The sequence below is a fragment of the Cariama cristata genome, unplaced genomic scaffold (assembly GCF_000690535.1).
Source record: "Cariama cristata isolate BGI_N322 unplaced genomic scaffold, ASM69053v1 scaffold11269, whole genome shotgun sequence".
In the NCBI taxonomy this organism is placed as follows: domain Eukaryota; kingdom Metazoa; phylum Chordata; class Aves; order Cariamiformes; family Cariamidae; genus Cariama; species Cariama cristata.
This window is the reverse complement of record NW_009635293.1, coordinates 23,408-82,292: the sequence shown is the minus strand read 5'-3', so window position 1 is coordinate 82,292 and position 58,885 is coordinate 23,408. Positions and strand designations below refer to the sequence as shown.

At 37.1% G+C, this 58,885-nt stretch overlaps 1 protein-coding gene across 1 annotated transcript; it reads right to left on the bottom strand.

The window, feature by feature from the left end:
* Window positions 1–4,984: 4,984 nt before the first annotated feature.
* LOC104167271 (mitochondrial 2-oxodicarboxylate carrier-like) lies at window positions 4,985–51,602 on the bottom strand (the record flags this gene model as incomplete). Its single annotated transcript, XM_009707480.1, has 4 exons — window positions 4,985–5,092; window positions 6,751–6,810; window positions 13,230–13,296; window positions 51,519–51,602. Coding segments are annotated over 4 exons (319 nt in total), but the record flags the coding sequence as incomplete, so codon positions are not given.
* Between the last annotated feature and the right edge of the window lie 7,283 nt (window positions 51,603–58,885).

Below are 58,885 nucleotides of genomic sequence, written 5' to 3'. Positions count from 1 at the left end.
AAACTGTTCTTATCTCAACCCATGGGTTTGACCTTTTTCCAATTCTCCCCTCCATCCCACTGGGGGCAGGGGGAGTGAGCAAGGAGTTGCGTGGTACTTAGTTGCTGACTGGGGTTAAACCACGACTTTGGCAAACACAGTGTTGCCAGTTCTTGTCATTTTATCTTAAATCTCACCATATTTGTTACTTTCCCTTTCCTTTGATCATGTAAGAATCACAACTTTCATTAAACAAAAATAATTCCTCTCTTTCCTGATTGCAGAACAGGATGAAAGCATGAGTTGAGTACTGTAAAAGACTAAGGATCCCTCAAGCAAAGAAAAAGGTCTTAAAATAGGAATTAAAAAGAAAAAAGATTTTATAGAGCAACATGTGGCTTTGAATGTGTGAATTTGGCAATATTTTTTTTAATCATTGATGCTGTGCTGTTAAGATTCTGACAGATGAAACCCTTACACAAGCAGAGTATATAACAATTATTCTGGACAGTAAGATTAAAACAGTTTCTCTAGTAAAACCGATGGCACAGGAATATGTATGGTGAGGGAGTGATAAAAGTGACAGAACTGGAACGGGAAATTTTTGAGCCATTATGGCTATGGTAGCAAGTCCTTGGGAGCCACAAATTACAGCAGCAAGGGAGGCTACAAATATTTAAGATCAGTTTGGCAGTTTCCAGATTCAATGTTAGGAATAGGATTGAAAGGGTGTCAAAAGGTGTATAAATCATCTGGGAACCCTTCTGGATCCTCTGAGGCTCTTCATACTATTAAGAATGCAAACTACTGCTTTAAGACACTGACTTTTGAAGGAGTTATTTGGTACACAGAACTTTATAAACCAGACCACATAACTTTCTTCTTCTAGTGCTGAAAATCTTGAAAAGAAGTTTGTGTTTGTTTTCTTTTTTTCCTTAAACATTCAACCAGAAATCCTGTTTTGCCCTCCTAATGAATTATTTGACTTAAAATTGTAGTTAGTTTTTGAAAATCAGAACACCCATTTAAATTCCAAGGTACAGATTTAGGAAATTGACTTTAGAAATCCTGTTTTGAAAATAACGCCCAAAAGGCATAGAAATCATTTCAGTCAGCCGAATTCCATTTAACGAAAGCCAGAAAGGAAGAAACTTCCCCAGAATCCACTTATATAATGATCAGTTCCTCAGACAGGATATGTCTGACTACATATGCATTTGATTTACTTTCCAATATACTGTGATACTCAGAATCAGGGTTCCCCTTCTGAACATTTTAGATTTATTTTTAGCAGAATTATACAAGTTCCTTTCAAAAGTTGTTGACTTGACTTTGGCTTTCTCCAAAGCATAAAGCCAGCTCTGGGTAACCAAATGTTTAATTAGAAAGGCAAAACATAACTTCCACTAGGAGGCTCAAACATGAAAATATAGAACAATTTTGACTACAACGCTGTGAACACTGCTAATTTCAATACACTTATTTGTTTAATAGCTTTCCATTTCAAAATATCACTGTGGTAGATCAACAGCATCAGCCAAATGATGCCTATTATATCTGACACAGCATATGACTGCTTATTTAGGTGACTGACAAGTTTAGTCTTTAATAGTAAGTTTCATTCTGGTTTTTCACATTTGGTAACTAATATTATCCTGTTAGTGTTCCTCATAAATTTTACTATAGTTTACTTTTCTAACTACCCTCAGGGATTCAAATCAGAATCTATTCTAAAATGTAGATACCCAACATGGAATGTGGTCCAGATACTGGCAATAACATCCTTTCTCATGCACAAAATACGAAGATTAGAGTTTTAAAAAATAACTAGTGCTCTTGAATAAAGTGATTTAAGCTGAATACAGCAACTTTCAATAGTAAGGTATCCCGTGGTCTCATCTTGAATACAAATTTACTAATGACTCAGAGGGGAAGCCTGTCACTTGCTGAACACCTGACATGAGATTCATCAGTCCAAATGTAGACAGCTGCAGATATCTACATCTGAGCTACTCAAAAAGACTCCCTTTTTCAGTCCTTTAGCAATAAAGAGGGCTCTCTTAGGCAACACTTCACTTCATCCAAAGTAGGCATCTAAAATGTCAGCTGATCAAGCCATAGAAGGTCTGTGTTTCATCACTGATGATGGAAGGACCTTAGGATGATTAATTCAGATGGAGGAATTTATTGCATAAACATCCGGAGTTAATTCACTTCACACAACTGTTGACTTATATTTAATAGAGACCTAGTTAGTGGAATCTGGAGTCTGATTCTTCTCATCATAAAGCAGAAACTTGTATTTGTTTAATTAATCACAACTCTTAAGTCAGGTGAGATTTTTATTACCACACCAGCTTCTATAGCCAGTGAGTTATCCATGGCTACAGGGAAAAGCTAAAAAAAAAACCCAAACCAAACAACAAGGTGTTGGGCCTTCTAGCAATTTACCTTAACAAAAAGTCACCCTTATTTTTACCTGTAGCAATCCACATTACAAAAGTGCTGATAGGTGATTTATAGTGGCCTTCCTCTTTAAACCTATCAACCCTCGAAAGATGATCTGGTACCACAGAATAATTCAGCTGTCACCACAGTGTGTGAATATTTGCTTTGGGGGTGCGCAGGAGTCTGGGTGTGGGTGTATGTGTTCATGCTCTTCCTTGTTCCTTTTAAACAAGATATATTTGTTATTTCAATACAATAGTCAAAGAAATATGTGAACTGCATTAGGTTTCATCATATAATATGAAAGCTACACAATAGGATAGGTACATACTTTACTTAAACCTTTTAGAAAAACAGTGCATGGTAATGAAATGAGCGTACCATTGCCTTACAGTGTATAATATAACATGCACATGCTTCTTCCAATAGGCTTGCATTTACATGCTTTAGTGTGGAATGTTCTTTAACATGTTCTTAATGAGAACTTGAGATCATGGTAACGAAGTCACTGGAGTTTTCCTGATTTACAGCAAAATGTGAAATTCTAACACTTTTTCTTAAAGATATATTAAAAATTGATATATCTGTGATTTAATTATCTTTGCGATTTAAGAACTTCAGTCCATTGGATTTTCATTAGGGCAAATAGACATTTTACTTATGTTTTAGGTGTAAACCAGGTTCCTAGTGGAGTCCAAAGAGCATTCTTTTACAATTTTATTTGTAAGATAATATATTATTATTTGGATTCTGTGAAAATTTGCATTTAAATTAAAGAATATCAACCTAAACCAAAACAACCCAGAATGCTTTTGAACAGCTATTATGTGATTATTGGACTATTCTGAAGGTCACCAAGGAAGGGATGCTGCGATTAAAGTAAGTAATTGCATAAAATTTACTAACTAAAACTTCCCAGACTTTGTCATAAAGTTTGCAATAGAGAAAAAAATTAAAATGTATGAAGCAAAAGGATATATTGGTCTCTTGCAACTTTACAGGAACTAGTTTGCTCAAAATATAATATTGGTGTTTTTACACTCAAAACCAGAGGTTTTATTAAGATAAGTTAATTGTATCTTCCCAACTGTGAGGCAGAAAGATCCAGAATATCTGTTTAGTTTACCACTGCTGGAGCAGTAGTAGTCCATACTTTCTTCGTATCACCTTCCTGAGAGAGAGATCCTTTCACACATTCATTTCTCGCAGTTTCAGTCTCTCTCCTTCCAGGATCCTACCCTTTTCACTCCTGTATTGTATTAGCTGTCTGTTTTGGTGGCTTTGCTGCCCATGGTTAAAAAATGCCTAGGCTGGAGACTTGCAGCAATCAAACATCTCTTTTGCATGCATTGAGAATAGAACAGAAATTTACCAAATGTTTTAAAATTTATTCTGGAAGAGAATGCTTCTCTGGATGAGTTACGGAGTAGGTTCCGGCTAGTCTATGGCAATTAGAAATCAGTGGCAGTATTTTGCCAGAGTGTACCTGAGGAGGTTGGTCTGAAAAGCTTATGTAAATGGCCAGGTGATAAATCTCTTTACTGTGCATCCCCTAAAAGAGTTCAATTTGTGCAGATGAGTGCTACAAGGCATGCAAGTATTAACTCAGTCAAAACTTAATAGTGGAATATGCAAGAATCACGCCTTACCAGAGGTTCAGCCAACATTTTCATGCCATGCTTATGTGATTTGGCACTTCTACCATGGTACAGCTGATTTCTCAAAAGATTTTGAAAGAGATGATTTGACAATTGTTAGTCTTATTCACTGAGAAAAGAAGGACGGAACTGTGTGACTGCCTTCCTTCTCTTTAGCCTGGAACATTTTCTATGTCAAAAATTATCTGAAGTTGGTGCATTCCTGGGAACACTTGATTTTGATGAATCACTGTTTTCCAGATTACTCTTTTTCCCCTTTCAGCAGTACCCAGAACAGTAGACAAAGTCAGTTTTGCACACTGACTTCTTTGAATGAAACAATATTTGAATAATAATGTTCTGAAGTGAAAGAGAGTTTAAATTATCAGTGTTATTATAGAACTATTTCCCAGTTTGTGCTTATGAATGTGAAGACACAATATAAATAATTTCATCCAAGACTCTGAAAGCTACCAGCTACATTTTTTAACATAAAATACACTAGTTGGACCCTGGCTCTGGCATGGGGCCGTGGTATATTACACTAACCTTTGGTGCTCACTTGAAGTCTGGAGCCTGCTGGGGTAGATGCACTGTGTGCAAGGGGCTCAGGTTCATACTTCTGGATTACAGTTCCTCACAGTGCTGGGCTGCTGGCTACTCTGGAGGGATGAGGGTGCACTTCAGGCACAGAATATTTACAATGGAGATGTTGACACCTCTGACAATACTGTATGCATCTCTCTATATCTGAAGGCATCGTCTATTGAGTCTCTTCCCTCTTTTTCCATTTCTGTTAAGCTTGTGGGAAAATCATTTGCATCAACCTAATATATTAGACATATACTGCTCTAAATATGAACTTTGAAGTGCATTATGCCTAATAAAGCAGAAAAAGAAGAACGGAGCAACTCTCATACCTCTGTGAAGGCATTCCGATTTGTCTGTAAGGTAACCTTTACTACTTCAAAAGGGTTAACCACAACTGCCTCTGTCAACCCAGATCCCAAGCCAGCAACTGCAAATGTCTAGGAAAGTTAAAATTAAAGTTAAAAATTAAGGAGTAAAATTTCACACACATCAGATTATGAAACAGAATGACGCAATGCAAACTGCAGGATTACTGTAATACAGCAGTATTCTATTACTAAACAACTTTAGCCCATGATTAGATGCTGGCAGTTCATGAAGACAATATGGCAATAGCCATAAACCTCATTCCAACAAATAGATACCAACAAATCTACTTTTCCAATATCAAATAGGAACATAACCTATCCCTTTCATCATCAACCATGAGACTGAAGCCAGCAGGAAGATGGTGCTAATGTATGCATCTCTCTTGTAACAATAAATATTGTCTTGATATGAGACCTGTTGAGGTACCTAGAAGCATTCTGCCTGGCTTAGACCAGAAAATCTCTCAGTCTTTTTTCCCTCGCTACTACGGCTATCTTAGGGGCAGAAATGCCTCTATGGCAACAATACTGCACCAAAAATGTCAGGGATGTCTCATAGTTGCTGCATCTGCTATATGAATCAGAGCAGCTTTTGGTCAGCTATTGCATGTTTACAAGTTTCCAGCATATCTTCCTCCCCAAAAAGTGGTGGTGTACCACGGAATATTTAACTCTGTTCTTTCCGCTTACTAGAGGACAAATATCAGCCTCTCTATTTACATCTAAGGATGAGAAGAGCCTGTTGAAAAATACAAGATAATATAGGAGATACTGTAAACAACTATAGAGTCAGTGGAACAATTAAGAGGAAGAGGACACTTGCTTTAAACTGGTGAGTATGATTCCATGACCACTCACTTACTGCAATGGAAGGCAGATGTAAATGGAAGCAATACTGTTTGAAAGAGACCTGAAATAACCAAAGCCTTTACAGTGTAACCATAAAAATATCAATTGTTTCCTACAGTTATGATGCCATTATTGTGAAAAATAGTTATTTACTGTTTCTTACACCACAGAAAGCAGTAATTCTTATAAAAAGATTTTATTCCAAATGGTACAACAGCAGAATTAATACATATATATGAGAATGCAGATAACACATGCAAGCTACATCTTAGCATTAAAACATTTTCATGTACATGCATGTCCTGTATTTTGTTTTTTAAAACAGTTATGTTCTTGAGATGAAATCCTACCTCCACTGATGTATAAGACAGTTTTGCCATTGACTTCCAAGGAGGTAGAAGTTTCTTATCAATACTTTATGTTTCTATTATAAAGTCTTTAGAGTAAGATAAGAGGTCTGTCTTTTTGTTACAGTTGCACTGTGCCTTGCAGAACAGCACTTTGAGGTTGAGTTATCAAACTAGTCTCTATCACATGAATAAATAAATATTGACAAAGTTTAATTTTTTTTTTGTTATTTTGCAAGAATGAAGAATGACAAGCTGCATACAGACTCTTCCATGGTGACTGCTGCTATCCATGTTAACAAATGTTATGACATTGCAGGGAATTATTTTGAAGACATTTGATATAAAAATTAACGTAACTATCATTTTAATAAATTCTGTTATCAATGTTTTCAAGAGACAAGTCTGTGCTGAAAAACTGTTGGTTGAACTGACCCTTTCAATTTTGGGTTCCTTCTATGGGAGGAAACGATGGGACAGTTCAATATACACATATGAAATTAGAACATGAAGTTCTGTATCCATACATACCAGTCCTGGTGGTAATGATGCATATCCTAGTAGCTTCTTGTATTGTTCAAAGGTGAAAAACTGTAAATAAAAGTTAAACTGAAATTGTGTTGAAAAAAATTACGTGTTACTTATGCAAATTAGTAAAACCAAACTACAATGGAACTTCACTACCTTGTATCCTGAGTAGCTATGTGCAGTTCTGCAAAATAAACATAAGCCACTTTTGTTTCACATTCTCTGTAGCAGTGTTAGATATGCAATAGTAGACAATTAGGCTTCAGAATTTATTTTATCAGTGTATCATGCATAATAGCAGCGTAAGTGCAATTAAAGTAATGTTTTAAGTAGAGTTTTCTTACAATACACAGTTTGTGGTTTTAATCTATAAACTTTTCCTCTAGCATTGAATTTTCATATACTGGTATAAACGTAGCAGCAGATACTATAATTTCGCCCAGGAAATCACCCTCACATCTTTAATATAATATACTGCAATCACTTTCACATTTCTCAGATACTAGTCTACTTCTCTTCAGGGAGATGTAATTGCAGATTTTGAAGATGGAAAGTCTCTAGATTTTTATAATCTTTTATTGTCAACAGACACATTTCTTTTAGTTTTTGGTCTTTGCAAATAAACAGTTCACCCAATTGTCTGCTTTCAGTCAGTGGTGTTCAGAAGTTCTGAGCATCTGCAATTCTTTAGAGGATAAGTTTTGAAAGCTGTTTGAACTTCAAGAAAGAAACTAGAAGCTCAGTTTCACCTGCCCCAAGATGGAGAAAGACAACCATTTATAAATGGTTCACTTTGCTACCTAACATTTCTTACCACCCAAATCCATTAATTTTCAGAATACCTTTTGTGAAATCTAAAAATCAAAGCAGAATAAATTAACGGATTTAGAGTTAGAGTGCTGAGAATAACCCTGACTGCACTGAAGTCAGTAAGAAGCAGACAGATTTTCACTGCCTATTTCCTTGTCTGTAGACACAAGGTCTAAGATGCATCCATCAAGGTATACTCTAAAGAAAGAGTATTTGTGATATTTTACAAATTATTGGTAAGATGCCCTCTGAAATACAGTACACAATCCTGGCGACCTTTGTTCAAAAAAGATTAACTCAGTCTACAGCATATTCAAACAGGGTTACCAGGATCATAAGAGAATTTAAAGATTATTTTAAGAATGAAAACTGAAGGAGAACAAATGCTTGCCTTATTTAGTCTAGCAAAAGAGAGGCTGCAAAAGAATGAGAAACAAGGAAAGGAGAGATATCTAACATAAAGTAATTGGGTATAAAAGTAAAAACTACTCATAAATAGGATGTGGCTCAAGATCTGATGAAGCTTTCTTACAAGACCTGAAACAGTCTTCCACTAAGAATAATGGAAGAAAATCTTAATGACTTGTAAGGGTTTGATAAGTTTATGAAGGAGATTATAGAACAGCAGGGGACTAGACTTGCTGATCTAAGTGAACCTTTCTAGTCCAGTTCTTCTGTGTACAGCAAATCTCCCTAAACCCCATATTGTTTCAAATTCATATTCTGCAAATATGTTGCTGTAGCCACTGAAAAAGCACTTAGGTTGATGTCACATAAGACAGTTCTGAGGGTAGCGAAAATGATCTTCTAGCATGAGGAATGAGGACAGCAGAAAATCTTGTGGGTTATAAAGAGCAGACATCTGAATTCCAGGTAAAACCAAAGATATTGGAGGTATTATTCCACATACTTTTCAGACATGGAACAACACAAGGCCCATAACTACAGCTCATTAGTTGTGAGTCCTGTAATCTGTCCAAGAAGTATTCACAACTTTGGATGCAAAAGGAAAGTGGCTTTTACACAGCACGTCCAGTATTATGGGACTGAACAACAAAAACCTGTCACAGCTTCTCCAAGACTGCATCAGTGCAGGTGGATATGTAATAGAGCAAGAGCTCTCACATCCATGTACAGCAAAAGTAAATAACTAGAAGCTCTGACTTTCCTGGCTACTTTCCAAAGCTGACCTGTAACACTTGATTAGTTTAGAGCAAGCTGATTCAAATGAAGGTGGGATCCTCTGATGTGTGTCTTTTTGCTGTGCGTTTCGCTCCCACACACGAGGCTGTGATCTCTCCACATAGCACCCACCCATGCATGTGACAATCAAACTGTCTCACCACAAGAGGAAGGCAATGGGAAATGAGGTCAATGGAGATATGGGAATTGTAAGAAACATAAGGGAATACAGTTTTTCAGATAAAACAGAAAGACTGGGTGACCTGTGCTGGGTCTCAGCCAAAGAAGACAAGTTCAGTCCCTCGGGGCTCAGTTACCACAGACCTATCAGAATAAAACAGCTTTTCCATAAACCACGTGTACAGGAACACGCGTAATAAACACCACATTGTCATTTTAACTTGTTTAGAACCCTGCCTATGGCAAAGTCAATAACATTTTTCAATCAAGACCTGCTTCAAATGAAAAGTCACTAGAATCACACCAAAACCATCAGACGACCAGGTGTTAATGTGTTAATAATGCCAGCACATTTAAAGCAGGAGGGAATATGAATGTGTAGTGCAAAATTAGCATGTTAATTCTGAAAACTGAAGGACTGATACTCTGGCCAGTGGATAGATACTTTTTTTTATCCTCAGTAGGGATTATTATCTCATTTTGCAGAAAAGGTCCTAGAATAGGGCGTCAGATTTTAACTGCCCTCTAAACACTAATCTTGCAAACATCCTGCAAATATGTTTAAAATTATTGTACTGGCCTTGCAAACAATCAGAAAAGATGGAAGTGTTACTTAGACTGTAGGTCTATCTTTTTGGATAACTGAAGACACTTTATAGGTAAAAGGAAGTCTCTGAGAAAGTGTCAGTTGTGGGTGGGTGAGTTCCTTCACTGAACTAAATTAATTTCTTATTGTGATAAAGTTTGCTTTATTCTCTTTCCAGCATCTTTCTACTCATTGTTATCCTCCTAACCTTTAATGGAATTTCTGGCATTCCTTAATGTTTTCCATAGTGTTACAGATCTGTAAAATGGTTGTAATAAAGGCAGAAATACATTACCTAGCAATTTTTTTGGTCTTAAAAAATGTTACCTTAAAAGTCAATAGCTTCCTAGAGTCATAAATAAAATAACTACTTAATAGTAACTATATATCATTTTTAAAAGAAAACAAATCAACAGCAATAAAACTCAATATAATTGTTGCTGGGTGTACTAGAGTGGCTAGTATACATATAATTTTGCCAAAAAAGTATCTAGCTACATCATATGGATTTATATAATATATGTCCACCCAAAATGTTTTTAAAAACACAGCATAATTTGTCTTTTTCTCTACAGTTGTATTAAGTTAACAGCTTTGCACAAAAAAAATCTCAGAATAAATGTATTTAAAACATGCTTTTGTGTATATAATAACCAATATCGTCCATCTGGCAAAGATACACTTTAATTCAAGTTACACAGAAAATAGCCAAAGTACTTACCAGATGTCTCAATAACTCTAAGGTAAAAATATATGCTTGAAACAAGATGTCTGAGAACACATGAACAATATAAATTTGCCCCAAAAGTTCATCTGTTAACCATTGTACTGGCATCATCACTTCTTTCCTCCAAGTTCAATCTAACATAAAGTTATAAACTTTGACTTTTTGTCTTCCAGAAATACCAGCTTTCTTTTTAGAAGGGAAATAAAGAGAGAGGAAAAACAAGAAATAGCAAGACAGACACAAGAATGTAGTTCACTAAAAGTGAAGCTGTATCTTCAACATTTAGCTGAATAACTGGGGCTAAAAAACTTCTTTTTAGTAGCTTTATTTTTATTTGCAAATACCCACACCAGATAAACACAATATTCCAGTAGCACAAGTACGTTTCCTCTTGGTACAAAATCTCCCTTGTCCATTCTCTATACGCTTTTATGAGATATAAACGAAACTATAACTAGTTTTTAAAAAAGTTCATTACGAACACAAACCAAGGCTGCTGGAACCTAGAAATTGCCTCTCTACCTTTTGTGTTTTCTTAAGTCTCAAAACCATAGGCAAGCACATAGTCTTCCTCTAAATCTCACTAGTCATTTTGGCAGTGGACAAGGGATATCTTGGGGCCTGTTAAAATGAGGAAAACTATTAGAAGAATAAAAAATGGAGTGAGCCAAAGGAAGCAGTGACTTTTCTGTTGGAGTCATATCCAAATAAAGTTAGTGGAAATTTGAGTGGATTCTCTTCAAGTCAAAGCATGAGTACAAACTCTACTTTGGAAGTTAGAAATTGTGCTGGCATATAACATCTCACATTGAATTGTTTCAGTATCCAGGTTCTTACAAGGACATTACTGTCCTTCCCTATTCTGTCACTGAATTCTTCTAATGTAGAATATAGCTGATGTCTCAAGGTAACTTAAAGTCCTCCTGGTGTACTAGGAGCAGCATAAAATTTAATGGAACAGTGTAAAGAATTAAAGAATGTAATGATTTAATTAAAAAATATGCTTCGCATTTAGATCTGGTTCTCATGGTTGCAGAAACACTACTGAGCTTTCACGGAAATGCCCAGGAATTAGGTAGAAAGCATCCCACTAAGGGAGCACCAGTAAGACATTTAAGGAGCTGTGAGCTTACGATGTACAAGAAAAGGTTGAGAGAACTAAGTCTGTTTAGCCTGAAAATCAGAAGGTTAAGGGGATCTAATTCTTGTCTTCCACCATCTAAAGGTTATACAGAAGACAAAGTCAGACTTTCTCAGAGGTCCACAACAGAAGCATGAGAGGCAATAGGCAAAAGTTGCAACAGGGGAATTTGGATTGGATATAAGGCAAAATTATTCACAGTGAAAGCAATTAAGCACTGGAGTAGGAGCACAGAGAGGCTGCAGTCTCCATCCTTGAATATTTTCAGAACTCATCTAGACAAGGCATCCGAGCAATCTGATCTAACCATGAGGGCAGCCCTGCTTTGAGCAAGAAGCTCACAGATGACCTGCAGAGATTCCACTTAAATCTTTCTATGGTTCTATAATTATATTGAATATTGTGGGGTTTAGGCCAACTTAATAAATTTGAATAAGAGAAAGTGACTCAAGATTTTTGAATGACTGAGGTTGGTAGAAGAGAACTCAAACTTGAGTTTGTATTTTAACTAAATATATGCTGGAATCTAAAAAGCATGATCAGATTGACTCTGACCTGTTTCAAATAAAATGAAATGGAGAGACAGAAGAAATCACAGTCTGAAGAAAACGAGTTATTAGGAATCTTCTAAATATCACCCATCTATGCTCTAGTGCCACTTTGCTATTAAAGAGAACTTTAGTTTTCTTAGTTTTATTAAGTAATTTTGAGATAGGTGACATATGTCGTTTGCATCTAAAATGCCAATGCAAACAAGAAGATGACATTAACAGAACTCCTTTAGGATTCTGTTACAAGGTCACATCCTGTCACTTTATACAAATATTATTCCTCTGTAAAGGAATTGGAATGTGAATGATTAATTGCAGACTAAGAAGCAGAATCATATGCAGCCTTTTAGAAAGAAACAGGAAAAGAAAGAAAGGAAAATCAAGACATTGCTTAATAACTGCTTTTAGACACATTTGGTGCAACTATAGGAAACTTCAAAGTTTTGAAGTAAAAGACAAAGAAACATTTGCTTGTAACACAACGGATGCTTTGACAGATTTAGAACTTTAAGATGAGGTGCTTAATTACTAGGTTTTAATTAAAAAGGTTGCATGACTTGACTGCAAAAAATCGATATATTGATGTATTTTGCTTAGGAATGCTAATAAAATAATGCTTTACAAATCAACATAAAGGATAATAAAAGAAAATCAGATCAACATTTGGCAGCAAATACACTTTGATAGACTAATGTCTATTTCAACTATAAGAGAGCTGGAGTAAAATGTTCTTTGCATGATGAAGGGTTGTACCCGTTACTGTGTTCAATCTGTAAAAAAGTGAGAGTATGGTGTAGAGTGCTCTTTGGAGTACAAGAAAACTCTGGGCAGCACTTCAAACCTACAGATATACTGCTTCAAGTTACTGAGTAAGTACTTATTAGGAGTGGTTTCTTTAGTGGCTTCTTGTGTTAATTTATTAAGCTATTAGTCGTTTTGCAAGTTGCTAGGCATTTTCAGTAAAACAACATGTCTAAACCAGAAGTAATTATGAGGCTAAAATATCCTTTAAAGTATTTTATTGTTTTTTATTATATAAACTAATTGTAATTTTCCCCCCCCTGTAACTTTATATATACAGGTGAAAAATAGCCTAGCATTTAAGACCCTTATCTTATGCTTCTTAATCAAGCACAGTTTTTATTGTGCTATCAACAGGAAAGTTTCCTCCTAGTAAAAATTAGAGGATTAATATGCCAAATAAGTTTAAGATTCTAATGTCAATCAGTGGGGGAGAAATAAAATGTTTTACATCTGCCACTGTCCCTACTCATATTTTTAAAGGAGGAAGTATGGGGTTTTTACCTTCACCGCCCTTTTGGGTGTCTCAGCCAAGATAGGAGGAAATATTCCTTTGTAGAAGCCAAGCAATCTATTGAAGAACAAAAGAAATTATTTTTGTACAGATAAACAATATATCATTACCATACTGCCAATTCTATTTTCACTTTTGAGTAAAGCAACTAACCTTTCAGCACTTCCAAGCATACAGACAAATAACAACACTCTCTGCTTACTTGCTAAGTAACTAATGTGCTACCAATTCTATTATATGATGGTGAGATGATATAAAAAAATCAACAATGTATAAGTAAAAATTCGGTCATTTTTTTCTGACTAGACAAGAAATTGTATTTAAAGGACAAAGAACTGTTTTGACAAGGAAGAGGAAGCATTATTTCATAGTTTTAATTTCCTTGACATAGCAATGATAATATTAAAAACTGAAGTAACAAAATACAGATTTGGAAAAAAAGGTGACTTCAGCAAGTTGCATGCAAAAAACCTGCATGCTCATCTTCAGACACTAGTTAAGACATCTTTTAAAGTTTAGTTTTAATTATGATGCCTCAAAATAGATGAAGTTTTTTTTTTGACAAGTTAGTTTTAATACAAGTTAGCTGTTCACAGAGCCATAACAGAATGTACCTACATAATCTTGGAAAAAACATTTGGGCAATGCCTGGCCACTGTACTTATTGAGGTCTTTGCCCCTCTCTTGCCTGGCTCCATAAATACCTAAGGACTTTACAATACCTGCTGACTTTTGGAGCTGGTCTGAAGCGAAAGATCCACTTGTTGTAGTGCTTTGCTTTGCATTACCTAAATTTCATATATATATATATATGTGTATATATATATATAGACACTTACATGCACACATGGCATTTACAGGCCACTTGAGCTCTGCTTACAAGGCCAATGTAGACACATAACACTGGCTTTAAATGACAGGTAGCTCTCAAAATCCTCAGGTGAGGTAAAAGTAGATGTAGTTCTTGCCTGCTAGGTCTCCACATTAACCTAGTTAGTGCATGAAGACGGTTCAGAAAGGCATCTAATGCAACCAGCAAGAAGCCACCTTGCCAGCCAACAAGGGTATATCTTACAACTTATCCATCTTCAGAGTTTATACACTTCTTTCAGGACTCTAAGATGACTCTGTCTACATAAGAAATAATTTCTTAAAGTAAAGCATTTGTGTCTTTTTAAAATGTTGAAAGGTGATGATGTTGAAAGGTGGTGATTCACTTTTCTAAAGCAGGCTATTACTTGGAATATTTTTGCAGGGTGGGGAAAAGTCATCACGTCAACAGATTCTCCTATAGTTATCCTGTGCACGTCAAAGGAAAGCAATTAAATTAATGTTCCCCACATGAATGTAAAACACCACAAATGCTACACCATTTTATCCACCCTTCTTCTAACACCTCTCTGGAGTTCTCTTCTTAAACTGCTCCAATATAAATAAAATAATCTAGGCTTTGTAAGATGCTGCAGAGTGGGAATATCGCATATCCTTCCTCTGAAGTAAGCAAGTTACGAATTCCAGTCCATGATAAAAGGAAACTTTGAGCATTTTATGCAATGATGGTTTCATGACAAAACACTGAAAGTCCTTGGGTAGGAGATTTCAGGAATTCAGCTGAGTCATCAGATGTTTGAATTTCACCAAAGTCTCACTTTCCAAACATAACTATACATACATACATATATCTGTATCTATCCACATAGATAGGGATGTAACTATAGATATCAATAAATATGGATATAACAATATAGACATACTGGATCCAGTCTTAGTCTTTAACGGTTCATACATATTCATACTATATTCTCGCTGATTCAGCAAGCTATTGAAATGTTGAATAACTTTAAGCATGGGATTCATACAGTTTAATGTGAATTCAAACTGAAACTGAGTTCCAAGTAGGATCAGCTACAAGAACACAGATCCCTATACACACTTTCTTCCTTTCAGCTCAATCTAAAGCACTGTAAGCCTATCTACAACAGGCATTCTGTTTGGACTTTCTAGTACTCCAGCATGATTGGAATTGGAAAATGAAAAGTGCTCCACTGCTCTACTTACAGGTGTAGCTCTGACTACAAAAAAGTGAGACCCAAACTTGGTCCGGATTTTCTTGTTATTAAGAAACGCGTAAGCAGAGAAATACTCAGTGTAAAGCAACAATTCAGTTCTAAAAACATACAGCAGCATTACCTAGCCTTACACAGCAGTACAGGTTGCTTTTCCAGGTTCCCTTCTTGTATACTCAAATGTATGCAGCTATTGAATATATAAACCTTGTAACATTCCCATGGTCTCTGAGGATCTCAGGGAAAGTTTTTCAGAGAGAGTGTTTAAGGAAAGGATATACCAGGCATTTGAGCAACAGATCTGCCATCTCAGCAATCTTGCAAGGCAGGTAATCACTTCTAAAGAGTAATCCACCAGTCTACCACAGCTTGGTGTTGAAATATCAGCAGTTCAGATGATCAGCAGACCAGGAGGTGGATTGTTTGAAAATTCTAGAGAAATGGGAACTGAAAATATGAAAAGCAATTATCCATTTCTCCTGAATCACAGAAGGGTTGAGGATGGAAGGAACCGCTGGAGATCATCTAGTCCAAACCCCTGCTCAGGGAGGGACACCTACAGCTGGTTGCCCAGGACCACGTCCACAGAGCTCTTGAATATCTCCAAGGAGGGAGACTTCACAACCTTTCTGGGCAACCTGTGTCAGTGCTTGGTCACCCTCACAGTGAGAAAGTGTTTCCTGATGTTCAGAGTGAACCTTCCGTCTTTCAGTTTGTGTCCATTCCCTCTGGTCCCATCACTGGGCACCACTGAAAAGAGCCTGGCTCCATCCTCTTTGCACCCTTCCTCCTTTCAGATATTTGTGCACATTGATGAGATCCCCCCTGAGCTTTCTCTCCTCCAGGCAGAACACTCCTAGCTCTCTCAGCCTTTCCTCATATGAAAGATGCTCCAGTCCCTTCATCATCTTAGTGGCCCATCACTGGACTCTTGGCAGTATGTCCATGTCTCTCCTGTACTGGGGGGGGGCAAAACTGGATCCAGAGCTCTAGGTCTGGCCTCACCAGTGCTGAGTAGAGGGGAAGGATTTTCAACATTCCTCCTCATGCAGCCCAGGATACCAGTAGCGCCCTCCTTGCTCAACCACACAGGCCTCTTGACAGTTTTGCCTGACTTCCTGTGTGTTGGGATGGACTTCTCTTGAGTGGAGGTGATCCTTGAATACTATCCAGGTTTCCTGGACACCTCTTCACTCCAGAGCGTTATACCATAGGACTTTTCCAAGTAGATCTCTGAAGAGGCCACAGTCTGTTCTCCTGAAGCCTAGGGTTGTGATCTTGCTTTTTGCCCTGCTCCCTCTTCTTAGGATCCTGAACTCCACCATCTCACTGTCACAACAACCAAGGCTCCCTTCGACCTTCACATCCCCAATGAGGCCTTCCTCATTTGCAAGTATAAGGTCCAGCAGAGCACCTCTCCTCATTGGCTCCTCTTTCACTTGTGTCACAAAGTTATCATTAAAGGTCTCCAGTAACCTCCTGGATTGCTTATGCCCTGCAATGTTTTCCCTCCAGGAGGTATCAACGTGGTTGAAGTCCCCAAGAGGATTAGGGTCTGCAAATGTGAGGCTGCTTCTAGCTGTCTGTAGAGGGCCTTGTTCTTCCTGGTCAGGCAGCCCATAGTAGATGCCTACCACAAAGTCACCAGTATTGGTCTGCTCTTTAATCCTTACCCATAAGCTCTCCTCATTCCCCCTCAGGCACAGCTCCAGTTGCTCTCTCCCATAAAGGACAACTCCCTCTCCTCGACTTCCCAGCCTGTCCTTCCTGAAGAGTCTGTATCCCTCCATAGCAGCATTCCAGTTGTGCAAGCCGTCCACCGCATCTCTGGGATCCCAGCAAGATCCTACCCCTGCAGCTGCACGCAGATCTCTCACTCCTTGTGTTTATGCCCCATGCTTCATGCCTTACTGCGCAGGCACTTTGGGAGAGACTTCCTTACTTACATGCAAATGCTTGAGGTGAATCCGCTTGAGCCCTTTTTTGTTCAATTTGTGTTCCTCGTTGTTCACATCACCCGAGGCGCTTTGCTTCTCAGCCCTGTCCATCGCTCCCTCAGAGGGCTGCGGTAACTTTCTCCTTCCCTTGCGGTTCCTGGTTTAAAGCCCTCTTTACCAGGTCAGCCACCCTGTGGCAAAGATACCTGTGCAAAGATATCACTGTGCATGTCATGTCAAGCTGATCTGCTTATTGCAGCTGTAAGGTCAACACTGAAGATTTTCTGCTGGAGGAATCTCTACTGTGAACTAGGAGAATCTGCAGAGCTCAGCAACTATATTCATGGCTTTATGAATCCTTAAAATTTTAAGAGATCTGTAAAAGTTTCACTGCTTTACTCCTTTCCTCTGTGGAGGCAAACCTCATCATGAAAAACAGACAGGAAGGAGTTAAGGTCTATTCCTATGGAACACATTAAGTTTAGAAATCTGAAAACACATGAAAACTTTGGGGATATACATCCATATATGCAATATGTAATTCAGTAAACATGGTAAGAACTAGCTCAGTATTTAATTATGAACTGTGGTTTAGTTTTTTTTTTCCTTCCTCATTTGAAATAGAAACAGGAAAAAGTTTAGTAAGCACAGTCAGTGAGATGAAAGGAATAAAGGAAAGGAGGAAGCAGAAGACAATCCCATCTCATCACTGCCTCTTGTCAACTGACTAATTTTTTGCATAAAGCATAGTCTCTTTTAGAACCCTCTGTGCCTGAGGTGGAAGACAAGCAGCTGCCCCCAACTTTTCCAAATAATGTTTTACAAATTGTGCCCATTAAAGAAAACAATTGTTTGAAATCTTTGCAGAAGGAGCTATTTACTTAATTGAAAAAAAACTATCATGATAGTAACAAAAACTGAATGGCTTTGCCAGTCAGAAAGTACATACACACACAAGGATCTTATACTTCTCTGTTCCTTGGTCAATAGCACTGAGTTAGCCTACTTGCACAGTGTGTATAAAATTTTTCAAAGTCAACTAAAGAATGGTGATGACATTTCACATTTGAAAGATATTATCACCTGGATTCAGGCCTTCATTCAGAAAACTGACGTTCAGAAAAATTATGGAACAGCAGCAGCAATCACTGCAGCGTGTGATAGAAGAGAGAGGACGTGACATCATATCCCTAGCTAGAGACACTGGAAAAAACAAGTAAATTTCTAACAGAAACACAGCTACATCTTATTTTGTTTCAGCATTAAGGGTCTAAATGAACATCACCATTCAATTGTATTCTGGGCAGCAGTCCAAACTCATCTTTGCAGCAGTTGACTGAAACATTACAGTCAATCATATCTTCTCAATTTGTTCTTTCAGGCTTTTGCTATCCTTCTGGTTTCCATTTCTTGTTTGGAAGCCTTGAGTCATTCACCCTGGCAAGACGACCAATGTAAATCAGTTATTTTCTCCAAATTATACTGAAATTGGGATCTTGCTTAGTTTGTTGTTTTCTTCCTCTGTCTTTCACATAATTTTCCCTTTAAGGATCTAATAAAGCTGATTGAAGGCATGAACACAATATTCCCTTTCTTCTATTGCTGTCAAATCCAAGTCTCTTACCCACATTGTTTTATAACTGAAACAAAAAACCTCTTAGGTCCAATTCTGCTTTCATTACCTCTGCATTATTGCAAGTATAAATAAAAGACCTGGGTTTCATGACCATGTCAGTTACATTAAATGAATGCTTGACTTTCCAATTTTACAAAAAGTTTTATTTCCCCAAAGCGAAGGAATTTTGAAGACATACTTGGTAAAAGGGTGGGTGTTCTCCAAAAAGAGGAAGAAAATATGTCTAAATGTATTAAAATTTGCTTAGAGTTTCATTTATACCAGGAAAAAGGTATCTTTTTATTTCATACTATGTGGCATGTTGTGAATTTATTACTAACAGAAAGTAAACCAATTGAAAACAGAGCAATATTACTTTAATATAGCTGTTAGTGTGAAGTAATTTTTATATTGATCTAGCTGGAGATGTAAAAGATTTTAAATTCCCACAAGTTTCAGAAAAACTAGCAAGTGCTTAGTGAAGGCAGGCACAAATTAGTACCCACTGCTGAGAAAAAGGGACTTACAGTTTAGCCATTTATTTTGACAGCAGCAAGCCACTAGCCAGTTCGTACATGTAGTTCACCCTCAATCACAGTGTCTACAACCATTTGCCCAGCTGAAGAGGTATGCTATAGCGAAGGCCGGGTGTCATTCAGAGTTGGGCATATTTGAAAAGATATTAAAGGTTGGACATGTTCACAGAAAACCAGGTTTGGACACTCTCTTGCTCTCCAAAAAGCTTTTTTTCTTGTGAAGTATGTTACATATATTATCCTACTGCAAATGTTAAACATATGTCTCTACAGGAACCTCATATAAAGTTATCAATGATACACTTAGCCAAGCTAGCTTCTGAATTTTTATTATGCAAATATATTTATTTACCTATTCTGTATCTACTATACAGATATCTGGCATTTTAGACACCAGTACTAAAAACCAGGTACATATTTTCATAGCATATTTCACTTTTTCACTGAGCTTTCATTGCAGCACATGGGAATTAAAGAAAAACATAATTTTTTTTTTCGCAGCAAGTAAATGTAATACAGAATTATGTGTTCTCACGTGTCTGCAGTAACACTGATGTTATACTATGTGCTAAAAGAAGACCAAGTGTCCAGCTACAAGAACACTACAAGCAGAACAGCTCATGAAAGAAATCCCTCAAGTAAGTTAAGGCAACACAGAGTATGAAAAGTCACTGGTTAAAAAGGAAGGGACTGTCAGTGAAAGGTATTAAGATACTTCAGAAAAATACTAAACAGTGGAGGAGCTGGCTCAGAAACAATCAGACTAGCCAAGAAATGGATTAATAATCAGCATCAATCTACCTCACTTATTCAAAATGACAGTCATCACCATATTTACTGCATGTGGGTCAGATTATGAAGTTATTATGATCCATCATCCATGTGACTTTGTTATTCTTACTGAGAAATAAGTCTTTCTTCCATGAGTTTTAATCACCTCTCAATCTTTTGGTCAAAATCCTTGCTAATTTTTGGCTTTCTAGGCTGTAATCTGAATTTATATGAGTTACAGGACACACCTAAATATAAATCCCTCAAGAAAGGGAAAGATGAAACCTTCTCCTTCCTTTCTTGTGTCTATGGCAACAAAAAGTGGGAGCAAAAAAAAGTAATCTTTGTTAAAATTTCTCTCTATTCTATGAATAGACTCTACAAATGAGGGTCTAGTCCTCTCTTACACTACGTATTTCTCACATGCTTTCTGTGTTGTGCTATACCCAAGTACCTTAAAAAAAATTCTAGGAAGCTGAAGTTGGAGTCTTGCATTGTAACACACAACATAGCCTCAACAGTTCTCCAGGTGTAAAAAAAGAACATCTTGTTCTGGCTTTTTTTTCCAAGGATGATCAGAAATTATTTAGTTAAGTGGTACACTGTTGCCATGTACTGCTTGAGTAACAGATTCATGTGCATTAAATTAAATCGGACTTTTAACGATGCAGATATGTTCACACCTCTGCCACTTACTCTGCAAGTGTCAGGGGCCTGTGAAGTTGGGCTGACGGCTGCTGCGGAGGGAGGCATCGGGCTGCCTGGGAGGATGGCAACTGTCGGGGGGCGATGGGGCAGGACCCTGCCCGCTGCAGTACACGCTGCTCGCTCCCACTGCAGCCAGCCCCGCTGCAGGAGCAGCAACATTCACCCTGCAGGGCTCCCTGCCACCTTTGCCTGTTCCTTCTTAAGACTGTTCTTGTAGTCTGGCCCTCATTGCCAAAGAATGAAATACCAGTTTTGCCCATGCTTCTGAGAAGCCTTAAGCTGGTCTGTTTGATGTAATTCCTGTTGAAATCAGTGCAAATGGCAGCTTTATTATCACTGGCAGCAGGTCTAGGTTCTTACAAAATTGCCTGCATGTAATCACTAGCTGGGCTGTAGAATGGGTCTACATGTCTCATTTCTTACAACTGACAGCGTTTTCTTTCCCCAAAGACTTTCCCTCTAGCTGCCCCTTTGTTTGCAATATGAACAAGCTACAGACATGCCAAAACAGCTTTGTGTAGAGCTTCTGAAATAGAAAAATTCTTCATTGCATTTTGGATTGTCAGAACTGGCAGAATCCTTCATTTGTTCAGTAGGAGTTTTAGTTGTTCAAACACTAGAAGAGAATTTAAGTTTTTTTTTTTCCCCCCTTTTGCTAACAGTACTGCCGTAACTGGTATGACAGGAAGCAGTCACTGCTTTAAAGTAGCTCCACACCTATGTCTATTCAAGCTAAAGAATGCAAGAAAATTATTCATTTTTAGTTTTGATACCAGAGAAAAAACAGACTTTCGTAGCTATGTCCTTAGAAATCTGTTTCTGACACTAAAAAAGCCAAAATACCCAAACAAAATAGAGAAGATAACTAGATATGTTTTCTGGAAAAAGACTGACAGCATTTCTCTGTGTTAAATTGATGCTGTGATTCATTAAATGAAAAATCATGAGATGAGCAAAATTTCTGTGCTTGCCCTGGGAGCGTGTCCTACTCAGATTGGTTGTGACTTCATAAATATACAACATTAAGTTGTTTTAATTCCATCAGAAAAAATGTGGCTCAGGAAGGAAATTTTTGATTGCAAGTTAATGTTAGCCTTCACTGGAATAAGTTATACTCTTCAATATCCACATACATAATCCCCAGGGAGTTATATGACTACACGTATTCTTTCCCATCTGCCAGCTAAATACGAGATTCAAGAGGCTTTCAGTGTCATTATACAGATTAGTGACTCTCCCAAGAGGACTCTAGGTTCACGATACAGTGAATAACTTACAATGAGATTTAGAAGACCAACTTTCAGAGATCATTTTGTTGTTTGTAGGAGTTTTGCACCTGCAATTATTTGTGCTTGTAATTTAGGTTACTTAGATGTTTTTAATTTACAGATGCAATCAGTGATGTAGATACTTAAACTGAACTGAACTGCAGGCAACCATAACTGCAGGTGCAAAATTTTGTCTGCAATGATTTGAATTCATAAACACATCCATCTTCTGAAGTCTAAAGTAAAACTAGGCCACTAGTGGTTTTATAGTGTTTTTAAGAAACCAAAAAACGTACATATTTTTCCCATTTCTCTAAAAAAAATCAAGGCAGCACTTTTTAGCATTAAAAAGAACAGGGTATCATTAAAAATATAAAAAAATGCACTTAATAATCAATTTGATTCCACCTTTTAGCATCTTGGCCTTTGGGGTATTTTTCTTATTCCCTTTACAGTACCTCTAGCAGGAAATCATAAAAGATTCATGATTTTGTAACAGCAATACTGTTGATAGTTGCACCAGTAGAGAGCAACGGTACCTATATGCACAGAGATCAAAGCATGCAGAATTTGTAGCACTACTTAGGTAGCGAACAGCACCAGGAATACGTACGCATACTGGCATTTGAATTTCCATCTGGCAGACACTTGTGGTACCTAGACATACCATGGGAGTGAAAGGTATTATTACACAGATGTGTAAGGAAACTGCACAAATAGCAACTACCTGCTTAAAGACAGACAAAATACCTCTGTGTGTCACTGAAACTGGATTCTAAGAAAGCTATTAGAAAGAGTTTTATGTACTTGGGAGCAAGAAAATAACTCCTCAAAATGCAGAAATTTCTTACAGTTACAGGTACTGTCCCTAGGAACCGAGACAGTGTCACTGGTCCCTTCTTCCACCTCCGGAATGCCATCATGCAGTGTAAGTGTGATACAGTGAGGGCATGGGTGTGAAACCGACTCCAGCCCTTCGTTCCAGCCAGCTCAACCCAGCTCAGGTTACACTGCTTAAGAAAACTCTGTCAGACGAAGATCTGCATTATACACTGACTGTCATGGATGCTGGAATGATGTCCAAAAGGATACTTCCTAATCTTCATGCACCACCCACAAACACCCTAAAAATACCACATGGGTTAATATGTTTTCCTTAATGTTACTCCATTCTAAAAACAAATAGAGTTGACAGTTAATACCAACAAACTTGTTTCCATCTTTTTTTTTATCACAATACATTTTAAACATGAAAGTTCCCTTTTCAGGTGATACGCAGCAATGCTTCGAAACAGATTCCGCCTTCAATACTATGAAACACCCACACTGCGATGACATTCCTCTCATCCTTCTCACGCAATTTATAAGATAAAGCACTATGATGTCATGTCATTACTTTGTCTGGTAAGGTGACTAATCTTCACTCTGAGTTTCTCCAAGAGAAAAAGGACAGGCAAGGTAGGTTTAAATGACTGAGAAATGAAGAAGACTTACCAAAGATTTACCAAAGGATTCCAAGCAAAGTTGACTATTAAACGATTGGAAACAGAGTTTTGGAAACACAGGCTTTACACCAGTGATTTACTTTATTATAGTTACTGATGAAAAACCTGCTACAAGATTGTGATGCAGAGATATGTAAATACCTTTTGAGAGCAGATCAACAGGCAAGACAAATCTGTGACGGGAAGAATCATGTAGAATTTGCTGCCCAAATTATTATTATTATTATTACATATTCTTCAGTGATCTACTCTTGCTCTGTGTAGCCATGTCCTACCTGCCAAAAGTCTCCTCATCTGCATAGACATCTGTAAAGAAAACTGAGATTTTTTTTTTTTAAAAAAGTAATGGAGTCTGTGTCTCAGTGGTGTGGCAGTTTTTACTGGATTATTTATTTAAAAAAAAATCTTGCAATGTGTTCTTTGAGCGGCAAACCTGCCTCAGCAGGTTTAACCTGAACATCTCTTTTGAAATGTTTTCTTTTTCTCAATATACTCTTCTGATACAGCACCCTTCTCAACTTGAATTCTTCTGCAGAAAAGAAATTTTGCCTCTTTGGCACTGAATAAACAAAACAAATGAGCCCTCTCTCCCAAGTTACTTTTAAAAGCATGCAGAGTATTTTACTTTACAAACGAACAAAGCGTTTCATGTAGCAATTCAAGTAAATGCAAGACAAGTTATTTTACAGCAGAAAGCATGATTTTGTTTTTGTCAAAGCTTTCTGTATTTTATGACTTAAAATAATAATACCTTTATAACTATTAATATGTCAAAAAGAAAGTCAATTTGGGGCAAATTTGCTTTTCTTCTAGGTCTCTAATTTTCCCTGAATTTGCAAAAGAGAAGTCTTTTCTCTTGTGTAGCTCACAAACATGCCATGACTCTTGTTCGGTAACCAGCACTGAGCTGGATTTAGAACTCAACCAGGTTAGCCAGAGATTATCATTGCACCTCTGCAGCAGTATGATTTGCCATGATCTCACACTCTGTAACTGTAACTGCAATTTGCAACCACACTACTTCCTTGTTCACTATCATCAGAGAACACGACAAAGTCAATATAAAAAACATTTCACTAGGCATGACTAAGTGATTACCTGGTATTCTACAGAGTTAATTTAGAGACATGTGAAAACCTCCTCTACAGACAGTACAACCAGTAAGGACGTAAGAACACATTGATATTGCTTTAACTGGGGTAACAAGCAGTCAGAACTGCAGTTTCCTTGCAAATCTGTCCCTAGCAAACTGATGTGGAAGACAAGAAAGTCTGTGCTACAAGCAGATTTGCAAGGCAAGGGTGGGCAGAGAGCTCCAAGTGCAATAATTGTTATATTAATAAAAGTTTCTGCTGTAATTGTAGTTGGTCTTGAAGGAACAGGTGGTGAACTCGTTTAGAGCGCTGGGCATCCGCAGGCAATGCTCCAACAAAAGGCATCCAATGCCATCGGCATTGATACACAACACAGCAGGTTCTTCTATGGGTTCTGTTTTGCTGTAAGTTAGAAATGCTGAAAAACCTACAAGTGTCTGTGAGCTTTTAATAAAATGTGTGTCTGCAGTTCAAGGAAGAACTACACAATTTTTGATTTTGTACTGACACTATGTAAAACTGGTGATACAGTGAAAAAAAAGAAGAGAAACTCAGCAGTGTTGTCAACAACGTCGTGTTCTCCTTTTGGGTTACAAAAATTCAGACAAAGATATCACCTGAGGCCAGCTGAAAATTATCTAAACAAACAGCTGCATAACTAAAAAAAGAGAGAAATGATAAATTCTTGATCAGCAGTATTTCTGAAAGCAGTATTTTAACTTAACTTCTTTCTGCCATGACGCACTGGTTGGCTTATGATGAGTTTTTCTTTCGCGGAAGAACATACTTTTTAGTAAACAAATTTTTACACTTTCTTCTGTAAAAGTGAGTAACAGTAACAGAGTTATGGACTCTTCTTCACTGATTCAACTACTACGGAAGTCAAAGTAAAGTTTATACTACATCTTTTGCAAAGAAGTTTAAGAGAGTTTGGAGAACATAACTACCCCTTTTCTTTCAAAGACTTAGTTTTCTCCCCAAGCATTCAAGACCCTTTTGTACCTGCGGTTCTTTCTTCCTACTTTTCTTTAGTTTTTATCTATGAAGTCTATAATCCCAGTTCCAAGTAAAAAAGCTTGGTACTGTTAGTTTTCCAGAGACAAAACAGCAGACTACAGCTACATTCAAGTTTTAAGCAAAAACAGTGAATCTAACTTATGAACACTGAGATATGTCTATTGCCCTATACAGATCTATACTACTGCCAAACACAACCAGGCTTCCATGAATAACATTGTACATTTTGATTTAGGGTTTGTAACAGAAATGATTTTTGGTTTAGAGACACTTAAAAAATGGCTAAATGTACATTCTGATAATGAACGTATAAAACTTACACTTGAGGATATAAAAAATCATAAATAATCAATAGAGAGTGGAAAAAGAAATGTAATGTTTTCCATCATCTCTGGGGTCTGCCCTACACATGGACCCCTTGGAAACCACAAAGTATAAAACAGTGCCTCATAATGTAATGAATACTTGTACTTTGTAGGAAAAGTACATTTACCACGCATACAGACACAGAATGTAGCAGTGCACGGAGCCCTGGTACCGCAGCTCAAGTCTGCTACCATTTGAGCTAAAGCAGAACTACATTAGCTGGCACTAAGAGCAGCTCACTTATCCTGTCTGCGGGCAAGCTATGCTAAGGTAGCAGCACAGCACACACACAGCCAGACCACTTTTCAAGCAAAATGAGTGGAGAAAGGAGTTAAGGAGAAAAATACAACCTTGTATTAAGTATGTATATACCTGTCTAATTTATTCATTTTTCAAAATTATTTAAGCCTCTGGGAACGCAGCCTTCCTATGAGACATTATACTTGAATGGCACTACTTCACAAGTCAAGCACATAGAATCATCTTAGAGATGACGAATAATGAAGTATTACTTGAGATTTTCAGCTTATTCACTCCATACTTGTTTGTGATGATGTGGTAAAAAAAATGCTTTGGATCTCAGTTTTAACCATTTTACTGGACATCTGGTGTTTGCTGCTTAAAGTTTCACTATTACCAGGGTCATTGTAATCCTATAGCACATCTGGGCCAAATTCCCTGGCAGTTTTTAGTGAATTCTGCGGCAGTGGAAACATCTGTAGCTGTGCACAATTCCACACATACAGAATTGTGAGGAGCTGCAGAATGTTCTTGGATCTTTTACATTTCAGTGTCCAGGAAATTACCCACTGGTAATGGATGATCTTTTGGTAATTTTTTTTTTTTTTTTAAATCTTCTGTGGGATATGCCCAAATCGAGTAAAACCACACAGATTCTAATCGCTAACATTTTATTTGAATCAGTTATTAAAGAAAACACTGCTGCCTCAGTCTTCATGTTTTCAGAAGTACACACAGCCTTTGGAAACATTTTCTTGGAAGTGGATGGACTGATGCAATGTGAAACTGGTCTACTCTCACTGAAAAATTTGAGAACGGCATACAAAGCCTAGGCTACAAGAGTTGAAGAGAATAATCTTGCAACAAAGGACCAGGGACAGTAATCATTAATTCTTATCTTCTAAGGTAAAAATAAAGATTAAAAAAGTGGAGCACTATCATGCATCTGCCATTTGTGCATAGTCAACTTTTGTGTCAAAATTATTTTAATGACATTATAGTGTAATCTAAGATTCAGTTATTTGTTTTAAAATAATAGACTAAAACTATTACTTGGTACAAAGAATGCCTGTGAGAATGAACGGTTTGGAAGAAACAGTCTCTTACTCCCCAGATCCTGAAGTATTTGTGCCAACTGGTTAGGATTAAATCAATATGTTATAATTGCCTGGACTTGATCCAAACCTTTGCTTTAAAAACAAAACAAAAAAATAATAAAAAAAATACTAGCACCAGGTTTCTTTCCAGTAGTGTAACACATCACTGACTAAGCCACCAGAGGAATAAACTAAATTTGTTCTGTTATTTGCTGAGTCACTAAGCAGTTCTTGTTGTATGTGCTTGTTGGATTGGCAAAGTGAATCACTGGACAGAGTAAGACCTCATCTATATCTCAACCTAAATCCTAATCTGAATTAAACGCTAAATTCTTAACTGAAGGAGGCTTATGCTGGGTTTACAACGAGCTAGCCTATAGTGATTTTTCAGCCTCAGAAGAGGCTTTGAAAGTAATTTTACAGAAGAAAATGCAGTATGCCAAGAGGATCATTTGGAGATATAGCAAGGATGAGCAATAATAAGCAAGAAGTGTGAAGAACTGGACAACCTGTATATGTTGGTAGTGCAGCTTGGAGAGGAGAGCATAAGGATGCCTACCATAGGAGGGAGGATCTATGATAAGAAGTAGGTCAGAGAGATTTAAAACACATTTAATAAGTGCACAAATGGCTGCATTTAGTAATTGCTTGTTACAGAGCAAACAGTCTTCAGTGAGGTACCTGGTTTAAGAAATGCATACACCTTCCTAACAAAGCTTTCCCCAGATGTTCATACCATCTCCATACCACAGTTTTCCATGCTTATTTGTGCTAATGCAATTATCAGTAAAACTGCATTGTACACCAGATCACTGAACAGTGGAGAAAGGAATTCAAAAAAGGAAATGCTGGGAACAGCAAAAGTTTTTCTGGAATGGAAATATGAAATAAATAAATAAATAAATGTATGTGGAGATGACAGGATGAGAGCAAAAGACGCTAAAATGTTAAACCCATGATGGATGCCTAACTAGAGCATTTATGGTTTGAAACTCTGTTCAGGCTGACTGAAGGGATGCTCATTAGGGATAAAAAGACCTTTCACTTTGCTGTATTTGTTCTCACACAGATTAATGACAACTCTGGTCTTGAAGGAAGGGAATCTGAGCAGTAGGCTAGGGGGAGCACAAAGAATGGCCAGAAAGAGCCAGAGACAATGCCTGGAACAGGAAATTTATGATATTCCTTACCAGACTGAAGCAGAAAATCCTTCCTTACCCCTGAACTGTAAATAGGTAAGACTCTGAGACTCCAAAAATAAACTATCCCCTCCCTGATGGATTTCCTTTTTACCTCGAAGGACTAATCCATGCTATCATATCTTCATCTGTATCCAATCATGCTTAAAAGGAAGGAAAAAACCCTTTCTATCATGCATCTAGTCAATTGTGCATTAAGAAAAAATAATCCCTCTTGATCCCTGACAGTGACTTGCTGAAGCTCTGAAGCATGATGTAAGTACAGTCATTACTATAATGCAAACCTCCAAGTGTTATAGTATGTTTAGGGCAGTGCAAGATTTCCTGTTCTCAAAGCTTAACATAAGACAGGGGATGAGTTATGAGACTAGACTACAAACTCATGAGGGACTCTTTAGGATACATCACTTTACTGATACAAGTTGTCATCTAGAAACTCCATTAAATAATATTTAGAAAGACTTAAGTAATGGCTCTCCAGCAAAAGCCCTCCAGATGATCTAGTCTTTTTCTACATCCAGATTCCAGATACTGGTTGTGGTGAGCCAGGCTGAAAACTCTTGAACTCACAGGTGCCAGAAAACATCTTCCATAGGTGAAAAATTTATCTATACATAGCAATCAAGTAACTTTTCAATATTCTCTTTCACAACCAGAAAAACATAGCCCCTTCAATTTTATGACACAAGGCTTATTTTCCTCCCAAGATAGTTTTGCGGCGCTCTCAATTTTCTTCAGTATCTCTGTATTTTCTTTGAAGTGTTGATTTAATTCAGTATTTTATCAGTTGTGTTACCAAAGTTATATACAGAGGTAAGATTCTGTACTTCCTTACTATTTCTTAGTTGCACATAGCACTTTTCTTTTTGTATGCTTTAGGATTGCATGGTCCTTTTTTGCTATGTTATGGTCCTATGAGTTCATGTTGATGTAATTATCTCTAACAACTAATTCTTTCAGTGTTACTGCTTCCTAAGACAATGTTCTCTGCATTGTTGATATAGCACGTTTAATCTCAATTTTGATTCCCCCTTGAATTACTTTGTATTTGGCCATATGAAAACGCCTTTAGTTGCATGAAATTGCATGTCATTCTAAAACAATAATCTGTTCTCATTTACTGCCCCACCAGTTTTTGTGTCTATTGAAACATTTACAAATTCATTAAAGGTTCACAGGGAAAAAAAATCAATACTGATTTTAAATGTTTATTTTAATTTCTACTTTCTGTATGCGGTTTCTTTTTTTATATTTAATTGAAACTCTTCCCACTTTTAATTATTATTCCCTACTTGATTGAAAAATATTAAGGGCTGGGTTGAATTATACATTTGATTCTAGAGATAACAATGGCTTTGAAGCATTCCCAAACCAAGCTTGAGGAAAAAAGAGACTTTAACTGATAATATTTCATCATATGTATTTAAAGTGCGTGAGAGTATTAATTTCACATCAGGGAAATTCTGAATTCTATCATCTGCCTGGCAGACAGAAAATTCACCCTGCCAAGATAACTGGTCCCAGTGATATCACAAATCCACTTTAGCCCATTTGAAGCTCCATTCTGTACATCAGTTTGCTGAGTGGGACAGACTTTTTCAAGAAATTATTTATATAATCAGTACTGAATGTTATAGCACTGTAAGTATGGACAGGAAGCCCTTTTATCTGATTTACGTTTTCTAGGTAAACTATTTTCTAGGTGTTGCAAACAAATAATGCCAACGATGGAAAAACATTTCTACTCTTAAAGAGCAGTTATCAGTTATTTATTACATATCTTGACAGATTATATCATAACTATTTTCTTTCCATCCAATAGTAACATGTACCCCTTTTCCTCCTTCGTGTGGGCAAAGGCCTTCCTAGTCTTGATTACAGCAAATGGCTTATGAAAATATTAACTATCTTGAATGGATAGGAGTTAAAGAGCTAATACCATGTGGCCAGCTAGTTTTCAATTGAGTAATCATGAAGGCAGTGAAAACGTCTTGTTGAATTAAAGCCGAAGTTGTAAACTACAGTCCTACTGATAATAGCCTTACCAATTTTCTGTCATCTTTGTCATAAACCTCTCCATCTACTTCATGTTGTTTTTTCTTAATTTTGCATTCCACTTTATGCTATAATCACAGTCACAGTGAGACATTTTGGTCTCCAGGGAGTATCTGCAAAGCCTGGGCACTGCCCCCACCAGACTTCCAGCTGCCTATGCCTTTTGTGTTCTCTGCTCCGTCTTCCCAGGTGGCAACTGCAGCAACTGGGATTTACCGTATTTGCCTCCGATAGCCCTGGCTGTTCCTGAATTCTGGTTTCACCCACATTTGGCATAAACTAGCCCTGCTGTCAAGGGGGAAATAATCTCACCTCCCTCATCTTCCTTCTTCCTTTCCCAGTCACTCTGTCTTGCCTCCATGTGATCCCTTCCTTTCCACTGGCAAAAGGACTGTGTGCCTATGTGATGAGCCAGCCCGGGGAACCCTTCTGGATTACCAACACATTTCTTTTTTAATGGCCACGTTAGTATTAACCTGATTATTTTTCCAACATCCATGACTCCTGATCAGGTGCAGAAGAGCATGTGCTGGCACAAAGGAGAGTGTGGCACAAAACCAGGAGCATAAAGCTCTGGGCACACAGCATACACCACCGCTTCTTCGGGTGGCACTGCTGGTTTAAAATATCTATGAAACTATGGCTTTGGTTAGACAGAAATCAGGATGTAGCCTATTATGTTTTCCTCTTTAACTTGATTTTTGATGTATGGTTCACATCTTGCTGTATATTATCCTCATCCAGCTGTGCTATAATAATGGCACTTTTACCCTCTCATCAGGCAGTAATTTTGAATTAAAAAGGTTCTTCTAGGGATGGTTTCTAAAGTACAACACATACCACCTCATGAATGTGGTAACTGATATCTTGACATTCCAGAGTGCTAAATAGGTGAGGATGTTGGCTTTCAGGAACAATCTCTTGCCAGATAATACTTCATTATCTGACAGACCATCTGGTTTCCAGTCCATCAATGCTATATTAATACCGTCAGCTCTCTACACTTGATTATTGCCCAACATTTCTATTACTCAGTAAATAACAAAACTGAAAAAAAAAAAAAAAAAAAAAGAGTCTTCCAGAGACTGAGCAAGACAAATCACCACTTGCTCACGTACTTGTCATTGTCGTTTTTGGATAACAGCCAAACAGTGGATTTTTCTCTGTGTGACTCGTGAATTCAGAGTACAGCATACCCCATTGTTATCAGGAGAAAGATCACCAACTTTTAATTGCACAATCTATATAAACACAGCTGGCCTAGTGACTCATCTAGTAATGCAATATGTTACTCCCTAAAACTCTGTTTCAGGTGTGACCTCAGGACTCTTTCTATTCCAGTCGTTGAAGTCTGTGAGATTTACAGTGATTTACTCCTAGACTACTGGGAATATTTAAAGGAATCTTTCTTTTCTGGGATTTCAGGAGGAATGTTTGGACTGTAAATGAGAAGCTGTATCTTTTGGATATCCTTTTGGTGTCTGTTCAGAGCACCCTGTTTTAAGAATTACTAATCAGAAGAACATGCAGTTCATAATTCTGTAAGCAATAATAGTTTATCTCTTTACAGTAAAATATATATTCCTCCAGTTGGAGGAATGTCCCTGTGGGAATGTAATGACATTACAGTTCAAGATCATGAAGAACAATATTAGCTGCATTTTAAAAAGAAAGATATATCTTAAAATATTAATAAAAATAGTGTTTTAGTGTAGTTAGTAATGGAACACTATTTTTATAAATATTGTATTGGGTTCTAGATTAAATACTTCTACTGTGAGTCAGGAAGCTGGTGAATACTCAGTCCTCATTTGTGACCAGCTCTGAGTATTTGCCTTTTGTGTATAACTCCCCTTTCCACAGGAATGGGCAATGAGCGTGCTTATTCCCGTCTCTCTTTTTTTTCAATTATCTTGACTTAAAATTTCAGTTGTCCCTCAGTAACTGATGTAGTCATCCCTGGCAATACATGGTCTAAGTTAAATATCTCATTCAAAATCTAGATGCCTAAGGAAATCCTGCAGCTAAACAAATAAAACTCAGAACAAAATATTTTTGAAAAAAGATTGTGGTTAGCTTCCAGTGAAAAATGCATAAATAATCAATTAAAGAAATGTTCAATGTTTCTCATACTCTTTTTTCCCATTAATTGAATGCTTTTCCAGTCAGTACTCAAGACACTAATGATCATGCTCTTATCAGGCATGTCTGAAGTCCTTTTTCCAATAATGAAACACAAATATAAATATAAGCAAGTTACAGTAAAAGATCAAACTGTTCCAAAAAGTAGTTACAACTAGATTGGATCCATCATAAATGTCTGTTTTAAATTTAATTGTTCTCCATAAGTCAGGTCAAACATGAAAAAACAGGAAACAGAAATTAACTAGAATAAATTTCTTTTATTCCAGTTTACTACTCAGTGCCTACAAGACTCCAAAACAGATGCCTCTGAGCCTAACTTCAGTGAAGTCTGAGGTAACTGGCACTTTCTCTATTTCAGAACAATAAAATAGTAGGTTAATGGTTTTGTAGACACATATTATGCACTTCAGCAAAAGTACAGCAGCAGACGCAGCCCTGATGGAATCAGGTCAAGTTGTGCAGCAGTGGAACAGGCCCATTATGCTGCACAAGAGCCAGCATGGCCCCGAGGGATGCTAATGGGAGAACTAAAGCCCCATAAGTAACCTTCTAAGACCATGCCAGGCTGCATTTGCGTGCTAGCAAAATAAGCAGAGATGCTGTTGCCCTGCCTCAACAACATCTATAAAAACTTGGCAAGAGGCACCACTCTTCACTTCTGCAGTAAGTGCTATCCCTGCGTGCAGATCCGCTTTTACGGCATGTTTTCTTTCCCAGCAAAACCAGAAATTCCTCTTCAGGGGCTGTAAACACTCCCCCCAATGTTGCAGTCCCCACCGTCAACTCCTGCAGTCCCACAATGTTGGTTTCCAGGACTCTCCCCTGTCAAGTCCCACTACTCTGGGACACCCCCTTCAGCACTTACAGACTTGACGCACTGTGCTCTGCTACAAACTTCATGTGCTTCATTATTCAGTTATGGGGAATCTGAGTCCAAAGTTGAAACTTTTAATAGGAGAATATATCATAACACACTGTAGCCTCTCAAAGCAGGCGGCCTGTGGCAAGACATTCTGCCTGCTTTCTGATCACAACACCTGCCCTATACAGCTTTAGGTAGACATGCTTAGTTACATGCTTGAGCTTTTATAGTGACCAACCTCCCAGGGCAGGTTGGTGACGTTAGAGAGAGAAGTGAGGACTGAATGTCTAGTTCAGGATGCTGCAACAGCTGAAGGTGTTGTGACCCCAGGCACCTGACGTGTTGCTACGCTGGATGAGAAGCAGGTTGATGAAACTCCACAGGTTCAAGCTAACAGACAACTATTTCACACAAGCAGAGAGAACTGGGTTTCATGAACAGAGATGGTGTTGCAAAGAATAAGCCTCCCAGTATGGGGTACTGCAAGACTCAGATTCACTCTGCAGAGCAGCCACTTGACTGCAACTACAGAAGCTTTAATAGCCCACCTCTTACTGCTGCGTAAGTGGCCTAGTGGGGAGTACTTTCCTTCATTTATGATTCACGGTTCACAGTCAACCCTCAAAAACAGACAGTCAAGAAGATAAACACCTACTATTTTGCAGGGGAAATGGTAGGAAGAATTGGTTACCTCTCTTAACTAGAAAGTCAGGTTCGATTGCCCTCTTCCACATCTGCAAGGGAATTTTTTTTTTTTTAAATAAACTCATTGTCATAAAGAGTTTAAGGAAAAGAATTAGAAGCCATGACTCCATCCAGATGGACTATCACTGAGTCACAGGCCATGCTTTCTGGACTGATATGTTCTGAAGTACACAGTAGCAACAGAAACGTAAAACGAATATTCCCATCTCTACTCTCCCTCTTCTATGACTATCAAAAGACGCTGTAAAATGGTGGTTAGACCATGCTCCAGCAAGTGGGAGCTAAGGGTCTGGGTTCCTGTGGGTACAGAAGAAGGAGGAATCTCCAGTTCCTAAGCAAGCTCTTTAAGCCATTGTAGAAAGGAAAATATCTTTCAGAGGCTATTATTTCTTAAAAACAAAGTAGCAGATACAACTGTATTTTATGAGGAGCCCAATCATATCGGTGTGTTTTAGGCATGGTCTGGAAATGCCTAGAAGTGGATTGAGTCTATCAGGTGTCTCCACCTGGCAAGTGCATGAGCTTTCTTACAATAAGAGATTTAGACTTAAGTGATAATATCTTTTTCTGGACATGGCATTTTTTATTGTCTCACGAGTATCAAATCCAAACTTTCTGGTATAGTCCAGAAAGAGTAGTTTAATTCCAGTTAATTCTGATTTTTTAAATTAAAAGAAGAATAACCACAGTTTGGAAAAATAGTAGCCTATAGTAGCCACATCTTTCTCCCCACACTGGTTTGGCCAGCTTTATCATTTGTGTCCTTTATTTAGGGTGGTCTTTGGTAGGCTGCTATGCAAGATTTGTAGTTGGCTCTAAGGACAAAGCAGATCTTTTCCTACATGTTTAAGAATTTCAAAGTCCTGTTAAACACAAACAGGTGCTTAATTTAGTTTCTTTTCTGATGAAATGACTGTCAGGCACACATATGAAGTCAGTAGCAAACCCTGAGGGCTAACAGAATTCTTCGTTCAGCTGTTTTTCAGTGATGGGCAAGCAGTGGCATTTAGATATTTCTGTTATAGTTACACATATACTTATATAACTGTTTTTTAACTAACTTCTTCCAGTGAGAGAATTTCTATTCACAGGTGTTTATAAAGTGGTCTCAGATGAATCACAGAAGTAGAAGCTTTGGTCATGCATCAGTTAAGGTAGGAAATGTAGACATCCAAGGCTAGCTGGAACGCTATCGGACATCCCCACATTTCACCATTGCTATCTGCAACATTTTCTATGACAATGAAAACGCAATCTAAGATTAAGAACAAGACCCTTCACAAATGAAAAGAATTGCAATTGAAAAAAAAAGAAACAAATTAAGAAAATAGTATAACAGGTGATGACAAGCCCATATATTTCAGGTACTGTCTACACAATTTTATATGAATTCAAATTTCATACAATTCCCATGTAGACTTGTAGAAATGCCTGTTAGACACCTGTTGGCACAATACATGCATATTACTTACATGACAGAATTATAGGTGTCTTAATTCTGCTTTCCGTGCTGGATATCGTAAAACGTAGGGCAATTGTAAAATTAAGAAGTGTGTAATTTAATATGTTCTCTTAAACACAGGTTTAGGTAATATACCCAAAGACTTAGAAAGGTAGCACAGAAGAACTTGGCAAATAATCTGTAATTTTGCAGGTCACTAATGAATGTGGAAATAGTGTACTGTTTATATAGAGCCTACGGCACTGTAGAGTATAATGATCACACAGCAGGACAGAAGCGAATTTACATGCTATGCTCTGGAAGGCAATATGAGCGTCATTTTGAATGAAATAACTTAACTGGCACAGAAGGAATCAAGGAAGGTCCTAAGAAATAGATAAGTAGCAGCCACTTACAGTGGTCAAAGATCCTGGATTTATTTTTTTGAAAAATAGAATTTTAAAGTATTTGTATAATCTAAGCAATAAGAACCAGGATCTGCAAACTTTGAGTCGTTTGGATTCAAATTTGCTCTTTTCCTCTACTGAAAACCAAATACTATTGCTTACATAAACCAAAAAGGATACATGCCAGTTGTATGCTGTACCCTTTCACAGTTTTGGAAATTTTTTTATTCTTCCACTCCTGTCTTTGTGTCATCTTCTTTCCTTCTCTTTTTGCTTCTCTTTTTGCAACTACCACAGTTCCCCAGACCCTTTCTACGTCAAATATCTGCTAAGAATGCATTTCACTCTCAACATTACATCCCAAAATATACAAGTTTCAATGTATTTCTCCTGACTGACTTTTCTTATTTTTTTGCAACATGTACGCTCATTTTCCTTTTTATATATGATTTAGGTCATCTCACTGGTAGCACAAAGGAGAGCACCAACATTTAAAAAACAACAGGAATGAGTAAATCTTTATATAATACTATCACTAGCTTGAGTATGAAAATGAGAGTTGTATAGCAATTACAGGTTGAACTTGAGGAGATTAATTATAATTTAAAAACAAGTGTATAGATTTAAGCAGCACATATCGCCGTCTATATTATGGTAAGATGATAGTCTGTCTCCCAGAAGCAGGATATCTATTATGTCATTTGAAATTGGAGTAGCTACAGCAAACATACTAGCTAGTAAGTAAACAGTTGTACAGAATTTTTATGGATGTTGCTAGAATTAACATTTTAGTAGCAACTCGTTGGCTTAAACTGCTGTGCATACAAGGCTAGTAACAAAGGCTAACACTTGTATGGCTTATCCCTCAAAACAGTGCCTTATTTTTCATATGTATTAGGTTTACTTATATCCCAGAATATAAAAAGGAAATTCATTATCTTTATGTCACCAGAAAGAATTTTAATGAACTATAAATTATTTGGGCACTATCTGAACTCCCCCCCAAATTTGCAAACAGCATGAAACACAATTCAGCCTTTAGCCATGGACAGATTCTAGTGTCCTTGACAATTTTTAAACTCTATCTTCATTCAGAGTAACTTCCATAATAATGCCAACAAGCCAATAAAGCATAAAATCAGAGCACAGACTTCAAAATCCGGTATAGGAGTTACTGGGATGATGAAAAAAACCAGCTACAAGGAATACTGTATGCATTTTTGAACACCCCAATCCCATTTCTGATTATTTCATGAGTGACCTGTCAGGTTCTGTGATCAACTCTCTGTATGCCTCCATGATTAATCAAAACATTTGTGCAGAACATAAACATGAAGACATAAAGTAAGAGTTACACTAAAATTAAAAGAAAATTAAAGGCCTGATATAAAGACTGTAGCCAACAGAATACTTTCCATTGACTTCAGAAGGATGTGAATCAGGCCCTTAAAGTAGCAACTCCTTTAGTACTGACTGCTAAATTTATAGCACTTCTTTATTTTCTCTAAGCATAACAGCATCCATTCATCACATTGCAGTAACAAAGACGTAACCTGATATATGACAAATATTACAAGCTTAATGGCCGATGTCCATTACTGATGGGACCTGCTCACCATTTAGAAAAGATTGGCACTGAAGGATTACTGAGCAAACATAGCACCTGAAAAAACTTGCATGCAGGAGTCTGTCATCAGGTGTGTGATCGAGGGCATTATCCCAGAATGCTGGCTCTTATCTTTGGCTAGAAACTGCTGCAATTGCCAACAATTCTCAACAAAGAGCTTCCGTCATGGAAGGGTGATACACCGAGCCAGTCTGGTGATGGTTTACCTTCCCAAGGCTTCATTCCTTTTTATGGATCACCTGAGACCAAGCAGCACACCAGTCGTTAATAGCTTAAATAGCAGGACAACCTAACAAACTGATGACAATCAAGGGAAAACTAATCCTTTTTGGTAGAAAGACAAAATTCCGAGCATTCCCTCATGGTAACTTAGAAAGACCTACTTCTAAAACTGCATTTTCCCAAACAGGATGCTGAGGAAAACTTTCTTGCCACTGATTCCCAGCATTTTGCAATGACAGCTAACTCCGCCTATATTGAACTGCTCACTAGTCGAATTTTCACTTTTTATACCACTAAAATTGTTCTCAGGAATATATTAAATTGCCTTTTTCTCTTTTTCTTTAGGTAACACTAGACAAAATGACTATTGTAAAATTTTGGAGAAAGCGTACAAAAATTTGTACAAAAATCTAGTTATTTTTCTTTTTATAACATTACAGCTTTGAAAAACTATTAATTATTTGCAATTATTAACATAAGCTGATGAAATACTGATGGAGACATTTTATTTTTCTCAAAATTATGACAATACATTTCATTTGCACAGGATTTTTACAAATGTAACTGAAAGTTTTGGTTTGCCTTTTACACACTTCCCAAAGGAAAGCTATATTAGTTTTGATATTTTAATTAAATTACCCATTTATTAAGAAAAGATGAAAAAGTTGAGATGAAATACTTTAATATGTTGTGACCCAATAAACGTATGAAAACCTGAATATTATGCAAGTATACTATTTTGTGTTTTCAAAGGTAAAGGCATAGTATGTGAGAATATACTAAAACAAAGGCTCAAATGCTAATTAGTTAGTACTTTACTTTTATTCACAAAATGAATTCTTCTAAATCACAGTAGCAATAAAAAGAATAAATATTACCTGTATACTAAATGGTAATTCATACTGGAGATAGACGATATTTCCAAATAAAAGTGTTGTAAAAAATGAGCTCTTAAAATATCTAAGACATTTTTGGATATTATAAAGTATTTTATACAGAAAACTATTTGAATGTATATTTTCACTTTAAGATGTAAGTGGAATATTAGATTTGTTATAAAATGGGGTTTTGCAAATAAAAGAAGGTACATTGATCATAACTTGACTTTTGTTAAGTCAGGATATAAAATTATTTTGTGTGGGATTTTATGTGTGATTCAAATAATGAAAAAAAAAGAGATTTATTAAGAAATGTTTTAACAGTAAGTCATCTGAGCCTCTATCTAGATTAGGAGGCATCAGGAGTGTAGAAGTATTTGTCCCTGCTGTAGAGTTCAACTGCTACAAAGAACAATGAATAGATGTATTGGGTTTGGCTACCAAATTCCTATGATGCAGAGGTGTTTACTTATTACAGAAAATTCCATTTATCAGATTAAAATAAACCCTAAAAGATCATTCTGTACTTGAGACACCCAGTGCATGATAGTCAGCTACAAAACAGTGTATATGCAAGTTCAGGCAAAGCCATAATACGCAAAAATACACAAACACTGAAGACTAGCTGTAAAAAAAAAGCATGGGAATTGATATTGTATTCGCAACTGGAGCTAGTGCTTCAGAGTTACTGCCCTGTATGCCACACAAGAGCTTCAGAAATTTACTAGGAAGTGTGTGCTGGCTTACTGTGAAAGAGGCTTTCTATGCTGGACAGACAGAATGCAACGGTACATTTTATCTGTGCTTACATGCATGCATTCCTGTAAGGAGATGCAGTGTGTTATACACGCACTACACTTGACGTAGACATTTTTATAATTAAATAAAATTATTTTTATGGCATTCAATTTAGCATTGTTATTTATAGGGTAAAGAACCACAGCAGGCTGTAAGAAAAGTTGCATAAGCAAAGAACATGAAAACTAAAAAACCAACCTCATATGTATTTAGAATTTTATTTTCTCTGAAGAGGCAAATAGCATAACAGGCAAAATAAACATTATTTTTCAGAGACTGATTCTTAGAGTCATATGGAATGCAATGTGCCCTGAAATATGAGTTAGCATTATACAGAAATACATTCTTCTAAAATATTTCCATACTTGATGCTAATTCCTCATTTTACCTTGTTTTATTTAAGATGTATTCCATGGAAAATCTACATAACTATCAAATATTCATAGTTATTTACATTGCCGTTTTATTTCAAGTTGGTGCATTGCTTTAGAGGAATAGTGTCTCCTCCATGGTCAAGCATAGATATTCTCAACATCCAGCATACTAAATTTCTTCCAGAATGTGAAGCATGATATACAGGAAGACTCAACTTAAGTAAAGAATATTGCAAAGAGAAGAGTGGTTGGTAATGGTGTTAGAGATGAATGATCAGCATACCTGGCAGTTACTGCTGCAACGGCAGCTCTACAACTCAAGAAAAGGAAGCCTGTCAGGGAAAGATTGTCTTTCTAACAAAGATGTATTTTAGAAGTTTCTTACATAATGCTATTCATCTTCCAACATTAAAAAAGAAACCAAAGTGATTTATTAGGAAAAAAAATTGAGGATACCTATATTTTCAGACTATGGCATAATACAAAGTTGTAAGTAAAAATATTATAAGTAATGTATAATTAACCTACCCTGAAATCAAGAAATTATGATTATTGAAAAAATTGTACCTGTTCTAATAGGTAAATGTACTCTTACTACATCTTCATAATTTACAGTTAAAATAATGAGCAAATGTACATAATATAAAGCTCAATTATTTCTGGAGTCAATTGTTTTATCACTGAATGCAATACTTTATTTTGCATAGGATCTTCATCTGCATTTTTCAGAGATTTAAAAATTTTAGGAGCTCAAATTGAGCTCCCTATATATTTATATACAAATAAACAACTAAGGACTATAGTAATCAAAAAGATTGGCATAAAGGAGTGTGATTTCAGATGTAACCGGGGAAGAGAATTAAACTAGATGAGGTAAAGACATGCAGATGAGAGAGAGGCATAATAGTGTCATTATAAATAAGTATGAAATGTAGTCTAAGAAATATGCTAAATGTATGTTGTCTGATTAGTCAGGTCAAGACATGAAAAAATTAATGAGGATTTTTTCTCTTGCTCGCTTCAAACTACAACTTATAAACTTCTACTTTAAAATGAAAGCTTTTGACCTAAAACACTGTTGCTCATTTTCACATGCATGCTTCCTACAACTTAAATAAAAATGCTTTACTTTGCATTTTACACTGTCTGCCAGGTATTTCCTGTGAACATCCCATCTAAAATCTCTTGGTTCTAGTAACTAAAGTCTGTAAAGAAAATCCTGGCAAAACTGTAGTTCTAAGCTTCACGAGCAGCCATTTTAAACAGAAAGCTGGTTTTGTTGTGTTGACAATCACATTTTACGCTGATTCCTTCCAGATGAAAAGATGCTTTTTCAAACAGTGTAATAAAAGCGTAAAGTCAGCTGTTCTAAGGACATAAAACTGATTTATCTGTTCTGTGGTCACCGTTTTTTCCCTTGATACAACGGAATTTTTCTTTTAAAGAATAGGTTAACAATTAATGGCTACTAGAAGCCCAAATTACGGAGAAAGAAGTAACATTTAAAAATAACAATTTGCCTTTTAAAGAAACACAACACATAATTGCAATTAATTTTGCATCTCATGATGCATCTGCTATTGTGCTTATGAAATGTTAAATGTTAATGGCTAGATTTACACAACAGATAAACAGTTAATTCTGACAGCTGACTATTGACAATGTCATCATCAGATTTCAGAGCTATTACCTTTGATAAGAAAGAGGTTTCAGATAGATTTCAGATCTTTTTATCTGCCTGCAGCTGGGCAGGACAGCCTTGCACCGGCTTAGATTTGAGAGATTCCCCACCCCTCCATCAGGGCTAGAATCAGTTTCCCACCTTTAAAATACAGGTTTCAGTTCTGGAGACTCTGATGGCACTATATATATATATATATACCATTTCTGAACAAGCAAGTTGTGTAGGGACAGATCTCCAAAAAGCGGCATGATCCAAAAGTATTACTTAAGCTTAATTTGGCCACTTAGCCTTAACATTAGTTCATTAAATCCTTGCTCAGAGGATATGCAGCCCTAGCTGTGACTAATCTCAGAGGGGTCTCAGTTTCTGACCAGAAAGCTTCTCATTAGCGGGAAATTTTCGTACAGCCCTGGGTGAGTCAAGGAAGCCCTGGAGAAGGGCAACATGTACGGCACACTGTGTGCGAGCTCTCCCCAGCTTTCTAACTCTAGATGGCTCTCGGCTCAGCAGCTCGTCTGTGTTGCAAATGAGTGGTTTAGGGTCGCTCAAAGAATCTGCATTCATAGTTCCAGTTATTTGTGACAGGCTGCCTGCAGAGCACCCTTCCACTCCACGCAGCAGGAACTGCACCTGAAGGCATGGGAGGTTTCAGGGCTCAGATGCAGCACCACATCACTGCTCGAAGAAGGGCGAATGGTGCCGGGCAGAAACGTCCCCACCAGGGCCCCAGGTGCAAACCTCTGCTTGGAGCACTGGGGAATGTCTCTGTCACAGCTATGAAATACTGCAGCCCCTCAAGCTGAACCAATTACTGAAGTGGGAAAAATTCATGGCCATCATCGTGGGCTACCAAATTTGGCAGACATGTTCTTTATATGCAGAGAACATAAACACATTCAGAGAATCTGATGACACAGGATAGTATGATATTTTCCATACACTGGACTAAAAGGAGTTTTTTTAGAAGCATAGTTACTACATTGATCTATTTAAACAAGATGTTTGAAACCAAAAGGAACCTAATGTGTTAAAATGATAAATATTCTTGAATGTTAAAATCATAAGGACAAAAAACTTAAGTTCTGCTGATCTTTTGCTAACTAGAGTAGAAAGATTAAAATGGATCGTAAACAATTCTTGTAGGTATCTTCTTACTACTGTAAGTTTAAGCATCTTATAATGCAGTCATCTGATTCCAAACTGAGGCCCATAGGACCTATTGCTATGCATACTAATACTACAATGTGTTCTATTTATGTTAAATTAGTAGAAAATAGAGACACTCAAGAAATCATAACTTTAAGATTAAAACAATCTGATTATGAAAATATTTGAAACTTGGACCTTTAAAAAATACAGAACAAACACTTACCCAATGTGAACAGGTGTACCTCCAGTGGCCTTAGCAAATGATAATGACTAATGCCAGTTAAGGTCTGGCCTGTTTATATCTAAGGGGCTTATAAGATTTACATGATTTTATTGTGTTCTGTTCCTATGGGAAATAAATAAGCATGTGTCTCCTCTTTAAAGCATATGATTCTGAGAAGTGACTCTCTAAAAGAGTGTCCTTTTTCACTGTGTTGCCATATATACCAGCTCAAATTTTGCAAGTAAATTGTGTGTCCATCAGCAACAAAAATGCAGTTAGCCGAATGCTGCCCTTAGTTACACCAGTACAACTTCATTGTACTTCAGAGTGCTATGCACATAAAACTGGGAATAGACGTTTTTCACATTCCAGAGCCATTTCTTATGTTTTCAAGTGTTAACATATGAAGATGGGGGTAGGGAATCTCCAGTCAGGAACAGAGAATTCCTGCCTGAAGGGGATGATGAAAACCTCATGACAGTAACATCACTGTAAATACTACTATCTGGAGACAGCGCAGTCCACTGAACGGGGCACTAGCCTTAAAGTCAGGATATCCAGCTTTAGGTTTAAAACTGCCACTACCTCCACGTATGCCCTCAGACAAACTACTCCACAAAATTGATTGCTGAATAAGTCTTCAGACTCCTTCTGAATTAGGAGCCTGTATCAAAGAATGCAATTTTATGTCCAATGCACATGTTCCTCAGAGCTTTGATATTAACATGGAAACATTATGGTTGGAAGAGACCTCAAAGATCAACAAGTCCAACCTTTTACCCAATGCCACCATGCCCACTAAACCCACTAAACCATGTGTCGAAGCGCCACATCTAAATGTTTTTTGAACACCTCCAGGGATGGTGAGTCCACCACCTCCCTGGGAAGCCTGTTCCAATGCTTAACGACTCTTACAGTGAAGAAGCTCTTCCTAATATCCAACAAGCTACCATGGGGCAAACAAATGACATGCTACCAGGCTGCTGCATGAGAACCACCTGTGTGCATGCTCCAGTCCAGATCTACTTGACTCCCTGGCAGTTTACACCTCAGCATCCCCATCTGTACAGTTGTGATAATGGTACTTCCTTCTTCTATGAAGTGTTTTGAGACCTACAGGATAAAAGAACAAGTATCATCTTTGTTTCATGACTGATTAGTGTTGGAAATGCATCCAGTCACTTGGGATTGTTGGCAAAATTTCACTGGATTATGAACTGGTTAATTTTTATCTACTTAGAGACTAAGAGCATGCATGAGCATTTTATAAATAAGCATGCCTATACATATGTACACACATTTTAAAACATAATGATGCCTCAGGATTTCCTGAGATTTCTGCTGTCTTCATTGGGAAATGAGACAAAATTGAATTATCAAATGTGAATGTTTATTTACAAAAGAAAGCAGAATGCACATCACCTTCATATAGATACACAAAAGATGTCTCCTTTGTGGCCATATTTGATCTAAAACCTTGTGAGCATAATATAAATCACAATCTTAAAGTAAATCATCAGGAAAATTCTGTCAGTCAAATTTTCCACCTTCCTCTTCTCTAATATTGAAAGCAGTCTTAATGATGATTTTACTCAAGGCTGTACCTTTATTTAAAGTCTATGGTCTAACATCCATTCAGAGTAAGAACCAAAATGATGGTTTTAAAGACACAAGTCCAAACAAACTACAGACAACCAAATGAAACTGAAAACAGTAAGATCAGATATTGCATGTAGGTCTCTGTAGAGTAAGACATGGGGCAAAGGCAGAGTAAGTGGCACAAGAACAGTTACAGGGAAAGCAGACCTATTACTCTGCATACATGTGTCATGGATCATGAAGAAGGAACTCTTGCTAATGACCCAGAAGAAATTCTGAAATTCTTTTATCGTGGGGCACCTAAAGTCTACGCTAAGGCATCTTTTTTCCTTTCACTGCAGATCTGTGAGCTCCATTCCTCACAGGGCCATGTGAACTCTGTCTCCCAAACTGCACAAGCGTGAAGGCGCTTGCTGAGGAGTGTTGCGGTTTGCCTCTAAGAGCCAAGTCACAACCAACAGAAAAAATGGTAAAGAAAGTGGAATCACTCACTTCCAAAAGTAAATGGACAGACTGAACAGTTGATAATTTTAATTATGTACATATCCCTGAAAGTATGCAAATACTAGTTTTACTAATGCTGAGCATTTCTTCTTTAAAGATATGCAAAGCAAGCACAAGGGTTCAAATATTCAGCACAAAGACTTTAATTTCTACCCACAAAAGCCAACAGATTTCACACAGGTTCACCGTTTAAGCCAATATACTGTTCTTCACAATTTCAGTTACAGTTCTCGATTCAGCAATTACATTTCAGATGATATTATTTCACACAAGAATGTGATAATTATTTCTAATACTCTAAATCACAGGTTTTTAGTGAAGTCTGCAATAGACACAGTAGTATAGCAGGGAGATGCCAGTGTAGCATAATGTGACCCACAGAATAATTCTACAATGTGTGGGATAAAGAGGAGAAAAATTAGCAATATACTATGGGGATGCATCAGGATAGATACAGATAGACATTTTGGTACTGTAGTGCACTTTTTTGCATCTTCAGTCTCATTTTAGCAAGGTTTGTACAAGTATTAATGAGCTCATAAGTGTGAGGCAGGCTGGTAGGACTGGAAAAGAGGTGGAACTATGTATAGATATTTCTAAAGTACAAGTTCTAGCTGACCTTCCTCAGTGTTCAAGTGGAAGTTACTGTTTCTGTAGTGGGGCAGAAGAGAAAAGGTGCCTGTACTTCAGTTTGCAAGATCACAGTCTCTGAAACTGGCAGCGCAGGTGGGTCTCTACTAAAACAACATTCTTGAAGGTAGCAAGCAAGTATGGGTCCCAGTTAATTTCTGCTCCTCCTGGTATGAAGTGCTAACAAGAAACCAAAGAGTGGGGCAGATAGCTGTGAGGGGAAATAACATCTTAATCTACCATTTCTGCTTGCCTCAGAGCACTTAAAGTAGAGCCTAGTCTGGTCTTTTGATACCACAGGAATTTATGCCTCCAGTAAGTGGAAATGAATCTCCACTTCAGAACTGCTCGCTGGGAAAAGGGATTTTTGGCATGACTGACCATGTCACACTTCTCTGGTCGGCAATTTCATTGAAGGATTCAGGCGCAGGGTAGCCAAGTATTTGTATCTTGTATAACACTTATTTGGCAGCCTTTTGACAGGTCTCCTCAGCCCAGCTGGAAGAGCACACATCCAGGCTGGGCCCCAGGAATGGGTGGTGATGATTGCTGGTGAGTGCCAGAGGCCAGTGCTTGCCTGCAGGGCTGGCAATCCTGCAAGTCTCCTTCCCTGACCTGTTGGCAATTAGAGGCAGTGGAGTATTATCTGCAGCCAGCTGGGACAGCCATCAAAAGGACTGCTGTAGTCTCTCTAGCACTTGTTACCATGACAGACAGCTGATGAATAGAGGCAGGACAAAGGACAGTGCTATCAAATTCCTTAATTGATGAATGACTGCTGATATCACGGAAAACAGGAACCCTCCAGCTTCTGCATGTTGTCTGACAACTCTGCACTCACCCAGCCCTGGCTTAGTCTTGGCTGTTCCCCCACCTACTCCACCCATAGCTGAAAAGTTTTATGCAGTTTTATAACCTAATCCCACTAATGTATGAGTCAGGGTGTCGCGTATTAAAGAAAAGGTGTGTGGTCATACAGACAATATAGGCACAAGAGAATGGTAAGGTGGCGCTGAGAACAAGACAGGAATAGTTACAAAGCTATTGGGCTGTGTAAACATGGAGGTAGTTGCTCCTTCCCAAACCAAATTCAACTTAAATAATCAAATAACTCAGTAGAAGTAATGAGGTCTGAAATGATCAATGACAATTGTGTTTTGCACTTTCCCAGGACGATCTAGTTCTAAGAAAGGCTAACAGCACTTTAAACTGTAACTTATTTAAGCGTTGAGTTATAAAACTGGAAACCAGGACACTGCTACCCTTTCTATTTCAGGCAAGTTAACCAATGAATGAGAAAGTAACAGGTTTCTTGACTGAATGCCTACCAAAAAAAAGCCAACTGTAACCCAGAACATTTACTGTTAAAATTATGAGCCCATGAAAATCCAAGTTTATAAGAACAAAGTTGTTTACAGACTCGAATAACAGCATCCATCATTTTAATGCTGCAACTCCAAATTAAGACAGTGCAGATGGGCATAATTTTCCATTCTTAATATGAGACACAACACCATGTGTCTTTAATATAAATGCAACATATACATTCAGCTAGAATGTTGGTTTATTCTTACATTTCATATTCAAACCTAAGTCATTATCAAAGAAAAAGTGAGTGAATACAAATGCAGTCAAGATGACGATGATACAAAAATTGGTCATTTGACATAATCTAACTTCTTATTTGTAGGATCTAAAAAGAATGAAATGTTTTCTTTATTAATGGTTCCAGTTAATCCTGTATCCAAACATTTTCCCCAATAAACATCAGATTATTTTTATGTTGGCTATAAAGCTGTCACTCCTCAATAAACAGATATGCTCCTGGTGGGTTTACCTCTGCTGTCAAAGATATGTCAATTCATGCATCATCTCATAAGCGAAACCAGAGAAGCTCGGACGCATGGCTCATAGTGAATCCAGCTGCGCAGGGGTTGCTCACCACCTGAGAGGACTCTTGCCGCCGCAGCCCCCGTGCAATTGGCAGCGACTGGATGCTCCCAACACAAGTTCGCAAAAGCCCTGAAGTTAATACTCTTGCCTCCCTTTAATAGAAAGCTATGTGACCTTTAATGCTCTGCTTGACTGAGCCTTCCTTTAGTGAGTCTCAATTAAATTTTATGTTTTGTGGCTCCCATTTTCTTGTAAGACAAGAAAAGAGTTCAAGGGATGGATTCTTCTTTGAAGAATTTAATTCCCTGCGGAGAAAATTTTCCATCTAAAGAGCCGCTCAAAGTTTGGGGGAAGAGAGCTTTTGTGGGGCTTTTTTTTCTGTGGTTTTTTTTTTTTTGTTGTTGTTGTTAAGAAATTTCTAGTATTTTGTGAAGATAAAGGAGTCTTCAGATTCTTTGAAAAAGACAGTGTTCTGTTAGTGGTTAGACTGGAAATATTTCCTCTGTTCTTTTCATTATAATGAGGAGAAAATCAGAGGGATGGTTAAAGTAATCCTGGCCATTATTTGTCATGAAGGAGCTTTCCATGAAATCATCAGATTGTTACTGTGATACTGTAGTAACATAATACTGGTTAATTTTCAGTAAGAGGCATTGCAGTAAATGAAACATTTGCATATGTATTCATGAAAATAAGTACTTCCTAGGCTGATTCTGCATAGTTAACCTCAACGTAACAAAGTCAAAAAATTAAGCCATTAGGAAGTGTCTTGTCTGAACTGGGCTCTGACATTCTAGCTCCATAGTTGCCACTAGTGAAAATATCAGTACAAATGAGCATAAGCACTATTCCCAAATGAAAACAAACATTTTCAGGAGCAGGCTATTAGTAACATTTCTTTTCCCACTATGATCCTTTATTTAATTTATTTTGTAGTCAACTTAACACAAAATCACATATGTCAGTAGGGAATTCTGAGTGCTGGTGAGAAGCCTAGACTCTTTATAGTCAGTGTATACTGAATTACATATTTCAGAAAATCAGTCTAAAAATGCTACACACCAACACGGGTATTTCTTATTGCCCATATGAAATAAACATGGGTCATGAATGAATTTCTTATAACCTTCTCCCAGATTGACACACCTGAATCTGAACACCTCATAAATTGTTTTCGTTTGCTTAGTATCTAAACGTGAAGCCCTTGGTGCTCTCTTCTGCATCTTTTTGTGGTCACCCAAGGAGGGGGTTATCAGGATTCAAGGTTTCCACTAAAATACTTCACAGTCACCTCTCTCACTTCCCTCACAAGTGTCATAATCACCATATTCCAGAAACGGGACAACTTGTGCAGATGGGAATGCAAGACTCATGGAGTCAAACAGGTTTTTCAGGATTAGTTGATTACATTTTTTTCAGCCAAAATTTAAGATTATATTGTATCTGAGATTATTCATCTCCTTTTTTCCTGCTGCTTACTACTGATGACTGTTTAAATGTGACCTTCTGCCTCTGTCTAACTTCCTGGAGAAAAATAGGTATTCACAGAATATGCTTTTTGTTTACATCAGTATTGACTGCTTTTGCAACAGAAAGTAAAACTCTGTATTAGTTCTAGCCAAACAGGAATTTGGTGTAGTCCACTGCTAAATTGTAATTTAAATCTATAATAATTCAATGTAATCATCTTCTTTTCCTGCTCAAGAGTCATGCCTTGATATAAATATAAAAAAATACTCTGGTTTGGTTCCAGTACTGCGGCACAAGCATTCTACAGAAAAAAACCCCAAACAACCCAACAATCTTCATCTCTCCCTTCTGCAGTTCATTCACAGATGACTATTGTGCTCAGACCCTTCATCGTTTCTCCACAAACAGTTTATAGGTGTTAGGCAGCACACTGCCTGAATGCTGGGAAAATAATAATGGAGTCAAATCCATAGAATAAATGATAGCTATGTCTCTGAGAAGGACTTGAAAATCACAACATGTAAAACAACTGAAACAGAGAATATTTGTTTCCTTATTTCCCTCCTCCAAATAACAATAAATAGTAAGGGAACTGTATTCTGTATGGTACTTCGAAGTTTGCAGTGTCCTGCTACTATTTTATACACATGGGTTGTACAAATATCCAGTTACACAATATAATCATATAGGCAATAAAATAAGATCATAAAATCAATTAACTTGGAAGCTGTCTCTTGATTTAGACTCGTTCTGCAGATATGTCTACCCATTCTTAATTTTACATTTTGTGAATAGTTCAACAAAATAAAAATACCAGTGCGTTTGGATGAGATAAATAGCATTTTCATGCTCACTCATGTAAGTATTGAAAATAGTTCTGTATTTAAAAATAGCTTGACATGATTGTAAATATTAATACTTTCCTATTGTGAAAACGTAGTTTTCTTTTGAGAAGCAATAAAAATTAACATATACACAGCTTAGAAAACCCCAGAAGCCCCAGATTATCATTTTTGTGAAATATTTTTAGCTTTTAAGCTTTTTAATGCCTTGCAGTGATAATGCACAACATTAGTCTTTAATCAAAAATGAATTTACCACTGATAAGGGCAAATCTAACAACTTCCTCTCTGAACACCTTAATGAAACTTCTCTACATCTCCCTACTTTAGCATTTCAAACCACCCAGTTCTATATCTATGTACTTACATTGTGTAACTTAGCTAAACCTGACTGCAAGAAACAAAACTTGCAGTGTCTAGTTCTTAATTTTCACCGCTCATCTCACCTCTGTTTTTCCAGTACAGTTTGTGGACACAAGAGGTCCGCACCTCATTGCACCTATACTGCCTCCATACATGGTATCTATGCTACTATATATAAGAACAGTTCCATTTTGATGAATATATGGACAAAAAATGGGTTGCTATTGTATTTACAAAGTTCTTATGGAAAGCTTGCTAGCTACTCAAAACTGGGATTTACTGATTAGAGTTACCGTGATTAAAGGCCAGTTCCCGAAGAGCTCCTGTGGATAACAGGCTTAACTTTAAGCATATGATCAGTCCCATTACATTCACTGGCTTTAACTGGACTGCTCATAAAATTAAGCATGTATTTAAATGCCTTTCTGGATCTGGAAGTCCCTTAGAGGAGCTCAGGCTCAGAGCAGTGGTACCTTCTGAAGATAGTACGATTCAGGTGAGTAAGGACCATAAATCCTTTTCCATATTCTGTCAAACTGAAAAGCCGTGGAATTTTGCTCATACAGGTCCTGGGAACACTGTCTATTGCAGCTAACTGGGAATGCCTGTTCATCAGAGCTCGGAAACAGGTACCTCACTGAACCGGTCATGGCTCAGGCTGAGCTAGTTCAGAAAACCAGGACAAGAATATACAAGAGCCTAGATACTGCACTACACTGATGCTGCCAGTACTGAAGCAGTGTTTGCCCTGGTGTCCCTACACAGCTGCACATTCTGGTCTTTAAACTTAACCTAATAGCAAAATTTGGTATTGTGAGGGTAAGTAATGCTAAGACGTTTCAAATTGTGCTCGTTATATAACACTACATGTTTGCCAAATTCTGGCAACTGCAAAAAAGGGTGGAATATAAAGAGGATCTAATGTCTGGAAAATGGGTGATTAAAAAAGGTCACATAAAATTGACAATTTTAAAAACATATACTCTTACCCTTCTCGTTGGAAAATAGTCCTAAAACAGTCCCCCAGGCTCTTGTAACCAGTCGGATCAGTTTTCCCTCTTTGAATTTGGAACCTAAAAAAAATATAATTTACATCACAGCATGAGAAGTCAGGGATTTTAAGTCACTTTTAACTTTCCAATTATTATATAAAAGGAGTTTTAAAGGAGTTTTTTACATATCTGATTCATTATTATATACTGTTCCTAATATACTTATTAACACTGTTTTCATAGAAGCTGTTAAACTAAGGAAAAATAGAGTAACTTTTTCTGTAGTTTATGGAACTCACAGTATAGCTATCACCTTTGACATTTACACCTCTTTCTAGTTGTTTGAAAAATAAGCTGTTAACCCTGTGCTTGATCCAAAGCCCATTGAGACTAATGGGAGTCTTTGAGTCAAACCCTATTTTTGAAAATCTGAAATGGAATACTATCATGTGTTTCACGATGAAATTAATCCACTGTGCAGTTTCTTTTTATATCTGACACAATTACAATAAAAATCAACCAGAGACATGACCAGAAATTACAGCACCATTCATTTTTCATAATTTAATAATAAGACGTACAACAAAAGCAAGTAATTAATTATTTTAATTAAAACCTTGTTTTGTCTATTCACTTTTTGACAACAATAAAGATTTCAACAGGAAGCTTGTGGCCTTGAAAGGAAAATCAAGATTACGATTTAATATTGTAAACATCTCATTATTTATGTTTTATGGATAGCAACAGTGAGTTTAAGAAACTATATTATTTTACTAAGTATCATGTCAGTTAGATTACCATATTTCTTGCTGTTTTAAAACTGCAGCCAACACATTCAACTAAATAGTATGGAGAAATTTTGAATACATTTTTAGCAATAAAACTTCTTTTCAAACTGCTAATTTCTACATAGCACTAAAAAAAAAGTAATCGATGTTATCAATTCCAGTTTACCATAGCCCCATACCAGGCAATCACTAAATTGGCTTTATCACTAAATAAAATAATAATTCTACACAACAAATCGTGTTCAACTCTTTCAAGGAATAACTGACACTGTAGTCAAGTATGTCATATGCCACAGGTATGTTGCTGTTCTCAGAAACATCTATTGTAACTTATTCTAATAGTGATACTGAATGTCATGAATATGTAACAAACAAATGTATTTTTAACTCATTGTTAAACAGCAATGTTCTTCCTTTCGACAATATTCAACAGGGTCAAATCAAGGTTTCTATTGTGGCAAAAGGTATTGTTTTGAATATCAGTTATTTCCTAAGCTGTGTTCTGTGCTAGCACATCTAACATTTTATTCACTTTGAGGAGAAAATTTCCACTGATGTAACACAATTCTTCGGGCAATTATGAAGGCAAGCCTACACCTTTTTTGAGAACAGTTAGAAGGAAACACTGAGCCCCTCCATAGTCCTAATAAAAGCAGTTCAGGCACATCTGGGATCTCTATCTGGGGTAACCTCTTTTATTAGCATGAGAACTTGCTGCCAAGTTGGCAGAGAGGAAAATGCTATTCAATAGGTTTACACTCAAATAAGAGCTGATGCATAACATTTTGTCTGAAAAGAACCCTTGGGAAGGCTAAGAGTTAAAAAAATGCCTCAATGCCATCACACAAAGTCCAAGTAATATCAGCCACAGAAGATTTTACATTGTGGCAAAATTATAACAGAAAATAGGCACATTTTAATATATTTAAGACTTGATTATTTATAACTCTCAGTTCAAAACCAAAAATGGCTTTCTTTTGCTTAAAGAAATCTAGCAAAACCTCACCAGTAAATAACTTTTCCCAAATATTTAAAAAATAACGATTTCTTAACCCAAACTCTTTTCCTCAAGTTTCAAGATTTGGCCCACTTGTAAACCCAGAACAAAGCATCACTGTTACTAAAACAAGCTCTGAATACTGTGCCTTCCCCCTGTTTCACCCTGCAAATGCTCAAGCATGTCCTACTAGCATGTGTGTAAGGTTACCCACTAAGTTGTGCATGTACAACTGTTTGTAGAACTGGGGATTTAATGCCAGACTCGCTGTGGATCTCAACAACATGGTGAGCATACTTATACAATTGTGTTTCACAGTTAACACAGTGTTATAATACGTATTTGATAGCAATAATGAAAATCATAGCAGAAGAAATGCAATAATACCATATGCAATTTATCTGTAGCAGATGAAGTATAACTTCTTGCTAAAGAAGTTAAATCAAAGAAGGTTTACATTTATTTCAGTTTTTTGTTTTAATGTAGATAAGACCTTAGTATTAAATGAGTCCATTTGTAACACAAATAACATATTCCTTCCTTTAGAGTTTTTGGATCCATTCCTTCCCTAGTAAATCTTTTTTATAGCTTTAACAGCAATCCTAAAATACATGCCAATTATGTGCTTCAACCTAGATCTGCGAATTGGGTTCTTTGATTCAGAATTGCTTGCCTCAATAAAATCATGTGTAACTTTTTAATGAACTAGCTAATTGATCACCAGCACTTGTTATAAGAAGCTCAGGGAAGAGCTGAAAAAATGTTTGTTTTTCTGGAGGCGGTAGCAGCAGCAGCAGCAGCCTGTATTAGTAATCTTAATAATACAGAAGAGTGAAAGCATTCACTTCAAAAAACAACCTGGCCTGTTTTTAATGATTGTTTAGAGGAATGAACACAACTGGGGGATACATAATGGCTTGCTCTGCTTCAAATCTATTCCTTTCTAAAAGCATTCTAAAACCACTGAATTTCATGCATTTTTGAAAGCTGGATGCCTGCCTTGTATGTTATTAGCTTTGCTAGAACAAAAAGATAAATTCTCCTATAAATATAATCAGAGCATTAACTTCTGATCCAATTTATTATTTTGAATTTTGAAAAGAAGAATGTGCAGGCAGTGTTTGGAGACACGCTGAACGGACATACTGGCACACAGGCTTTTCCAGGACTGGGGTGAATGACCTGCTACTCACTACTAGCATACAACAAGCACCTGAAGTCACTGGACACTCCAACTTGTTATGTGTTTACCGAGAGCTTTATCACTCTGAAAACGATCACTAGGCTAACTTTCCTCCTCTCACATTTTCCTGCTTCTTTGCTTTCTGGACAAAATGCTGTGGTACTGAGCACTCCCACCCTGGGAATGCTCACGGAGCAGTGGGAGGTACTTTGGCACCCAGGTTACCTCTTCCCACCCGGGACTGCCCCTGGCACCTACTGCCTGCCCTCTCGGCTCCTCCTCGCAGTTCTCACCTCCAGCTCCCACGACACAGGGGATCTCATAACCTCCCTTTCTGGCTTGTAGCAGCAGCCCACAGGGCTTGGTCTTTTATGCCCCCTTTGACTGAACAGTACCTTTGCAGTAGCTTTGTTTGATACAAAAGTGTCCTGACACTGTTTAAGAAGAGAACATCAGTGGCCTTCCCTGTTCACCCCAGAAGACACATTGTTAGGATCTCGAAAAGTGGAAACCATGTAAAACCATTTGAGGTTCTGGGGTCTGTTCGAAAGGCAGTATCTTCATTGAAAACTTTGCATGTGATCTAAAACCATGAAAATAGTTTAACTTATCCACAACTACTATTTGTGAAATGAATAAACCTATTCTTATCTTGATACGAAGACAGAGAGCATTTTTTATGGTTATAACAGTCCTTGATCAATAACTCTCAATTGGCTCACCCTGAAATCCCACAATGCAGAAGATGCTTGAGTCCTTTCATCAGTTCTCTGAACCACTTCCCATTTAAGAAGTGATATACCATATTGTGGAGCAATGACTACGTAAACACACGTACCTGTTTCCAATGCCCAATTTACAGTTCTTGTTAGTTTTATAATAGCCAGTATTTTATTCCAAATTTTATAAAACCCTCAGTCCACAGGATGCTTTCCTGCCCCCCTTCCTATTGCAAAAGTTCTCTAAGTAGTCTTTTCTAACACAATCAATAACTATAGGAGAACAAGCAGATGTGTGTGCTTTCTGAAAAAAAAAATATTTTTTTTCTCTCTCCCTCTATCAGTTGCTAAATTTTTTGTGCATGCTTGCTGAACATCTCATCAAAGTTATCTTGTGGATGTCTGCCACTACAGTATCCAGGTATTTAGTGTTCAAAGTCTGTTCACCACAATGTTACCTAGCAACCCTCCCCCTTTTATTTACTGATCTGGGCCAGAGAAAGATTTCCAATTCATGCTGAAATTGTTTTAGTCATCTTAAAATCTAAAAATTGAAGTAGAGAGTGAGCAGTTAAATCCCAGCTATGTAGGACAACCGCAACGTGATGTGGAGCAGACTAGACTCACCAAATCCTTGCCACTGGGTTTGCAAAGCCTATACCCTCATGTGTAAATTCCAGAATGCCTTGTTGCTTTTATGCAGTGCTGCTGACTAGTTCCTCAACCACAAAGTTCAGAGGGAAAGAAAAACACTGACTCAGAGAACCAGGCTTTATACCATGTTGCAGTACTTGCCAACGAGCGGCAGTCTTAGCTGTATTTTCCTTCTCTTCACATGTCTAACTAGGAATGTTATCATATGTTCTACTCTATTTTGAATAAAGCTCCTAACATTTCCCTCCATGATTGGGACTTACGCAGTACCAAAGCAAATAACCTCAGGTACTCAGGTGTTTAGATGTTATAAATAAAAGAAGAGAGTTATGTGGCATAATAACAAAACAAATTAAATTATCTGTGCAATGTTAAATTTAAAGCAACTTTTAAATAAATGTACAGCCTTTGGAAAACTGAAAACATTTATAGCTTTTTTGCACTTTCAATAATTCCCATGATTCCAGACACTCCTAGCTGTAGTCACCCCTACCAGCATAAGTCGATAAAAAATGTATAGTCTGAAGCTTTATATAAATACACATTATTTAACAGTTCACATGCTTATAATAAAAAATAACTGCATTATAATTTAAAAAGATTTTGATTTGCTAACTTAAACATTTATTCAGGTGTTACTACTAGTTAGTGCTATCTGCTGATGCTTAGGTTTCATGCAAAACTTTGCACTGCAAAATGGACCTTCAGAATATAATTTATTTCACTTCTTGGCTCAAGTTCTTTGAGTTGCTTATGTTACTTACAGGATAATAACTAAATTGAGAGTATAATTCTGTCACTTATTTTAACAGTAAATCATATGAGCTGTTGAAGAACTGAATATTAGATGTCAAAACAAAAAACCTAATTATTTCAAGCCAAAGATATAAATTTTGCTGGTGCAGGGGTCATATTTTAAGTATTATAGTATTGCTATGATGATTATTCAACTGCAAAACCCATCTAAAAATACAGTAAAGTAGTAACATAGAGAACAGGCAAAGAACAGAACTTACTCCAATCATTCTCCATAGTAGACATAGATTTGCCCCCATCTAATCACAGAATTTTTCATCCAGTTGGTATTTACTTCACACACAACACACAAGAATCATGGGTAGAGAAGCATTACCAAAAATTATTTCAAAATTCATCTAAATGAATTCCACTTTGTTGGAATTCATGATGCTTGTTAGTTTATTTACCTCTATGACTTTTGGAGGAACATGATTTTTTTTGAAGAAGAAGAAAGAAAGGAATAGCAATAATATTACCTTAATACCCCGATACCCTGAAAACTCAAAATTCTTTGTAGAGATGACATTTATGTGAGTTAGAACATTAACTACCAGGTATGATGGTCAAATAAAAAATTACCAAACACAAACTGATGAATTCTCACAGTTACTAAAGTATTAATCAAACACTGCAAATCATAAATTTGTCCATTCCACACACCTGATCTCTAGCTTATTGCATTCCTGATCTGTTCTTCTGTCCTCTCCCTATCTGATTGGTTATCCAGCAACTTGTATTTCGTCTCTGACAAAAAAATCTCAGAAACTGCCATGAAATGTAAGTAGGGCAAAAAGAGGAAACAGTGCCAGTGGATGAGAAAGAGGCAAACACTTACCTACATCTGAGTAAGAAGTACATTCACAGTAAAAGTTAGAGTTAGATCAACAATAGATTTGGCAATTTACAGCAGAGTTTAGATGGAACAGATTAGCTATTTTGATCAAAATTTTAATCCAATAAAATCACCATCAGTTGTCATCTCCCTTTAGGTTAGCTAAAAGCAATTTATCTAAACCCTCATAAAACTCTTTCAGTCTTGATGATGAGAACTTCCCATGTGTGACTTACTCTGAGCTTACAATTTTTTGAAAATATTTTCCCTGAATGAACTGCATCATTGAATAGAGAAATAGCAAAGTTCTAAATATGACAAAACATCTTACATGTTTCACTGATACTCTTGGTCAGTTCTCCAAATGTGAGTCCCATTCTTAGACCAGACCAAAGTACAGTAATCAGAAAAAGAAATGCATCTTTCCTGTACTTCCTATTCCTTTTATAGACGACTTTCCTCTCTCTCTTGCTTTTATATTCAAGCTAAGCAGTACACCATTCCATCAAAAATATCAGTGGGAAAAAGAAAGCAGTCCTATATATACCAAGAGTGTAAAAAAGTGGTTTAAAAATGAAAGCTGTATTTTGTCAGCTTCTAATGAAGAACTATTCTACTTTTTTCTCCTGCAGTAATCTTTCCATTATATGCATGGGACAAACATACAGTAGCTATAAAGTCAGAAAGAAATCTTCCTTTACATGTAGTTTTAGAAGAGAATATTTAGCAAAAATAAACTCGACCAGAAGCAGGTCAAATTAACCCATGTAACAGTTTCATGCAAATCTACTCTGGTAATTTTGCTAACAAAACACCAAAATAACTAGTCATAGCAGTTACATACAAATATTTTAATGCCTTTCCAAGAAAGAAATACAGCAGAAAATAAGTTCAAACCATAAATACTTTTAATGATCTAATTCCATCAATGAGTGTGTGCATGGAGGGGGAATTCAAAACAACAACAACAAATTTAGTAAAAAACTACCTTTTTTTTCATTCCACACTAAAAACTGTTCAGAGAAACATAATGCGTACTCATAGCTATAATTTTGTGCAAGTTCCCTTTTATTTCAAGGCTAAAAATACGCAGAACACTTGCAAGTTTCACGGCAAGGTGAAACTATGGAATGAGGCTCTGAGCTGGTGTCCTCCCCACCTACTGCACATGCACAGCAAGCGTTTCCTATCTTCAACCCCCAGCCTCCAAGTCCTGTCATGCTCTTGTGTTTCTGAGGTCCCAGATACAACTGGCAGCTGTGGACTTCTACGAGGTCCTCGCAAAGTACCAGCCTTTCCTCTCAGTTATGGACCTGCAAACAGCACATATTTTTATTATCCTTTAGAAATCACTCTAATGTTCTCTGTGAAAAGCTTATCTACAAGTCCTGAC